Source organism: Triticum aestivum, chromosome 6B, assembly GCF_018294505.1.
Source record: "Triticum aestivum cultivar Chinese Spring chromosome 6B, IWGSC CS RefSeq v2.1, whole genome shotgun sequence".
Lineage (NCBI taxonomy): Eukaryota > Viridiplantae > Streptophyta > Magnoliopsida > Poales > Poaceae > Triticum > Triticum aestivum.
This window is the reverse complement of record NC_057810.1, coordinates 304,467,856-304,539,944: the sequence shown is the minus strand read 5'-3', so window position 1 is coordinate 304,539,944 and position 72,089 is coordinate 304,467,856.

Sequence of the window (72,089 nt, the reverse complement as noted above, 5' to 3'; positions counted from 1 at the left end):
CCGCTAGACAAAGGGAATTGTATACGGGATCGATTGAGTCCTTGACATCGTGGTTCATCTGATGAGATCATTGTGGAACATGTGGGAGCCAACATGGGTATCCAGATCCCGTTGTTGGTTATTGACCGGAGAACGTCTTGGTCATGTCTGCATGGTTCCCGAACCCGTAGGGTCTACACACTTAAGGTTCGATGATGCTAGGGTTATAAAGGAAGTTTGTATGTGGTTACCGAATGTTGTTCGGAGTCCCGGATGAGATCCCGGACGTCACGAGGAGTTCCGGAATGGTCCGGAGGTAAAGATTTATATATGGGAAGTCTTGTTTTGGTCACCGGAAAAGTTTCGGGTTTTATCAGTAACGTACTGGGACCACCGGGATGGTCCCGGGGGTCCACCAAGTGGGGCCACCATCCCCAGAGGGCTGCATGGGACAAGTGTGGGAGGGGACCAGCCCCCGGTGGTCTGGTGCGCCCCCCCCCCCCCCACAAGGCCCAAGGCGCAGCTAGGAGGCGAAAGGGGAAACCCTAGGCGCAGATGGGCCTAAAGGCCCACCCTAGGGCGCGCCCCCTCTCTCCCCCTCTTGGCCGCCCCCTCCAAGTCCCATCTAGGGCTGCCGCACCCCTAGGGTGGGAACCCTAGATGGGGGCGCAGCCACCTCCCCTCCTCCTATAAATAGTGGGGGTTTTGGGGCTGCCAGAGACATGAGTTTTCTCCCTCAAGGCGCAGCCCTACCTCTCTCCCTCCTCGTCTCCCGCGGTGCTTGGCGAAGCCCTGCATGATTGCCACGCTCCTCCACCACCACCACGCCGTTGTGCTACTTCTGGATGGAGTCTTCCTCAACCTCTCCCTCTCACCTTGCTGGATCAAGGCATGGGAGACATCACCGGGTTGTACGTGTGTTGAACGCGGAGGTGCCGTCCGTTCGGCACTAGGATCTCCGGTGATTTGGATCACGACGAGTACGACTCCTTCAACCTCGTTCTCTTGAACTCTTCCGCTTAGCAATCTACAAGGGTATGTAGATGCACTCTCCTTCCCCTCGTTGCTGGTTTCTCATAGATAGATCTTGGTGACACGTAGGAAAATTTTGAATTTCTGCTACGTTCCCCAACAACACGTAGTTACCAATCCTTAATGGTAACCAATCACACCATAGCCTGGCCATATACTCTGCTCCCGGCGAGGTTACTAACATGGGTGTCTTGAGGGCTTGGGTTGGCAGTTTATATTTATTCACAAATCCCCTTGATATGTATGAATTTGATGCACCAGTATCAAAAAGAACGAGTGCAGTAAATGACTTAACCAAAAACTTACCTATTACTGCATCGGGTTGGGCTTCAACCTCCTCCACGCTAACGTGGTTCACCTGTCCTCTGTTGAAAGGGTTTGGATTCTTCCCAGAGCTCCCATTACCACTTCCATTCTGGCCTTCAGGACATTCATTAGCGTAATGTCTGGTCTTCTGGCACGTAAAACAAGTGACTTGACTCAGATCTCTCTTGGCAGGTGTTGAGGGGTTGGTACGGTTCTGGCTACTACTTGCTCCATTCCCGGTACCATTCTTGGGACCATTGTGATTGTGTGAACTACCTCCTCCATGGGTATGCTAAAATTGTGCTCCTGACTTCGGAGTAAAACGGGGCTTCTGCTGAGCTCCAAAATTGTACTTCCCTTGTCCATACTTCCTCTTGCGGCTTTCAATATGCCGCTGCTTCCCTTCAATCATGAGAGCACGGTCTACCAACTCCTGGTAGTTGTTGAAACTTGCTACCATCAACTGCATGCTCAGCTCATCATTCAGCCCTTCCAGAAACTTCTCTTGCTTAGTTGCATCCGTAGCGACGTCATCTGGGGCATAACGTGCTAGCTTACTGAAGTCATCCACATACTGGACAACTGTTCTTCCTCCTTGGCGCAAGTTGCGAAACTCACGCTTCTTCATGGCCATAGCTCCTGCTGAAACATGGGCAGTACAAAAGGCCTGCTGAAACTGATCCCATGTGACAGTGTCTACTGGATAAGTGGCTGTAAAATTCTCCCACCATGATGTTGCGGGTCCCTCGAGCTGATGTGCGGCAAATCGCACCTTCTCCGCATCTGTGCATCCTGCAGTGTTCAACTCCCTGGCTGTCTTGCGAAGCCAATCATCTGCAGCAATCGGCTCGGTGCTATTGGAGAACACCGGCGGATTCATCCTAAGAAAACGGGTTAAGTGATCAACATGTGGTGGCGGTGGTGGATTGTTGTTGCTGTTGTTCCCCTGATTCTGATTCTGGACTAGTATCTACATCAATGCATTATGCTGCTGGATCAACTGAGTGAGCTCCGGTGGGAAAGCAAATCCGTTATCACGCCTCGGAGGCATCTAGGGTTCAGAAAAGAAGAGAATATAGAATAGAATGAGGTCTAGAGGGAAAACACTACCCATATGCACATGAGACAAATAGCAATCAAAACACTTCATTCAAACAAACAAGGGCATACAACGGTCTATCTATCGTTACAAAGTGTTCGGACTATAATAGATACATTGAGGGAAATTCTACTGCGGTTTTGGTGGTCTACTAGAAAAACTACTCCGATGAAGACTCCATGATATCTTCTCCAGCTTCATCACCATAGTCATCATCACTATCATCAGGGTCTGAGTCAGTGTCGTCGATGATGATGTAGTTCTCGGGACAAGTGCAATCTTCGTCTCCTCCAGTTGCTGGAAATCCCATGAACACTCTTAGCTTCTTCTTCAGATCATCATTCTTCTCGACTAGCGTTGATATTTCCTCCTCATATCCATCGCATGTAGACTTCAGTTCTTCCTCCAGTTCCGTGATCTTGGTCATGGCCTTCTTCAGATCCATCATGCCTGCACACATCTGGTTCTCCTAGCGTCGAATGTGTTGGTTTAACTCCTGGATGAAAGCTGCAATTGATCTGTCTTTCCTGGTGTTGATCATCTCCCATTGCTCATCTCGGCGCCCACAAATCTAGTAGGTAGTATCCTTAAGCTCCTTATGGTAAACTTCTCCAATACGTCCCATGGTAATGTGGGCTGCCATGCTCTTTCCTAGACTCCAGGTTGGTGCATCAAAAGAAAACTCTATGGGCTCAGTGACTGGCATGAATTTCCTTCCTGGAACTTGAACTTGAATCATCCAGCGCTCTTCTTCAGGTAGAGTGGCGTTGTAGGTTCCGGTGAAGCTTGGTACTCCGATCTTCAGGTACTTGGTAACTTCCTTCAGATGTCGTCCAAAGGGTGTATCTTTGTCCGGTTGCATGAACTTGTTCCTTGCATCCGCCATCCTAGAAGAGTAGAAAAGATGAGGAGTTAGAAATGAGAAGAGAAAGAGTAGTGATCTATGGCTTTTGCTTAGTGGTCGTGTCCTACAGTCAGCGTGTGCTCTGATACCATCTTGTAGCGACCAGACCTCAAACAGTCTGATCTCTATGCTTCAGTGTCATCCCTGGATCAGTAATGCTGACACGCGCAGTACTTGAAAGATTTATAACAGAGTAGCAATCACACACTTATTACATCGAATGTCTCCAAAGAGAACTTATTACAATAAATATGGCTTAAGGCCATCTAATAACGATAACAGCGGAAGGCTTGGAAGATAAGTGAGTCCATCAACTCCAACGGCATCATTGAGTATAGAACCAATATTCTAAAGCATCTTACTCGTCGTTTGAAAAGTCTGCAACATGAACGTTGCAGCCCGATAATGGGTCAGCACATGGAATATGCTGGCAAAGTAACACATAGAGAGTAATGAAAGAGTAAAACTATACTACATGCATATATGGCTGGTGGAAAAGCTCTATGGTTACAGTTTTTCCCTACTGCAAAAGAATAAATTTATTTAACTATCATGGTGGTTGTTAAACATCGAGAATGGTTGACAGCATTCTCAATCCCAATTAAGTAACATCATCATTAAACAAACCCAACAATATTAATTAAAGTAACATGATGAGATTCACTTGATAATCCAAGTACTAGATACTCAAAACGTCCATAACCGGGGACACGGCTAATCATGATTAGTTTATACACTCTGCAGAGGTTGCGCACTTTTCCCCACATGACTTGATCTCCTCCGTTGGGATTCTTGCACTTCATGGTGTTTGAGAAATGAATGACCGAGACATAGTCTTTCAAAAGCGCTAGCACCTTATGATGGGTAGACCGTACCAACCTACATCCCCTACATCTGCTAGTCTACCACTGTAAGAGTTCGCACGACTTAGTCAACTATGCTAGAGCCCATAATAGCATGTGGCTGCACACGGAAGTTTCTAGCATGAATAATCTTATGATCCCTTTGAGCCTGGGTGGCGGTCCAAAAACAAACAGGCAATCCTGGAATACCCAGGTACCTCAATCCACCCAGATGTGTATTTATGTCGCCACCTTAAATAAACCATTAATTAATAATCTCACATCTGTCATGGAAATTCACTCACCCAATCCACGTCTACTAGCATAGCATGGCATAACAAGCAAACGTAGAAGTAACTCCCAAGGGTTTGATAATAAAACTGGTAATAGGTACTACCTCATCTACTTCCCAAAACCCACAATTTAATTCAGATCCTAATCATGCGATTGTTTGAGGATAGATCTAATTCAAAAAACTGGATAATAAAGAAGTATGATCAAAGTGTTACTTGCCTTGCTGATGATCCGCGTAACCTAGGGATTCGAAGTAGCAAGAGGCGCAATCCGGGTACTCTATCGCAAGCAAACAAACAAACAAGCATACAATAAGTACTCATCTAATGCACGGGTAAAACTCAAATAAGAGGTCTAACTAGAAAGTTCAACTTAAGAACTCCGGTTTGCCAAAAGAATCAAATCGAACGAAGAAACAAAACTCAAATGGAGGAAGAAACAAGCTTCGTTTACTAATCTGGACCTAAGTCAAATTTTACAGAAGCAAAAACTGGTTTGAGTAGATTATTTGGAAAGAGGGTTTTGAGATGAAACTCTAGGCGCTTGAATAGCCTGAATCCGATAAACGAGCGAAAAGATAAACTAAAATGAAAATTGAATCAGGAATCGCGATCAGAAAAACCACGGAATAAATCCGAGAAAAAGAAAAAACGATGAACAGATTAACGAACGAACGTTCGTTATCTGGATCTAAATGACGGAGACATCCGTTAAAATGAACGAACGAGCGAATGCTCGTTAAATAAATAGTCCGATCTAAAAAACGAATCTAGGGTTTTCTGAAAAAAACCGAAGTGGTTTTCCAAAAAAAATCGGTCCGGCGGCGGCGGCTCGGGCAGTACCTCGACGAGGCACTCCGGCGGGGCGGGGCGGCTCCGGCGGGGTGGTGTGGGGCGGCGGCGGGGCTCGGTGGCTCGGGCGGCGGTGGCAAGCGGCGGCGGCGGCAGCGCGAGGCGGGGAGCTGGCGGCTGCGGCGGCGGGGTTCGACGGCGGCGGCTGGGCTCCAAGGGGGCGGCGGCAGCGCTTTATATAGGGGGGGCGGCGGTGGCTTGGGCGAGGGGGCGCCCGGGGAGGAGTCCAGCTCGGACTCTCCTCGGTGTCCGTGCCGCGCACGGCGGCGCGCGCGAGGGGAGGCGGCGGCGCTGGGTTGGGCCGGCCTGGATCGGCTGGGCTTCGGCCCAGTCGGGCGCGGGCGCGTTTTTTTTAATAATTTCGCTGGACTGAAAAAAATCTAGAAAAATAAATAAAAATCTAAAAATACCAAAATAAATTTTCATCGTCCAAATAAAATATTTATAACAAGATGAACACTGTTTTTGGTCCTGAAATGCATTTTTGAAAATCATGCAATTTTTCCTAAATTCAAATAAAATAGCAAAAACACCAAAATAAATCTTATTTGATTTTTTATTAAATCCTCATTATTTCTTTATTTTGGGAAAGTCATTTTATTCCCTCTCTCATATTTTATTAATTGAAATAATTGAAGATAAAATAAATAAAATCAAATGATCGTATTTTCAAGATTTGAGAAAAACTCAAATATGAAAAAAAACGAAATCCCCAACTCTCTCCATGGGTCCTTGACTTGTGTGAAATTTCTAGGATCAAGGCAAAATGCAAATAAAATATGATATGCAATGATGATCTATGTATAACATTCCAAATTGAAAAATTGGGATGTTACAAGCTTGCAGTTCTCCGGTAGGGCTTCGCCGAGCACTACTTAGGAGGAGGTGGAGTTGGAGAGGGGGAGGGCTGCGCCAGGGGCAAGGGGTGAAGCTCCCATGCGCCTCCCCACTATATATAGGGGTGAAGGGGGCTAGTTTCTTGCCCTCCAAGTTCATTGGGGCGTTGGCAAAGGTGGGAGGAAAGAAATCCCATCATTTCCTTTCTCACTGATTGTTATCCCCCCTTTTTAGGGATCTTGATCTTATCCCTTTGGGATATGATCTTATTCCTTCTAGGGGGGATCTTGGTGCGCCTTGACCAGGGGTGTGGGGCCTTGCCCCCACTACCCACGTTCATGTGGGTTCCCCCATGCAGGTTGGCCCCACTCCGGAACCATCTAGAACCTTCCCTGTACAATACCAAAAAATCCCGAATATTTTCCGGTGGCCAAAATAGGACTTCCCATATATAAATCTTTACCTCCGGACCATTCCGGAACTCCTCGTGACATCCGGGATCTCATCCGGGACTCTGAACAACATTCGGTAACTGCACACTAATTCCCATAACAACTCTAGCGTCAGCGAACCTTAAGTGTGTAGACCCTATGGCTTCGGGAATCATGCAGACATGACCGAGACAGCTCTCTGGCCAATAACCAACAGTTGGATCTGGTGTCACATCCCTAGTTCTGGTATGCACTAGACTAGGCCTTCATGTGCATCATGTTTAATTTCTCTTAAATCTGAAATGGGGATTGATCAAACCCTAGCATTAAATCAACTCAACTAGGATGGATTAAAATCTTTTTCAATAAACCCAAAATGTCCCTAAGAAAAGTTCATGATTTCTGGTTAAGGTGGAAACCTGTGCCAAAAATGATGAATATATTCTTAGATCATTTTTGGATTTTTGAATTAAATCATATTGTATTTGAGTTTGGGCATTTAAATACTATAAATAATTTAGGTGCTCAAATAATTCTGAAACTAAATGTGGGTCACTGGAATAATCCACAGAAAGTCCACAAATTATTTCAGGAGTTTACAAAATGGTTTAGCATTATTACTAAATCAAAACAGAGAAACAAAATAGCAAACAGAGAGAATAAAAGAGAGAGAGAGAAACCTACCCGGCGCTCACGTGCAGCAGAGTCGGCCCAGCTCCCGTTCTGGCCCAGCCCACCACCGCAAATCCGCTCACCCGTCGTCTACCTCTGCCTACTGGCAGAGGCATGTCGCCCGCACGTGCATCGGACGCCACCTCCTGCTTCGCCGTGTCGCGCTCTCCATCAACCCAATCCCGCGCCTGGAGACGCCTCGAAGCCCCTCTCTCCTCTCCCTCACTCGCTGCACTCTCTCCCTCTCCTCTGCCCCCTCTCCAGCAGCCGCTCGAGAGCCACCCAGCTCGTCGTCGCCACTCGCAGTTGCCGCGGCCAGAGCCACCTTCTCGCCCTCCGCCCGAGTCACGAAGCTCCACCGCTTCGTCCTCGACGTCCCCACCGACCCACGTGTCGTCGGACGCCCTAAACGCCCTCACCGCCGTCTTCTTCAACCTCGGGTTGACCGAGATCGCCGTCGCCCGTACGTCGCCGCCAGGCCACCCCCGAGCTCGCCGTCTCCTTCATTCGAACTGCCGTGAGCCCCTGCCTCTTTTCCCCTCTCTCCCGTGCTCTTTTCCTCGCCATATCCGCTGCTTCGCCGACGACCGAATCGCGCCGCCACCTCAGCCCCTCACCGTCGTGGCCACGGTCACCGTAGCCCCCAACTGAGCACACCCACGTGCTCACCGCACCCCGTAGACTCAGTAGGTGCTACACGCGCGACGCCACGGCCACCATAGCCTCGTCTCCGAGCTCGGCCGAACTCCGGCCGCCGCCATGGGGTCGCTCCCGGCGAACTCCGGCCACCCCACACCCTCCCACTGGTCCCCCTGGATGCGCGCGAGCATGGGCTACCTCCTGGTGCCCTGGGCACATCGATCTGTCGCCTCTGGCGCAACTCCGACGGACGCTGCCGCGGATTGAGGTCGCCGTCGGCCAAACTCCGGCGTGCTGACGTGGCCGCGTGATTAGCGGCTTACCCCCCTCCCACTAAACAAACCATGAGCCAATGACACTGGGCCCCATACACTTAACTAACCACAGCTTAATTCCTGTTTAGATTAAATTAACCACGATGGCCCCACGCGTCAGTTTTGACCATGCTGGCGTGGCCGTTGACTAGGCCCACACGGCAGCGACTGTAGACAGCACCGTGACACTGACCAATGGGACCCACTAGTCAGATTTGACCTAGACCGGCCCCGTTGACCAGCTGACGTCACAGTGACGTACTGCTGACACAATAATTCATTGTCTGGATTTATTCTTTTACAGGAAATTCCAGAAAATGCCCAAAACTTCTAAAATTCATAGAAATTCAACCGTAGCTCCAAATGAAATAATTTATATATGAAAAATGATCAGAAAAATCCAATCTATCCATCTGTACCATTTTCATGCATGTTAAAACAACTTATAGCTGATGTTTAGCACAAATCATATAATGGCATTTAAATATCCACATATGGAGTTTGAATTTGAATCTTGGATTCAAACCAACTTCATTTAATCTGGTTGCTAGTTGCATTTGATCAAACCACATCATATTGCCATGTCATGATCATGCATCATATTGTGCATTGCATTGATTGTGTTCTTCCTTGTTTGCCGGTGTTTGTCCCCTCTTGATAGACGTGGTTTTGACGATGAGTTCGATGACACCGATGAAGAAACTATATTATCTTCAGAAGTGCCAGGCAAGCAAAACCTCCTTGTTCATTCCGATACAATCCCACTCTCTTGCTCCTGCTCTCTTTTACTGCATTAGGACAACAAGGATTCAACTATTACATGCTGCGGTAGTTGAACCCCTTTATCCTCTGCATGACCTGTCATTGCCACAGTAAATAGATGAAACCCACTAGCATGAGTAGGAGTTGTTTGAGCCCTGTTGTTCCTACTCATTCATGCTTGTTTGTCATGCCTGCTACTGCTTAGAGTTGAGTCAGGTCTGATTCATCGGGCATGAATCAGGGGTGTGTGAACATGTCCTACTATGTGTGAGTTAAGTGTGTGAACACGATTTGGTAAAGGTAGCGGTGAGAGGCCATGTAGGAGTACATGGTGGGTTGTCTCATTGAAACCGTCCTCAGGAACTGAGTTCTGTGTTTGTGATCCATGAACAGCTACTACCACACATTGGGTTCCGGTAACTCGGCCCCTCTCGGCTTATTAATCAACTTGATCTCTATCCAGGAGTTGCAACTAGTTTCTGGTGTTTGTAGGTAGTGTTAGTAGTCTACCAAGTGGCACCCGGTACAGGTGGGCTTGGGACAGACTAGGCACAGTGGCCTGGTGTACCAAGTGGCACCCGGATGGTGGGCTTGGGAACCCTGCACACATCGTTTGGGGCCGTGAGCGACACCCCGGCCGGATCTCCTTGCGGATGGAACCTGAATAGGCGATAAACCTGGAGGAGAGACTTGTGTGGTTAGTCAGGTCATGGCCGACACCCTCGCTGGGCTTCCGCTTGAAGGTTGCCGAGTACATGTCGTGTAAACGGCGGTAAGTGGTGAGAGCATGTGTGAAGAAGTACACCCCTGCAGGGTTAATATGTCCTATTCGAATAGTCGTGTCCGCGGAAAAGGACTTCTGGGTTGCCTGTACAGTTCATAGATAAGTGAAAGTGGATACTCTAAAATACGCAAGATAAGTGTGAGTGCTATGGATGGCGTTCTCGTAGGGAGACGGGAGCGGATCCATGGTGGTGTATTGATATGGTGAATATGTGGACTCGTGTGCGCCACCTCAAAAGAGTTACTTGCAGTTGTAGTTTAGGATAGCCACTGAGTCAAAGCTGGCTTGCTATAGTTAAACTCCACCACCCCCTTTGTTGATAATGATGCATATGTAGATAGTTCTGATGTAAGTCTTGCTGGGTACATTTGTACTCACGTTGCTTAATTTATGTTTTTGCAGAGAGACTTCAGTCTCGCTAGTAGTTCCACATGGACTTCGACGTTTAGCTTGTTACCTCAGCTACGATCTTGTGCCCTCGGCAGGATCTGGTAGATAGTCAGGCTTCTCAGCCTTTTTCATTTGTAGATGTTTGTACTCACACATGTTAAGCTTCTGCTTGTGCTTTGACGTGTATGCTCTGAATGTTGGGTCGTGAGACCCATGTTTGTAATATCTCGCTCCTCGGAGCCTATCGAATAAAATACTTGAGTCGTAGAGTCATGTTGTGATGCCATGTTGTATTTGCACATATCAAGCATATTGTGTGTATGTTATTGAAATGCTTGGTATGTGTGGGATCTGACTATCTAGTTGTTTATCCTTAGTAGCCTCTCCTACCGGGAAATGTCTCCTAGTGTTTCCACTGAGCCATGGTAGCTTGCTACTGCTCCGGAACACTTAGGCTGGCCGGCATGTGTCCTTCTTCGTTCCTGTGTCTGTCCCTTCGGGGAAATGTCACGCGATGAATACCGGAGTCCTGTTAGCCCGCTACAGCCCGGTTCACCGAAGTCCTGTTAGCCCAGTGCTACAGCCTGGATTCACTCGCTGATGACCGACACATTCAATGATGGGTCATGGATGCCTGTCCGTGTAAGTTTGTGCCACTTTGGGTTTACGACTAGCCATGTCAGCCCGGGCTCCTTATCATATGGATGCTAGCGACACTATCATATACGTGTCCCAAAAGGCGCAAACGGTCCCGGGCAAAGGGAAGGCGACACCCGTGGGGATACCGTGCGTGAGGACGCAAAGTGATATGAGGTGTTACATGCTAGATCGATGTGGCATTGAGTCGGGGTCCTGACAGCTTTGGTATCAGAGCTTGACTGCCTGTAGGATTACCAAGCCAAACTGGTCGAAGTTGAGTCTAGAAATTCTTTAGTTATATAAGGGAGTTGATTGTGGGATGGAACGTAAGGTTCTTTTTACTCCTTATACCTTATGCCTTCTGATCCGAGTCATCTTATCTTTCCTACGGGGTTAAGGAACTAGGCTTTCTCTTCTTTCTATCAGGATCACGTGTTACTAATCCGTAGCCCTATAAGATTGTTGGATTTAAGCCTCGGTTCAGTTCCTACTACTTCTGTATGTTAACTATTGATCTCGAAACCTTGATATTATGCTTCTGAGTGGTTATGCCACCATTTTTGTATCATGTCTCAAATCTTTTCGAGCATTTACAGCCGTTATGCTATCCGAGTCATCCCAGGTTTCTAAATAGTCTGATGCATTTGCAAATCCCTTCTTACCATTCCGGTGTTCCTTTGGCCAGATTAACCACACCAACTAGTGTGTTGAGGTACTTCATTGCCTCAGTATATATGTTGGAGCTAGTATTATGACCCTAGGTGTCTTAGAGTACCACCTAGTAAGCTAGCCATGATTTGTGTTCCCAGTGTGATGATTATGGCCTTTATTCTCGAAAGCATCCCGCGGTGCCACTTAGTAGTAGGTATTCTACTCCTTGGGTTTTGAACCCGAGATTCACCATACTTACCTCGTGTTGATAGTGTTTGCTAGTTCCTTTAGGATATTAGTAACCTTTGCGATAGTCCTCGAGGTCCGTGGTATATCGTTCTTCCAAATACCATGAACCATTCTTGGCAGGAGTTCTTTTGAACCGAAAGATCACAACCAGAGTGCTCTTGACAAGTTCTCGATTCTATCTTGTGGCTCTGCCAGTTCTACCTTTCTGCATGGGTTATCTGGAAGAAATATGTTGAACTTCGTTCGACATGCTAAACCATGCATCCACAACTCAGAAAATCGTATGTTCCTTGAGTTGTCCCTCCTTAGTTGTTTTCTGACCTTCGTCTATCAATTGATAGTCAAGAGTATGCGTGCATTCGTTCATCGTTGCCTATTACTCTTGTGGTCTGTCAAGCCATTCTATCCCAGAATGACTAGGAGAAATGAACTCCAGTACCTCATCCATATCTAGGATTGGGTCAAAGTAGTCATACTCCGCAGACCAAAATACTAATCCAGTTTTTGTTTTGTTCTACCCTGAAGTATTACCCTCTTTATGTCAAGAAAGTCATAGGAATTACACATCATCTTATGAACTCTTGATACAGTGATACTTCTCGCCCCCATTATTCATTTCCCGGTTTCCATGTTGTTGCAACCGGAATGTCGACAAGTGATTCGTGATGTGTGAAATCAATACTCCTAGCAACCTTGTTGCTTGGTAGTTAAAGGACAATAAATTCATTCTTAGTGTGTTGGTTCTTGAATCATCATTCTAAGACTGAACGTGCTACCTAGTCCTTATTTTCGGTGCACCCTTCGATCAATGAGTTAGGATTGTGTCAATCCCTCGCTTTTTTGATCATCTCGTCTTGCCCTGAAAAGCAAGATTGTTCTCGAGCTTAATAGCATATCGGTGGTTCGTGATTTTTCGATTATCTTCTCGGAAGTATCACCAGGTTGTCACCTGACTGCTATGTCGAGCTCGTGACCAAGTTGGTTTTCGAAACCACCCTTTCTCCAAGAATCCGTGTTGGATACCCTGAGCTAGTTGGATAAGCTAAACAACAACTTGGAGAGTTGGAAGATAAAAGCTTGTCCGACTCAGCTCATTCCAAAGGGTTACCCTTGTGTGTGTGTGTTGAAGAAAGATGATATTCTCATCGATTGGTCCTCGTGATCAGTTGTTGGATCTGTTGTCTTGTCAAAACTTTGATTTGAGTGTGGGCTATCCTCAAATCAAATTAGAACCAACGATATTCATAATGTTGTCTTACTCGTGGTTGATTCCTCGAGCATACACCATTACATCCTTTGGTCTGACCAATACTATCACATTGTTCACATAACGGTGGAAGTCCAGTGATATGAAAATTCTGATGAGTTGCTGTTGAGCCCATCAGCAGCATTTTGTCTCCTCCATGATTTGTGTTGAACATCCAGCTAGTGTTGGAAACTTTGTAAGCAATGCCTTTGTGTCCCGTTCATGAAGCATAAGCTTGGATGAAAGGAGTGACTTTCTCGAATTCACGTGCACCTGATGTAAGTTGCCGCCGTGGATCCGAGAAAGATTGTTTTTGCCTCCTCTGGAATCGTCCCCAAGTTGGTCATGCACATGTGCGAAGTATTCTATGGTTTGGTAGGTTGGCCGCCTCCATTCTATATGTGTTCTTAGCACACCAAGCCACTGATTGACTTGTTCAAGGAGGAGAAGTCTATGCTTGGGATCTAATCCATGGACTTGCGTAAAGACTTCGAAACCCTTGATGAGGATTTCCCACCTGAACTCGGTAGTGTTTTTATTGTAAGACTACCATGTGATCATGTTTTGTCTGGGACAACGTGTTCACATGTGTGTAGCAGAACCAGCTCATGTTTCGGTGCTTGCTATCGTAGTTCATTTCCCGAGAATCTCGCAACGTCATCTCGTCGATTTGTGTTGCAAACTTTCATTTTTCTTTCTAGACTTGATGAATCTGGAATATCATGTTACCAACCAGATCTGAATCTCAGGCAGATATGATGGTTGGAACCTTTCCAAGATCTATGATGTAGGTCCTGGCAAGGTTGATGTTCTGGCCGACACACCTAGCCGGAAGATCTATCATTGTAGTATCTTGATTGAGCAAATCGACCATCTTCTCCATGAGGATTTCGAGTGACTTATTAGAAGTTGTTCCTTATGGATCCTTTGTTCTCCCGAAGCCAGACCTTTACTTGATGTTCCAGATACCGACTGGTATCTGGTTAAGCTGGTACATCAAGGAGAACATTAGAAGCGGAGTGCTAAATGTCTCTTGGTCGATCATCCAGATTTTGTTCCTTGTCTTGGCTAAGGTGAAATCTGAGAAGGTATTATCTCCCTTTGCATCTGCATCGTCCATCACTATCCATCATGGTAGTAAGTTGTGTTGCCAAGATCCTTGACACGGATATTGGTAAAACCTTGATGAATATGGAAATGCTCAAGTTCTTGAGAGCACGCGCAAGCGCTAGGTGTTATCATCGGCACTAACTGGGTTTGCTCTCAGCTTCCTCGGTTATGCTATAACTTCTCAAACAGTGGACTCACTCTCTACTGTTGAGCTTCTCCTCAGTTACTAAAGTCATCCCTTGTGTTGTTTTCAACAAGGTAATCCACATCATCCATTCTAATCCAAGCATGCCATTCTACCGACCCCCTCCAAATGATCGCTTGAGAATTGCCTTAGGCTGGTATAAAGAATCTCAATGATCTCTAAATCAAAGGTAATTCTTTTTGCCACTTAAGGGGATATTTCTACAAGTCACCTTCTCTAAGGTGCCCCGTTATGGAATCATGGCAATTATCTCATCGCTATCTTGAAAACCATTCACCATATCCTCAAGCATGGAGTTGTTGCCTACCAAATGGAACCCCCGCCATCTGTTCTTCCATCCCTCCCGAAGTGTGTTTGAACTTCTCATCTTAAGAGGTGTTCTATGCCTCATTTCATGAGTTGATGGTCAGTTGCTCGATCCTCGAGAAGATTGATTCTTCTAGAGTTTCATTTCTTCTCGTGGTCATGTTGAATGGAGTTCTCAAAGCAAGATCTCAAGATCAAGATGATGCAATGAATCAACATTTTCGAGAATAGCAATTGGATCGTGAAGATTGTGTTAGTTTGTGTCCCCTTTTCCCTCTTACCTCATGTCTTGAATCACGAGCCGAGATTCTTGTTTAGTGGGGGTGAGTTGTCACATCCCTAGTTCTGGTATGCACTAGACTAGGACTTCATGTGTTGCATCATGTTTAATTTCTCTTAAACCTGAAATGGGGATTGATCAAACCCTAGCATTAAATCAACTCAACTAGGATGGATTAAAATCTTTTTCAATAAACCCAAAATGTCCCTAAGAAAAGTTCATGATTTATGGTTAAGGTGGAAACCTCTGCCAAAAATGATGAATATATTCTTAGATCATTTTTGGATTTTTGAATTAAATCATATTGTATTTGAGTTTGGGCATTTAAATACTATAAATAATTTAGGTGCTCAAATAATTCTGAAACTAAATGTGGGTAACTGGAATAATCCAGAGAAAGTCCACAAATTATTTTAGGAGTTTACAAAATGGTTTAGCATTATTACTAAATCAAAACAGAGAAACAAAATAGAAAACAGAGAGAATAAAAGAGAGAGAGAAACCTACCTGGCACTCACGTGCAGCAGAGCCGGCCCAGCTCCCGTTCTGGCCCAGCCCACCACCGCAAATCCCCTCACCCGTCGTCTACCTCTGCCTACTGGCAGAGGCGTGTCGCCCGCACGCGCATCGGACGCCGCCTCCTGCTTCGCCGTGTCGCGCTCTCCGTCAACCCAATCCCGCGCCTGGAGACGCCTCGAAGCCCCTCTCTCCTCTCCCTTACTCGCTGCACTCTCTCCCTCTCCTCTGCCCCCTCTCCAGCAGCCGCCCGAGAGCCACCCAGCTCGTCGCCGCCGCTCGCAGTTGCCGCGGCCAGAGCCACCTCCTCGCCCTCCGCCTGAGTCAAGAAGCTCCACCGCTTCGTCCTTGATGTCCCCACCGACCCACGCGTCGCCGGACGCCCTAAACGCCCTCACCGCCGTCTTCTTCAACCTCGGGTTGACCGAGATCACCGTCGCCCGTACGTTGCCGCCAGGCCGCCCCCGAGCTCGCCATCTCCTTCATTCGAACCGCCGTGAGCCCCTGCCTCTTTTCCCCTCTCTCCCGTGCTCTTTTCCTCGCCATAGCCGCCGCTTCGCCGACGACCGAATCGCGCCGCCGCCTCAGCCCCTCGCCGTCGTGGCCACGGTCACCGTAGCCCCCAACTGAGCACACCCACATGCTCACCGCACCCCGTAGACTCAGTAGGTGCTACACGCGCAACACCACAGCCACCATAGCCTCGTCTCCGAGCTCGGCCGAACTCCGTCCGCCGCCATGGGGTCGCTCCCGGCGAACTCCGGCCACCCCACACCCTCCCACCGGTCCCCCTGGATGCGCGCGAGCATGGGCTACCTCCTGGTGCCCTGGGCGCATCGATCCGTCGCCTCTGGCGCAACTCCGACGGACGCCACCGCGGATTGAGGTCGCCGCCGGCCAAACTCCGGCGTGCTGACGTGGCCGCGTGATTAGCGGCTAACCCCCCTCCCACTAAACGAACCCTGAGCCAATGACACTGGGCCCCATACACTTAACTAACCACAGCTTAATTCCTGTTTAGATTAAATTAACCACGGTGGCCCCACGCGTCAGTTTTGACCATGCTGGCGTGGCCGTTGACTAGGCCCACACGGCAGCGACCGTAGACAGCACCGTGACACTGACCAATGGGACCCACTAGTCAGATTTGACCTAGACCGGCCCCGTTGACCAGCTGACGTCACAGTGATGTACTGCTGACGCAATAATTCATTTTCTGGATTTATTCTTTTACAGGAAATTCCAGAAAATGCCCAAAACTTCTAAAATTCATAGAAATTCAACCGTAGCTCCAAATGAAATAATTTATATATGAAAAATGATCAGAAAAATCCAATCTATCCATCTGTACCATTTTCATGCATGTTAAAACAACTTATAGCTGCTGTTTATCACAAATCATATAATGGCATTAAAATATCCACATATGGAGTTTGAATTTGAATCTTGGATTCAAACCAACTTCATTTAATCTGGTTGCTAGTTGCATTAGCTCAGACCACATCGTATTGCCATGTCATGATCATGCATCATATTGTGCATTGCATTGATTATGTTCTTCATTGTTTGTCGGTGTTTGTCCCCTCTCGATAGACGTGGTTTCGACGATGAGTTCGATGACACCGATGAAGAAACTATATTATCTTCAGAAGTGCCAGGCAAGCAAAACCCCCTTGTTCATTCCGATACAATCCCACTCTCTCGCTCCTGCTCTCTTTTACTGCATTAGGACAACAACGATTCAACTGTTACATGCTGCGGTAGTTGAACCCCTTATCCTCTGCATGACCTGTCATTGCCACAGTAAATAGATGAAACCCACTAGCATGAGTAGGAGTTGTTTGAGCCCTGATGTGCCTACTCATTCATGCTTGTTTGTCATGCCTGCTACTGCTTAGAGTTGAGTCAGGTCTGATTCATCGGGGATGAATCGGAGGTGTGTGAACATGTCCTACTGTGTGTGAGCTAAGTGTGTGAACACGATTTGGTAAAGGTAGCGGTGAGAGGCCATGTAGGAGTACATGGTGGGTTGTCTCATTGAAGCCGTCCTCAGGAACTGAGTTCTGTGTTTGTGATCCATGAACAGCTACTACCACACATTGGGTTCCGGTAACTCGACCCTCTCGGCTTATTAATCAACTTGATCTCTGTCCAGGAGTTGCAACTAGTTTCTGGTGTTTGTAGGTAGTGTTAGTAGTCTACCAAGTGGCACCCGGTACAGGTGGGCTTGGGACAGACTAGGCACAGTGGCCCGGTGTACCAAGTGGCACCCGGATGGTGGGCTTGGGAACCCTGCACACATCGTTTGGGGCCGTGAGCGACACCCCGGCCGGATCTCCTTGCGGATGGAACCCGAATAGGCGATAAACCTGGACGAGAGACTTGTGTGGTTAGTCAGGTCGTGGCCGACACCCTCGCTGGGCTTCCGCTTGAAGGTTGCCGAGTACATGTCGTGTAAACGGCGGTAAGTGGTGAGAGCGTGTGTGAAGAAGTACACCCCTGCAGGGTTAATATGATCTATTCGAATAGCCGTGTCCGCGGAAAAGGACTTCTGGGTTGCCTGTACAGTTCATAGACAAGTGAAAGTGGATACTCTAAAATACGCAAGATAAGCGTGAGTGCTATGGATGGCGTTCTCGTAGGGAGACGGGAGCGGATCCATAGTGGTGTATTGATATGGTGAATATGTGGACTCGTGTGCGCCACCTCAAAAGAGTTACTTGCAGTCGTAGTTCAGGATAGCCACCGAGTCAAAGCTGGCTTGCTGCAGTTAAACCCCACCACCCCTTTGTTGATAATGATGCATATGTAGTTAGTTCTGATGTAAGTCTTGCTGGGTACATTTGTACTCACGTTGCTTAATTTATGTTTTTGCAGAGAGACTTCAGTCTCGCTAGTAGTACCGCGTGGACTTCGACGTTTAGCTTGTTACCTCAGCTACGATCTTGTGCCCTCGGCAGGATCTGGTAGATAGTCAGGCTTCTCAGCCTTTTTCATTTGTAGATGTCTGTACTCAGACATGTTAAGCTTCCGCTTGTGCTTTGACTTGTATGCTCTGAATGTTGGGTCATGAGACCCATGTTTGTAATATCTCGCTCCTCGGAGCCTATTGAATAAAATACTTGAGTTGTAGAGTCATGTTGTGATGCCATGTTGTATTTGCACATATCGAGCATATTGTGTGTATGTTATTGAAATGCTTGGTATGTGTGGGATCTGACTATCTAGTTGTTTATCCTTAGTAGCCTCTCTTACCGGGAAATGTCTCCTAGTGTTTCCACTGAGCCATGGTAGCTTGCTACTGCTCCGGAACACTTAGGCTGGCCGGCATGTGTCCTTCTTCGTTCCTGTGTCTGTCCCTTCGGGGAAATGTCACGCGATGAATACCGGAGTCCTGTTAGCCCGCTACAGCCCGGTTCACCGGAGTCCTGCTAGCCCAGTGCTACAGCCTGGATTCACTCGCTGATGACCGACACGTTCGTTGTTGGGTCATGGATGCCTGTCCCTGTAAGTTAGTGCCACTTTGGGTTTACGACTAGCCATGTCAGCCCGGGCTCCTTATCATATGGATGCTAGCGACACTATCATATACGTGTGCCAAAAGGCGCAAACGGTCCCGGGCAAGGTAAGGCGACACCCGTGGGAATACCGTGCGTGAGGCCGCAAAGTGATATGAGGTGTTACATGCTAGATCGATGTGGCATTGAGTCGGGGTCCTGACAGCTTTGGTATCAGAGCTTGACTGCCTGTAGGATTACCAAGCCAAACTGGTCGAAGTTGAGTCTAGAAATTCTTTAGTTATATAAGGGAATTGATTGTGGGATGGAACGTAAGGCTCTTTTTACTCCTTATACCTTATGCCCTTCTGATCCGAGTCATCTTATCTTTCCTACGGGGTTAAGGAACTAGGCTTTCTCTTCTTTCTATCAGGATCACGTGTTACTAATCCGTAGACTTATAGGATTGATGGATTTAAGCCTCAGTTCAGTTCCTACTACTTCTGTATGTTAACTGTTGATCTCGAAACCTTGATATTGTGCTTCTGAGTGGTTATGCCACCATTTTGCAGCATGTCTCAAATCTTTTCGAGCATTTACAGCCGTTATGCTGTCCGAGTCATCCCAGGTTTCTAAATAGTCTGATGCATTTGCAAATCCCTTCCTTCCATTCCGATGTCCTTTGGCTAGATTAACCACACTAAATCGCTGAGTTGAGGTACTTCTATTGCCTCGACATATATGTTGGAGCTAGTATTATGACCCTAGGTGTCTTAGGGGATCATCTAGTAATCTAGCCATGATTTGTGTTCCCAGTGTGATGATTCTGGCCATCATTCTCGAAAGCATCCCGTGATGCCACTTAGTAGTAGGTATTCTACTCCTGGGTTTTGAACCCGAGATTCACCCTACTTGCTTCATGTTGATAGTTTTTGCTCGTTCCTTTAGGTTATTAGCAACCTTTGCAATAGTCCTCGAAGTTCGTGGTATTTCCTTCTTCCAAATACTATGAACCACTTTATGGCAGAAGTTTGTTGGATCAAAAGATCACAACAGGAGTGCCCTCGATGAGTTCTCCATTCTATATTGTGACTCTGCCAGTTCTACCTTTCTGCATGGGTTATCCGGAAGAAACATGTTGAACTTGTTCGACATGCTAATCTATGCATCCACAACTCAGAAAGATATATGTTCTTTGAGTTGTCCCTCTTTAGTTGTTTTCTGGCCCTTGTCTATCAATTGATAGTCAGGAATGATTATGCATATCAATGCCTATTACTCTTGTGGTCCGTCAAGCCATTCTATCCCAGAATGACTAGGAGAAATGAACTCCAGTACCTCATCCATATCTAGGATTGGGTCAAAGTAGTCATACTCCGCAGATCAAATACTAATCCAGTTTTTGTTCTGTTCTACCCTGAAGTATTACCCTCTTTATGTCAAGAAAGTCATAGGAATTGCACATCATCTTATGAACTCTTGATACAGTGATACTTCTCGCCATCATTATTCATTTCTTGGTTCCCGTGTTGTTGCAACCGGAATGCCGACAAGTGAATCGTGATGTGTGAAATCAATACTGCTAGCAACCTTGTTGCTTGGTAGTTAAAGGACAATAATTTCATTCTTAGCGTGTTGGTTCTTGAATCATCATTCTAAGACTGATCGTGCTACCTAGTCCTTATTTCCGGTGCACTTCTCGATCAATGAGTTAGGGCTATGACAATTCCTTGCTTATTTGATCATCTCGTCTTGCCCTGAAAAGCAAGATTGTTCTCGAGCTTAATAGCATATCGGTGGTTCGTGATTTTTCGATTATCTTCTCGGAAGTATCACCAGGTTGTCACCTGACTGCTATGTTGAGCTCGTGACCAAGTTGGTTTTCGAAACCACCCTTCTCCAAGAATCCGTGTTGGATACCCCTGAGCTAGTTGGTTAAGCTAAACAACAACTTGGAGAGTTGGAAGATAAAAGCTTGTCTGACTTAGTTCATTTAAAGGGATATCTTTTGTGTGTGTGTTGAAGAAAGATGATATCTCACCGATTGGTCCCTATGATCAGTTAATGGACCTATCATCTTATCCAATCTTTGATTTGAGTGTGGGCTATTCTCAAATCAAATCAGAACCAACGATGTTCGTAATGTTGTCTTACTCGTGGTTTTTTCCTCGAGCATACACCATTATATTCTTTGGTCTGACCAATGCTATCACCTTGTTCACTTAACTATGGAATCCTTTTAAAAGGAAACCCGGATGAATTGTTGTTGAGCCCATCAGCAACATATTTAACCTCTCATGATTGTGTTGAACATCCAGCTAGTATTGGAAACTTTTATAAGCATTATCTTCATGACCCGCTCATGGAGCATATGTCTGGATGAAAGATGTGACTTTCTCTAATTCACGTGCACTTGGTGTAAGTTGCCGTCGTGTATCCGAGAAAGATTGTTTTTGCTTCCCTTGGAATCATCCCAAGTCAGTCATGCATGTGCGAAGTATACATTTGATCGTGAGATTAGCTACCTCCATTCTATATGTGTGTCCCTAGCACACCAAGCCACTGATTCATTTGTTCTAGGAGAAGAAGCTCCTTCCTAAGAGTATACCTTATGCAAGGACTTTGATATCCTCATGATGGTTCCCCACCGGAACTCGGTGGTGTTTTATTGTAAGACTACCATGGGATAATGTTTGTCTGGGACAACGTGTTCACATGTTTGTAGCAGAACCAGCTCATGTTTTGGAGCTTGCTATCGTAGTTCATTTCCCGAGAATCTCGCAACGTCATCTCGTCGATTTGTGTTGCAAACTTTCATTTTTCTTCCTAGACTCGATGAGTCTGGAATATCCTGACACCAACCAGATCTGAATCTCAGGCAGATATGATGGTTGGAACATTTCCCAAGAACTATAATATTGGTCCCTCGATAACCGGTAAAGTGGATGTCATGGCCAACACACCCAGCCGGAAGACCTATTATTGTAGTATCTTGATAGAAGAAGTTGGCCACCTCCCCATAAGGATTTCGTAGGATTTACTTCCTAGTTATTCCTTATGGATTTTTGTGTTCCCGAAGTCCGACCTTTTACTTGATGTTCTAGATATCAAACCGTATCTATGAATGGGATACACTAGCACATTAAGGAGAACATTAGAAGCGGAGTGCTAAATGTCTCTCGGTCGATTATCCAGATCTTGCGACCTTGGCATTACTAAGGTGAAATCTGAGAAGGTGTTATCTTCCTTTGCATCTGCATCTTCCACCGGTATTCATCATGGTAGTATGATGTGTTGCCAGGATCCTTGACACGGATGTTGGTAAAACCTTGATGAATATGGAAATGCTCAAGTTCTTGAGAGCACGTGCAAGCGCTAGGTGTTATCATCGGCACTAACTGGGATTGCTCTCAGTTTCCTCGGTTCTGCTATAACTTTTCAAACAGTGGACTCACTCTCTACTGTCGAGCTTCTCCCCAGTTACTAAAATCATCCCTTGTATTGTTTTCAACAAGGTAATCCACATCATCCATTCTAATCTGGGTATGTCATTCTACCGACCCCCTCCAAATGATCGCTTGAGAATTGCCTTAGGCTGGTACAAAGAATCTCAATGGTCTCTAAATCAAAGGTAATTCTTTTGCCACTTAAGGGGATATTTCTACAAGTCACCTTCTCTAAGGTGCCCCGTTATGGAATCATGGCAATTATCTCATCGCTATCTTGAAAACCATTCACCATCACCTCAAGTGTGGAATTGTTGTCTACCTAGTGAACCTTTGTCATCTGTTTCACTCCATCCCTTCGGGCGTATGTTTCGTGTCTCAACTCGAGAGAGGTTGCTATTTCTCATCCCATGAGTTGATCCTGAGTTGTTCGGTCTTCAAGAAGATCGATTCTTCTGGAGATTCCCTATCCTCTCATTGTCATGTTGGCTGGAGTTCTCAGAGCAAGACGACGAGACAATGATGGTGATCGAATCAACGCTCTTATGAAGTGCACCCTGGATCGTGAAGATTGTGTTAGTTTGCGTTCCCCTTCGTCTTACCCTACGCCTGAATCTCGGGTCGAGATTCTTGTTTAGTGGGGGTGAGTTGTCACATCCCTAGTTCAGGCCTTGCTTGTTTTTGCTTTAACATCCATGCATCATGTTTAATTTTATGAAACTTTAAATGGGGGCTGATAAACCCTAGCAGCTAATGAATCAACTAGGTTCAAATAAAAATATTCTCAATGAACCCAAAATGCCCTTCAGAAAAGTTCATCATTTTTGCATTGGTCTAGAACCTCTCCCAAAAATGGTGCACACATTTCTAGTACATTTCTGGATTTGGAGTTAATTCATACGTATTTGAATTTGGACAATTAAATGCTATATAATATTTTAATGTCCAAATAATTCTGAACTTAAGTGGGGGCTGTTGGAAATATTCCAAACAGAGCCCACAATTATTTTCAGGGTTTTGAAAATGCCTTAGCATTTTAGCTAAGTCAAAACAATTGTAGAAAAAATAGAAACAGAAACTAAATTAGAAGAGAGAGAGAAGTTACCTCCGCCTTACCTGCGGCCCCAGTAGGCAGCCCACCTGGCCCAGCCCACCAGAAGCCCCACCGTCTTCAACCTCTGCCAGTAGGCAGAGGCGTGTCGACGTACGCGCGCGTCGATGCCACCTCTGCTTCGCGCTGGAGCTCAACCTCCTCCCTGTCCCTGCGCTTGGAGACGCCTCGACCCCCTCTGTTCTCCCCCTCTTTCCTGGCTCTCCCCCTCCCCCTCGCTTGCCCGCAGCCATGGCCGAACGCCACCATCGCCACCGACGCCGTCGCCGCGGCCACAGCCACTGCCTAGCCTTCCCAACTGTCCAGGAGCTCCACCTCCGTCGTCTACACCTCCTCGAGGACACACGCGTCGCCGGACGCCCCCGAACGCCCACACCGCCACCTTCTTCAACCTTCGGCCCCGTCGATCGCCGTCGTCGATTCGCCCCCCGACAAGAAATCTTCGAGCCCACTAACCTCCCAAACGGACTCGCGGTGAGCCCCCGAGTCGTTTCCCCTCTCCCCTGGTCCGCTTTTGACCTCTAGGCCATAGCCCCGTCATGGCCGAGAGCTTCCATGCCGCCGCCGCGTAGCTCGTCGTCGTTTGAGCTAGCATCTATCACGGCTGAGCACATATTCGTGCTCCTCGCATCGTCAGGAGTCTGCTGAGACCCTCAAGCTAGTTTCCCCGTGCACCGGAGCTCCATTCTCGTTGAGGTCCAAACTCCAGCGCCGCCGTGAGCCCGTTTCCGGTGAGCTCCGGCCACCACAGCGCTGCCGCTCGCCCAGTTGGATGCGGCGCACCTTCAGCTACCCGTAGGAGCAAACCACGCGTCGAATGGTGCTCCGTAGCGAGCACACGGTGCATCTCCGCCGTCGGCCATGGTCGTCGCCGGCGACACTCCGGTGAGCTGACGTGGCACCGCCATTAGTGGCTAATGAAGCCACTAACTAAACCCGTAGCTCACTGACACATGGGCCCCACACGCCTAATTAACCCCAGGTTCTATTTTCTATTTAGTTTAGATTAACTCAGCGGGACCCACGCGTCAGAGTTGACCCAGCTGACGTGGCCGTTGACCTGGCCCACCTGTCAGTGTCACTAACTAGCCCCAGTCGCTGACCAATGGACCCCACTGGTCAGGTTTGACCTGGAGGCGCCCAGTTGACCTGCTCACATCAGGGTGACGTCATGCTGACGCAATATGTGTTTTTTTGGATTTATTTTAATTCAGAAATTCCAGAAAATGTCCTAAACTTCTAAAATTCATAGAAATTCAACCATAACTCCAAATTAAATAATTTATATATGAAAAATGATCATAAAAATACAATCTATCCATCTGTACCATTTGCATGCATGTTAGAACAACTTATAGCTGCTGTTTAGTACAAATCATATAATGGCATTTAAATATCCACATATGGAGTTTGAATCTGAATCTTGGATTCAAACCAACTTCATTTAATCTGGTTGCTAGTTGCATTAGCTCAAACCACAGCATATTGCCATGTCACACTCATGCATCATATTGTTGCATTGCATTGATTGTGTTCTTCTCTGTTGCCGGTGTTTGTCCCCTCTCGATAGACGTGGTTTCGACGATGAGTTCGATGACACCGATGAAGAGCTATATTATCTTCAGAAGTGCCAGGCAAGCAAAACCCCCTTGTTCATTCCGATACAATCCCACTCTCTCGCTCCTGCTCTCTTTTACTGCATTAGGACAACAACGATTCAACTGTTACATGCTGCGGTAGTTGAACCCCTTTCCTCTGCATGACCTGTCATTGCCACAGTAAATAGATGAAACCCACTAGCATGAGTAGGAGTTGTTTGAGCCCTGATGTGCCTACTCATTCATGCTTGTTTGTCATGCCTGCTACTGCTTAGAGTTGAGTCAGGTCTGATTCATCGGGGATGAATCGGAGGTGTGTGAACATGTCCTACTTGTGTGAGCTAAGTGTGTGAACACGATTTGGTAAAGGTAGCGGTGAGAGGCCATGTAGGAGTACATGGTGGGTTGTCTCATTGAAACCGTCCTCAGGAACTGAGTTCTGTGTTTGTGATCCATGAACAGCTACTACCACACATTGGGTTCCGGTAACTCGGCCCCTCTCGGCTTATTAATCAACTTGATCTCTGTCCAGGAGTTGCAACTAGTTTCTGGTGTTTGTAGGTAGTGTTAGTAGTCTACCAAGTGGCACCCGGTACAGGTGGGCTTGGGACAGACTAGGCACAGTGGCCTGGTGTACCAAGTGGCACCCGGATGGTGGGCTTGGGAACCCTGCACACATCGTTTGGGGCCGTGAGCAACACCCCGGCCGGATCTCCTTGCGGATGGAACCCGAATAGGCAATAAACCTGGACGAGAGACTTGTGTGGTTAGTCAGGTCGTGGCCGACACCCTCGCTGGGCTTCCGCTTGAAGGTTGCCGAGTACATGTCGTGTAAACGGCGGTAAGTGGTGAGAGCGTGTGTGAAGAAGTACACCCTTGCAGGGATAATATGTCCTATTCGAATAGCCGTGTCCGCAGAAAAGGACTTCTGGGTTGCCTGTACAGTTCATAGATAAGTGAAAGTGGATACTCTAAAATACGCAAGATAAGTCTGAGTGCTATGGATGGCGTTCTCGTAGGGAGACGGGAGCGGATCCATGGTGGTGTATTGATATGGTGAATATGTGGACTCGTGTGCGCCACCTCAAAAGAGTTACTTGCAGTCGTAGTTTAGGATAGCCACTGAGTCAAAGCTGGCTTGCTGCAGTTAAACTCCACCACCCCCTTTGTTGATAATGATGCATATGTAGATAGTTCTGATGTAAGTCTTGTTGGGTACATTTGTACTCACGTTGCTTAATTTATGTTTTTGCAGAGAGACTTCAGTCTCGCTAGTAGTTCCACGTGGACTTCGATGTTTAGCTTGTTACCTCAGCTACGATCTTGTGCCCTCGGCAGGATCTGGTAGATAGTCAGGCTTCTCAGCCTTTTTCATTTGTAGATGTCTGTACTCACACATGTTAAGCTTCCGCTTGTGCTTTGACGTGTATGCTCTGAATGTTGGGTCGTGAGACCCATGTTTGTAATATCTCGCTCCTCGGAGCCTATCGAATAAAATACTTGAGTCGTAGAGTCATGTTGTGATGCCATGTTGTATTTGCACATATCAAGCATATTGTGTGTATGTTATTGAAATGCTTGGTATGTGTGGGATCTGACTATCTAGTTGTTTATCCTTAGTAGCCTCTCCTACCGGGAAATGTCTCCTAGTGTTTCCACTGAGCCATGGTAGCTTGCTACTGCTCCGGAACACTTAGGTTGGCCGGCATGTGTCCTTCTTCGTTCCTGTGTCTGTCCCTTCGGGGAAATGTCACGCGATGAATACCGGAGTCCTGTTAGCCCGCTACAGCCCGGTTCACCGGAGTCCTGTTAGCCCAGTGCTACAGCCTGGATTCACTCGCTGATGACCGACATGTTCGATGCTGGGTCATGGATGCATGTCCCTGTAAGTTTGTACCACTTTGGGTTTACGACTAGCCATGTCAGCCCGGGCTCCTTATCATATGGATGCTAGCGACACTATCATATAGGTGTGCCAAAAGGCGCAAACGGTCCCGGGCAAAGGTAAGGCGACACCCGTGGGGATACCGTGCGTGAGGCCGCAAAGTGATATGAGGTGTTACATGCTAGATCAATGTGGCGTTGAGTCGGGGTCCTGACAGCTGGATACCCATGGTGGCTCCCACATGTTCCACGATGATCTCATCGGATGAACCACGATGTCAAGGATTCAAGCAATCCCGTATACAATTCCCTTTGTCAATCGGTACGTTACTTGCCCGAGATTCGATCGTCCGTATCCCAATACCTCGTTCAATCTCATTACCGGAAAGTCACTTTACCCGTTCCGTAATGCATGATCCCGTGAATAACTACTTAGTCACATTGAGCTCATTATGATGATGCATTACCGAGTGGGCCCAGAGATACCTCTCCATCACACGAAGTGACAAATCCCAGTCTCAATTCGTGCCAACCCAACAGACACTTTCGGAGATACCCGTAGTGCACCTTTATAGCCACCCAGTTACGTTGTGACGTTTGGCACACCCAAAGCATTCCTACGGTATCCGAGAGTTGCACAATCTCATGGTCTAAGGAAATGATACTTGACATTAGAAAAGCTTTTAGCAAACGAATTACACGATCTTGTGCTATGCTTAGGATTGGGTCTTGTCCATCACATCATTCTCCTAATGATGTGATCCCGTTATCAATGACATCCAATGTCCATGGTCTAACCATAACCATCTATTGATCAACGAGCTAGTCAACTAGAGGCTCACTAGGGACATGTTGTGGTCTATGTATTCACACATGTATTACAGTTTCCAGTTAATACAATCATATCATGAACAATAGACAATTATCATGAAAAAGGAAATATAATAATAACCATTTTATTATTGCCTCTAGGGCATATTTCCAACATTTTTATCAAACTGCGCCCGTACACTCTGGTACGACTTAATTCGCCAAGGGCTTCATTATGCTCTATAATACGGCAACAAAGTCCGAACACTTTTTACTGTGTAGCTCGGCACTCCGAACTTATAGCATTATATGCATCGGCTCCGAATCATGTCTTTGGTCAATAGTTGGGTTGCCAGGCTCTTGTGCTTGCTACCTTACGTTCCGCTATATCGGCTAGGGTAGTAAAGGGAGAACTACTGCGATTGTGTCCTGGTTCATCCGGATGAGCACCTCAGTAGAGGAAGCCGAAAACTGACTGTCATGATGCGGTGTCATCCGGTCAGCTGTTCGAGAGGTTACAAATCTTTAGTGATTTTTTCCGCATTATGTGATGACTCGGATTTTATGCGATCAGGTGTTTACAGTATCCCAAGTTTGGACTTACGAACACTAGGGGCTGCGCCTAAGCTTTTATTATCGAACTCCTATGGCTAAGTGAGGGTGATAAAGCCACATAGTCCGATTGCCTTGTTCGTTGATCTAAACACCTCCTTTAAGGACCAAACTTTGGAGTAAAGAGTGTTTAGATTTATCCCGAACACCCCCATACTATCTTCGTGGGGGCGGAAGCCGACGACTGGCCAACTCTCAGATTTAACAATACGTCTGCACATGAGGTAAAATTTTAAAACTGCAAGCATTATATTACATAACGATCTTGTTTCATAATACAGGAAGGGATGACATGAGCATATTCACTCAAAGATTACATCCTTAGCACATTGCTCTGCCACAAAGCGGGATCCCTCCATAACATTGTCAAAGTACAACTCGGGGGTGCGGTGCTCCTTGCCCGCGAGCGGTCCCTCAGTCATAAGCTTCACGGCTTCCATCTTCACCCAATGCATCCTGACTCGGGCGAAGGCCATTCACGTGCCTTCGATGCAGACAGACCGCTTGATGGCATCCAGCCTCGGGCAGGCATTGACCAGCCGCTTCACGAGCCTGAAGTAGCTGCTGGGGATGGCTTCGGCAGGCCATAGCCGGATTATTAAATCCTTCATGGCTAGTTCAGCCGCCTTGTGCAGTCGACCAGTTGTTTTAGCTGATCGCTAAGGAGCACCGGATGTTCTGGCGCAAGGTATTGCGACCAAAACAGCTTCTCCATGGTGCTCCCCTCTTCGGCTCAGAAGAATTCCGCAGCGTCTGAAGCGCTGCGCGACAGATCTGCAAACGCCCCTGTAGAACTCCAAATCCGGGTCAGTAAGAGGAACCTTTTCTTCACATATTTGCTCTGCATAATAAAGGCCTTACCCACCGTGATTTTTCTGACCTCCTGGATTTCCTGGAGGGCGCCCTGGTCTTCAGCTCGGGCATCGTGTGTGCTTTGGCGGGCCTTGGTGAGCTCGGACTCTTGATCCTTAAGGTCGTGCTCCAAGGACTCGCACTTCTTGACGGCGTCCTGGAGCTCCTATTGGACCTCACTGACCATGGCCTCGTGCTTCTCACAGGTGGCCTTTTTGTTGGCCGCTTTCTCCTCGGCCTCTGCCAGCGCCTTCTTGAGGGTCTACACCTCGGTCACTGCTCCTAACAAATAAAATGGAACTTTGGTTAGCCCAAATCATTCATCCTTCCTGAATATATACAAGGTTATTGCATACCTTGACTATCTTCAAGCCGCTTTTTCACGCGGCCAAGCTCCTCCTCGGTCCGCTCCAGACTTTGCTTTAGTCCGGAGACTTCTGCAGTATGCGAGGTCATAGCCAGCAGTGATGCCTGCTTGTTCACATATACATATTAAGTTAGACTCCTGCGAAAATTATTTGATCCTCTGTTCGGCTTTTCTTTCCGAACACCGGACAGAGTATCAGGGGCTATTGTCTACACCATGACATTCTTTTTATAATTGTGTTGCTTACCTCAAAGCCGGTTAGAAGGCTTGAGCAGGCTTCGGTCAGTCCGCTCTTCGCGGACTGGATCCTTTCAATCACCGTACCCATAAGGGTACGGTGTTCTTCAATAATGGAAGTGCCTCGCGGCGCTTCCAGTAAGCTATCCGGTGCCTCTGGATGGACAGAGGTAACCGGAGGAGTAGGCGCACCTTCCTCTTTCGAAAGAGGCGGCCTGCCTGATTTCGGAGCCGCATGGATCTCCGAAACTGTATTCGGCTAGGGACCGAATTGGATGTGGCCCCCATCGTCGGTGTCCATGGGGTTTGCTCCCCCATGTGTTCAGCAACCGAGGTTTCACCCTCTGGTGCTGCCCTGACGGCCTCCTGAACCTCTCCCGGGCATGGGATCCTTCGGGACGATGCCTCGGCGTCATCCATGTCCTTGGGAGAGGAGGCCGCTGGAAGGGTCCCGCTATCCATCGCCTTCGGGTCCAGCGAATCCTTCGAAGATAAGAACCACTCGAGGTTGGACCGAGCCGGACTGCAAATACATGATTAGACACGTTAAAACAATTAAATAGAGAGGCCGGATATATGAATGTGTTCGGGTACTCACGATTTGGCCAGGGGCTTGTCCCTGGGCTCCCACTCCCAGCTGCTATGGGTGGCCGCTACGGAGTTGGCCGTGTTGGGGAAGGTAGTAATCCTCCGAAGGTACTCACGATTAAGTGTGCGGACCCTATGGGTTCGAGAACTATGTAGACATGACCAAGACACGTTTTCGGTCAATAACCAATAGCGGAACCCGGATGCTCATATTGGCTCCTACATATTCTACGAAGATCTTTATCGGTCAAACGGCATAACAACATACGTTGTTCCCTTTGTCATCGGTATGTTACTTGCCCGAGATTCGATCGTCGGTATCTCAATACCTAGTTCAATCTCGTTACCTGCAAGTCTCTTTACTCGTTACATAATGCATCATTCTATAACTAACTCATTAGCTACATTGCTTGTAAGGCTTATAGTGATGTGCATTACCGAGAGGGCTCAGAGATACATCTCCGACAATCGGATCGACAAATCCTAATCTTGAAATACGCCAACTCAACATGTACCTTCGGAGACACCTGTAGAGCTCCTTTATAATCACCCAGTTACGTTGTGACGTTTGGTAGCACACAAAGTGTTCCTCCGGTAAACGGGAGTTGCATAATCTCATAGTCGTAGGAACATGTATAAGTCATTAAGAAAGCAATAGCAACATACTAAACGATCAAGTGCTAAGCTAACGGAATGGGTTAAGTCAATCACATCATTCTCCTAATGATGTGATCCTGTTAATCAAATGACAACTCATGTCTATGGTTAGGAAACACAACCATCTTTGATCAATGAGCTAGTCAAGTAGAGGCATACTAGTGACATTATGTTTGTCTATGTATTCACACATGTATTATGTTTCCGTTTAATACAATTCTAGCATGAATAATAAACATTTATCATGATATAAGGAAATAAATAATAACTTTATTATTGCCTCTAGGGCATATTTCCTTCAGTCCGGAAAGGAGGTTTTCCCCTTCTTGGACGCCTCGGCCTCCAGACGCATGGAGGTCGTCCTTTTCTTTCTCCCCCCCCCCCCCCCCGGGGAGAGTGGCTTTCTTCTTCTTCCTCCTCTTCCTCGTCATCTTCGGCGGTGGAGGAATGAGTCTCGGTGTCTTCGGACGTCACGTCCGAAGTGCCCTTGCGATGGAGACCACCTCTAGTCCCCTTGGCCTTCTTCTTGGCCTTCTTCTTGGCCTTCTTCTCCGGCACCTGATAAGGCGCCGGAACCAACATCTTCGTCAGAAGCGGGATTTCTGGGTCCTCGGGCAGCGGAGCCGGACAGTTAATCCGCTCCGCCTTCTCTGTCCAGGTCTGAAAGAATCAATAGGGAGGATTAGGCATCTTCCTCGAATATGCGAGTAAAGGATACACCTTGAAAGCATGGAAAAACTTACCGGGCTGGCAGGATGGGTCAAGTCGTGCGCACGGTCCTCGGTCGTGGCCGGCCGCGTCTCATTAGACTTGACGAGCACCTTCCAAATGTCTTCGTGCGTAGTGTCGAAGAACTGCAGCAGTGTCTGGTGCTTGGCCGGATTGAACTCCCATAAATGGCAGGCCCGGCGTTGGCACGGTAGGATCCGGTGAATGAGCATCACCTGGATCATGTTGACGAGCTTTACATTCTTGTTTATCATGTTCTGAACGCGCGTTTGAAGCGCTGTCAGCTCATCCAGAGAAGACCAGGTCAGGATTTTCTCTTGCCATGAGGTGGGTCGCATTGGGACTCCGGACCGGAATGCGGGAGCCGCGGCCCAAGTGGTGTCGTGTGGCTCCGTGACATAGAACCACTTTGATTGCCACCCTTTGACGGTCTCCACGAAGGAGCCGTCGGGCCATGTGACGTTGGGCATCTTGCCTACCATGGTGCCTCCGCACTCTGCCTGTTGACCACTCACCACCTTCGGCTTCACATTGAAGGTCTTTAGCCATAGTCCGAACTCCAAAGTGAGATGGGATGCGGAGGAAGGCCTCACACACGACAATAAATGCCGAGATGTTGAGGATGGAGTTGGGGGCCAGATCGTGGAAGTCCAGCCCGTAGTAGAACATGAGTCCGCGGACGAACGGGTGGAGAGGGAATCCCAGCCTGCGGACGAAGTGTGAGATGAACACCACCCTCTTCTGGGGCTCCGGGGTAGGGATGATCTGTCCCTCGGCCGGAAGCCGATGGGCGATTTCCTTGGCCGGGTACCCGGCCTCCCGAAGCTTCGTGATATCCTTCTCCTTGACGGAGGAGGCCATCCACTTGCCTCCTGCTCCGGATCCAAACATGGTTGGAGTGCTTTTTTGGGCGGAAAAGAACAGAGCTTGGGCGTTGGAGCTCGGGAATGGATGGGCAGAGGAAGGAGAAGGCGTGGGTGATAAGGGGTGAATCCTTATCTCTTTATAAAGGCAGTGAATATCAAGCGCCTCCCCACTCGCCTTAAAACTCGCCTATTCCCCAAGGGTCGTGCAGATGGCACGGTTAGGTTACCCATGCCCGTATTGATGAGAATCCCACAATAAGGGGACACGATCTCTGCTTTGACAAGACGTGCCAATGAAACCGCACCTCAAAATATGGAGCAGCAGGCTAAAAATGGTTAGAATAATGACCGGGCGGTGACGTGATGTCACGCTACAAAAGGTTGTCGGCGGATTGGACTCGTGAAATATTATACACACTACGGTTGTGTATGGTACTTGTTTTGCAGAGCCGGACACATTTTCTATGTTCGAAGACTATGTTGGAGTATTCAGAGAAGGAACCCGCCTTGCAATGTTGAAGACAATCTGCATGCCGGACTCATCGTCATTGAAGCCTGGTTCAGGGGCTACTGAGGGAGTCCTGGATTAAGGGGTCCTCGGACGGCCGAACTATTAACATGGGCCGAACTGTTGGGCTATGAAGATACAAGACAGAAGGCTTCTTCCCGTGTCCGGATGGGACTCTCCTTTCCGTGGATGGCAAGCTTGATGATTCGGATATGAAGATTCCTTTCTCTGTAACCGACTTTGTATAATCCTAGTCCCCTCCGGTGTCTATATAAATTGGAGGGTTTAGTCCATAGGGCAGAATCATAATTACATAGGCTAGACTTCTAGGGTTTTAGCCATTATGATCTTGTGGTAGATCAACTCTTCTAATACCCATATTCATCAAGATCAATCAAGCAGGAAGTAGGGTATTACCTCCATAGATAGGGCCCGAACCTAGGTAAACATCGTGTCCCCTGTCTCCTGTTACCATCGACCTTAGACGCACAGCTCGGGACCCCCTACCCGAGATCCGCCGGTTTTGACACCGACAGAGACCATTAGGAGCAGCACTACAGCTAAAGAGAGATCCAATTCTGCCAAGATTCAGAACAAGCAGAAGGATTAGGATTTACTTTAATGTATTTATATTACATTTGTAATCTTAGTGAACCATTTGAACTGTCTATCTCTGTTTATTTAGGTTCTATGGCATGTAAGATATTTGGTACTAGCCCTTTTCGAGGCACACTGCTTGCGTTTATATCCATGGTGTTGCATGCATCTGCTGATGTTTGCATTTTGAAAATATGTTCTATGGTAGAAAGATGTATGTGATGTTACAGACAGAAAGTGACCACTCAGAAGTGCACTTGGTATGGCAAGAGAATGGTCCATTCTGAATTGGAATGTTAGAGGGATCAACGTTCCCAAGAAATGGACTGCTATTCACAATGAAATTGAGGAGTCCCGGTGGTCTATTCTTTGCTTGTGGAAACTAAGAGAGATTCATTTGATAGTCCTTATCTTAGAAACTTCTGCCCAAGGATTCTTAATAAATTTGAGATTCTACCTTCAATGGGGGCATCAGAAGAGCTTTTGATTGTATGGAATGAACAGATCTTCAAGGGGCAGTTATATCATGTCAATGAATATTCACTATCCGTCCATTTCACTTCTACTCACAATGGAGAACAATGGATTTTATCTAATGCGTATGGCCCTTGTCAACAGCATTACAGAATCAATTTTATTAATTGGTTCAAGGATTTTCAGATTCAGGATGACCCTAATTGGCTGGCGTTAGGAGATTTCAACTATGTCAGATACCCACACGACTGAAACAGAGTAGGGGTTAACATTACAGATATGCTGGCATTTAATGAAGCCATTAACAAACATGCTTTGATAGAAATCCCACTCAAATGAAGAAAGTTTACCTGGAGTGATATGCGGGTAGCACCTTTACTAGAAAACTTGATTGGTGTTTCACATCAGAAACATGGACTTTGTGCTACCCATCAACATTTGCATACCCACTAGCAAGAACAACTTCTGACCATGTCCCCATCATGACCAAGATTAGTACCTCTATACCAAAGTCACACATCTTCATATTTGAGAACTACTGGCTATCACACAATGACTTCAAAGAGTCGGTTAAGAGGATTTGGACTCAAGATGTAGCTGAAGTTGACAGTGCTAAGATCATTGTAGCAAAGTTTAAGAGGTTAAGAAGAGGGATTAAATTATGGGAAAGGGATTTATCTAACCTCAAGAAGATAATTGAAAACACCAATTTCATGATACTATGGTATGACACTTTGGAGGATTCAGAGAACTATCTATAGAGGAAGCAAATGGCAGAAGGATTCTCAAAACCCACCTTATCAGGCAAATTAAAATGGGAGAGGCCAACACCAAATATTTTCACGCAAAAGCTAATATCAAAATCAGATATAATAGTATTGCTATGCTCAAGGAGGAAGATGGTAATGAACACTTCAATCATCATGCTAAAGCTTCTATCCTTTACAGAGCTTTCAAAGATAGATTGGGGACCTCCATTGCAACCCAAAACCCACTCCTTCTACAACACCTGCTATTGCCTCAAGAAGATATGTCTATTATTGAAGCACCTTTTACCCAAGAAGAGATTGATGATGTCATAAAAAATATGTCTGGTGATAAATCACCTGGACCTGATGGTTTTAATGCTGCAATGTTAAAAAAATGTTGGGAATTGCTCATGATTTCTATAGGCTGATTGAGGACCTTTACCAAGGAACGGTCAACATCCAAAGTGTAAACTATTGTTTCATCATACCGATTCCTAAGATAGACTCTGCTTCCACTACTGCTGGATTCAGACCTATTTCACTCCTCAACTGCACTCTTAAAATCATCACTAAACTACTGGTCAACAAACTATAAAAGGTCATCCTCAAGATGGTGCATAAAAATCAATATGGCTTCCTCAACAACAGATGTATTCAAGATTGTCTTGCTTGGGCTTATGAGTATATTCATCAGTGTCACCAAACCAAGAAACAGATTATCCTGCTGAAGTTGGATTTTGAACAGGCCTTTGACATGCTCAACAATGATACCCTGGTTGTTATACTAAAAGCTAAAGGATTTGTGAACAAATGGATCAACTCGATCAGAATGATTTATGACACTGGATATTCTTCTGTTTTACTTAATGGGGTTCCTGGGAAACAGTTTCTCTGTAAAAAAAAAAGAGTCAGGCAGGGTGACCCATTATCTCCATTGATTTTTGTGTTGGCTACAGACCTCCTTCAAACCATGCTAAATGAGGACATGTCAAATTCATAGTGGAATCTCCATTACTGCACAACTCCTGCTCTGATTATTCAATCATCCAATATGAAGATGATACTATACTTGTTGTAAATGTTGATGCACAACAACTCACACTCATAAAAATATCTCCTGCTCCATTTTGTTGGATACACTGGTCTCAAACTGAATTATTCTATGTGTATTATGATCTCTATTAATACTCCTGCTGGAAAATACACTATCTACACTCCTTTGGTGTAAGATTGGATCCTTGCCTCACAGTTATCTTGGTCTTCCTCTCAGCCTCAACAAACTCAGGGTTGAAGACTATGTCCCTATGATGAAAAGAATTGAAAACAGATTACTCAGTTGTTCCACTCTCCTATCTCCAGGAGACAAACCTACACTGATCAAGTCTATCTCCACCAGCATGCCTATCTTCTTCATGTGCTCTCTATTGATCCCAAAAACAGTTGTGAAACAAATCAACATCTATCTCAAACAATACTTCTGGAGAAAATATGGTACTCTAGAGACATGAGTTGCCCTAATTTCATGGGAGAAAGTTTGCAAGCCAAAGGATTATGGGGGATTGGGTGTTCTGGACATTGAAACCCATAATCAAGCACTTCTTATTAAGTTTCTGCATAAATTTCTCAACAAAGAAGACATTCCATGAGTCAGAATCATCCGGGAAGCTTATTATCATGACTCATTACCAGGGGATAAGATGGTTGGCTCATTTTGGTGGAGATTAGTCATTAAACTTTTGCCCAGATTCAAGTTGTATGCAATTTGCAAGGCAGGCAGAGGGGACACTACCTTATTTTGGTCAGATAACTGGTCTGGTCAACCACCCCTTCTCACTTACCCTGAGTTACACTCCTTTGCAATAAACAGAGACATCTCTTTGTCCAAGGTATTTGAGCATACGGATACCAGTCAACACTTCCGTAGACCATTATTTCTACAGGCTTATCAGCAATTCAACTCTTTGAATGACCTTATTGACAACAGAGAGGCAAATGATACACAAGACAAATGGACTTATTCATGGACCACCACACATTATTCATCCATGAAAATGTACAAAGCAATCATTGGGGCAAACAATTCCCACAGTATATTTAAGCAACTGTGGAGCACTTCATGGAGACTTAACACAAGATATTTTTTTTGGATGTTATTACATGATAGGGTGAATACAAGGAATCTGTTACAATGTAAAAGCATGTACCTGGGCGATTAAAACTGTGTTCTATGTTCACACAAGAATGAGGAAACACTACTTCATCTATTCTGGAATTTCCCATTTGCACTCAGATGTTGGGATTCTTTTATACCTGACAAGCAAAGAGTTATATCAGCGTATGATGAAATCACCCTATCTCTGCCTCAACTTCCAGGAGAAATTGCTTTGGATATCATTATCATGGGATGTTGGAGTATATGGTCAGTGAGGAATGATAAAATCTTCAGATCAGCAGCCCCTCATATGAACATCCGGAAGTATTATCTGAAAGAAGGCATGTGGGCAGCAGAACTAAGAGCAAAGCATAGCAAGGCAGAAAGGATCGGAACTTGGGTAACACAGAACCTGTAATATAAGCATTTTATGTTTCCTAGAACCGGCATTGGTTGAACTATTCGGATTTTTTTAAGCGGGAAGAACTATTTGTATTTCCTTGTATATATTTTATTTCATGAAAATACCTTAGAACGACTCTTGTACGGTCTCGGCTAAAAAAAGCAGTTTTGCTAAAACATATATAGATGTGCTCTAAGTATTGCACATCTAAGTCCTACGTCACTGATTTTACGCTAATATTCGTGTAAGCATTTTCTTTTTGTCTTTTTTCTTTTTCTTTCTAGTTTGATTGAGTCACTTAGATGTGCAATAACTAGGCCACATCTGGACGTGCTCTAAATAGACCCAAAAAAAGATAGCCTCTCAGCCTTTTGTCGGTTTTACCAAAATATCACATGGAAACAGTCAACGTATATGGCAGATTTTTTTTAGACGATGCAGTGTACCACATGATGGCGCCTACGACAGTTCCCACAGAAGTGTGCTGCTCATGGTGAATGCAGATTACTGAGCAGAGAAGCCCCTGTCCATGATGAGCCTCCCGTCCTTTTCTCGAGTCCCGACTTGGGCTCTCGTTGTCTCTCGACGATGGGTGAGAGCAACCGGGGCGTTTGCTTGTTGGATAGCCAGAGATGTATGTACCCTGGGTGTGATGCGTGCAGCTCAACGTTTTGCCAACTCCAAAACCTTATCGCACACATGTACAGTTGCGTACTGTTTCGTGACTGCAAAGTTGGTGCCAGGCTTGAATGCCTCGGTTGGCGGTTGAAGATATTGGCGACAGCAGGTTGCGCAATCAGAGTTCCGTTGATAAGTCAATCGGGTGTTAATGGCCTAATCCATCAGGTGATGCTGAGTCAGTGCCATCTTCCGGGATGATGGCGTTGCCCCACCTAGCTTAGCCATGCTTAAACCGTCCGTTTGTGTTGTGATTACGAATTTACAACGGGAAATCTAGAGTTGTGCCTGTCCAAATGCACCTGTGGCCGTGTCAGGCCAACTCATCAGATATCAAATCTGAGGAGATAGTCGTGCACTGGCTATTGCATGATGTTAAAATTTGCCTATTGCTAAGGCCTCCATCACGGGGTTCGGTTGGTCACAAATCTGTAATCACTCACCGACTAGTTCCATGTCCCTGTTTGGGGTATATTTGTTTCTGCCTGCACTGTTTGAGATTAAATAAAAGACTGAGTTCCTGATGCTTTTACAACGCTGATCCATCGTCTTCCAGGGTTCTTTTGACACCTGCCTTGGCTCTCATCGTCTTCCTGACCCGCCTGGAAAAGAACACGACATGCCGCGCATCTGGCTTCAGTGTTAAACTATCGCCGTGATCAAGACTTCTCAGTACTTTTGTTTCTCCCGGACAGGCTGGGTCGACCAATCACGTAAAATACATCAGAAAAAACAAAATAAAAATAAGCAACAAAGACAAAGACAATTGTAAAGCAGATTGTTATATCAAAGTTTGCCTAAGTCATAATCTCACTCTTCACATCATAATATCCTATATACAAATTTATTTATCACAACATACAAGCACGTCACCTGAGGGGTGAACAGTAAAGCAGTAGAATCCAAAACAAAGAAAAAAACAAAAAAAACTTTAACAAATATTTGTGTGATTGAAATTTTTCAAAATGAAAATGACATTCGTGGAAGCCATGGGAAAAAACCGACACCCAAATTGCTTTTAAAAAATAGCATTTTTTTGAGCATTGATTTTTATTGATGACTTCCACGAATGTCACTTCATGATAAACTTTTGCAAGTACACAAAACATTTGTCGAACTTTACAAAAAAAAAGCAGATTTTTTTATTTTGCTATTTTTTTTATTATTTTACTATTCATCATGAACCATTTGATTTTACAAAAATCAAATCAGATTTTTTCAACCCATATGAAAGCAGGAGCGAGGATCTTTCAACTTGGGACCTAGAATGCCGAGCTCAAGGTCATGGGTCCACTTATGTTGGACCGAAGGCTTTAAGAACTTGCATAGGATGCTAATTTCCCCGCGCTTTCGGGTCTGCAAAATTGACAAGTGCACCGGTGAGACCCGGCTAGACACCTAGCTCGCATGCTATCATACACGGTGTGTCATCGCCGACACCAATGACTTCATGGAAGCAAGACACCTTGCACTACACCTGGCTGAGTCACTCCGTGCCTGGCTCACTAGCCTCCTAGTGGGCTGCATACAGAGCTGGCAAGACCTCGCGAAGCTTTTCGATGGAAATTTTTGGGGCACCTACAACCAGCCGTACAACTACAAGTGCTAATAGCACTGGCTGGTCAAATCATACCATCACTGATGCATGAGTGTCTCACATGTGCCTTTGGGTCAGTGATGAGTGTTCTTTCACAAAGTGGCCAATTGATCGCGTGTGCATGTAGCGGTCAGGGCCGACGGCCGCTTCCCCAGCGGTGCGAGCCTTGGCCTCTACGTGTATAGACTCAGTGAGCGCTTTTTCGAAGCACACGGTCATGTCATCACGTCGACGAGCTTTCTCCTGTGCATGCTTCTCCTCAGCCATAAAGGCCTATTGAGTGGCCCACACCTTGCCTGATTCGTCGTCGTATTCGCTATCGGCGGGCCCAAGATGCGTCTCAGAGTACAAATGCTCCACTATCCAGCAGGATTGCCCCAAGCGCTTGAACAACATGGCAGTGTGCCATTTGTATGTGGTTGACCGAGAGGAAGGTGAGAAAGAGGTCAGCTAGAGACGACACCAGGGGAAAGAGGGAGAGAGGCAGTGAGGGATGGTGCAACTGGCTTTGCTTCGTATATATAGACGGAGATCAGTGTGGTAACCATCGTCGGTAGCCAAACGGGGACCGTCGAGCCATATCAATCGTCGCCCGCACCCCTAAACAAAGTTCTGAATTGATACGGGGCAAATGTCCCCGTCACGCTTTGGCGAGAATTGTTGAGCCTACCCCATGCAGCATTAGTTGACGTCGCTCGCTTGCGTGTCGTTCGCTACCTCCGACTAACTTTAAGAAGAAAAAAGGTAGAACATATTCAGGAATTATAAAAAGATTTGGGAATATAAAATGTGTTCGGGAATTTTAAAAAATGTTCATGAATGTAAAAAAAGTTCAAAAATGTCCACTAGTCACACAAAAATGATCGCGAATTCATAAAATATTCATTAATTGTAAACATAAGTCCAAAGATAAAAATATGAGAATTCATAAATGTTTGTGAATCTCAAAAAATAATCACAGATTCAAAAAATGTCCATGAATTCAAAAATGGATAGTGAGTTTCAAAAGAAAGTTTGATTTTTGTAAAAGGTTGCAAAGTCAATAAAGTTACAAATTAAAAAAATGTTCACAAATTCAAGAAACCTTTGCGAACTTGAAAATTGTTCGCAAAGTTTAAACATGTTCATGTATATCAAAAATAAATAGTGAAATCAAAAAATAATCACCAATTGAAAAAAATATTTGTAAATTTAAGAATTATTCATGAATCCATAAAATATGCATATATTTTTTTAAAAATAAAAATTGTTCATGGATTCGAAAAGGTCCACAAATTAAAAAAAATCAAATAAAAGAATAAAAGGAAAAAAGGAAATAAAAACCATAAGCAAAGCAGAATAAAACCGACAAAAAATAAAACATAGGGACAAAAGCAGATAAACCGGTTCAACAATGTTTCTAGAACCTTCCAATGCAGGTTTCTTAGTGTTACCTCACAAAGAAGGTGGAATGTATATATAGAAGAAACAGGAATGAGTCGTCCGGGTAGCAAAATGGGTCGGTCTGGTATAGCAGGGCTACAACTGGAGGGGTGCGCATTTGTGCATGGTATTGACCGGTAGATCTCCTAACCCGCGCTGAAGGCTCCGATTCAAACCCCAACGCCCACACTGATGTTACATGGGTTGCATGGTCCAATAGTGCTCTCCTTGCCGGGTCACTAGATCACTCGGTCGCGTGATCCTCTGTCACTCACTCGTTTAGTAACCACATAAAAACAAAGTGTTCAAAACAAAATTCATAGATAACATACATTAAACAATAATCTTTTTTTTTGAAGTTCATGAATTTCAGAACAGATTACAAATTTGAGAAAACTTTGCAAATCCGAAGAATATTTTATGAATTTGAAAATATTCCGAATTTTCATAATTCAAGAATTTGAAAAATACTAACAAATTAGAAAAAGTTCACAAAATAAAAAATTATATATTAAAAATATTGGTAGATATTAAATAATGTTTCCGGGTTGAAAAATATCATTAGTTTAAACAATACTCAAAAATTACGTATATTTGCAAAATGTTCATGAATTTGAAGTACAACCATGGATCTAATAAAATTGTTAGTTTGGAAAACTTTTGTAAATTTAAAAATCATTGAAATATTCGAAAAGATTATGAATTTGAAAAATGGTAATGAATTTTTAAAAATGTTCCTGAATTTAAAAACTATACTTGGTTTTAAGAAAAATGTTCCTGAATTTAAAAACTATACTTGGTTTTAAGAAAAAATGTAGAAAACAAGAGCAAAATACCAAAGAGAACCACCAGAAGTGCGTCTCGCTTAAAGCGAGACGATAGCTGCTCTCCTGTATGAATCAGGCCGATCCATTCACTTCTTCTCCCTTGCTCGCCCGGTCTGGTTCTTTTTTTTTAGTTTTCTTTACGATTTGCTTCATTTTTTAGTTTTTTTAGTTTTTTGCACGGTTCTTACCAGTTTTATTGGCTTCTTCATGTTTTTTTTTGTTTTTTGTGTTCTTTGTTTTTCAGCAGTTTTCTCCATTTATTTCTTGGTTTTCCCTAGGTTTTCTTTTCTTTCTTATTTTCTTCATTTTTTTTGTTTCTTCATCATTTTTCTTGTTTCTTTGTTTTTTCTTACTATGTTGCACTAGTTTTGTCTGTTTTTTTGGTTATCTTATCTATTTTGTCTTGGTTTTTCTTTGTATCCTTCTGGATTTTCACGGGTTTTTTCGGATTTATGTTTTTCTTCATAGCTAACATGTTTCTTTTATTTCCGTCTTCATTTTCCTTTTGTTTTTGTTTGTTTCTTTCTTGTTTTTCATCATTTCTTTCTTTGGTTTTCACTACTTTTCTATACACCTTTTTATCCAATGCATATTTCAAATAAAATATCAAAAAAGATTGAACACATGGTCAGCATTTTTCCATATGTATTAATATTTTTAGATGCTCGGGTAACATTTTCAAATAGCTTATTAACATTTATTGACTACATGGTCAACAGTTCTCTTATAAAAAGTTGTCAATTTTCAAAAATTTATTAATATTTTTCTCAAAAACTAGTTTAACATCTTTTGAATACACGGACAATTTTTTTCTATACACATTTAATATTTTTCAAATGCTATATTAATAGTTTTCACATAAAGTTTAAAGTTATTTTAATACATGGTCAACATATTTAACCTATTTCAAATGTTTTATTAACATTTTTCAAAATACAAGATTATCATCTTTTTGAATACATGGTCAACTTTTTTTCTATACAGATTTTAACATTTTCAAATGATTCATCAAAAAAATTCAAATACAAGGTTAATACTTTTTGAATAGATAGCCAACATTTTTGCCGCACACATTTAATATTTTGCAAATACAAGTTTGACATTTTTCGAACGCTTGATTAACATTTTTGAAATACACTTTTAGCATTTTCTAAATACATGATCAACTTTTCTCACATATATTATATATTTTTTGTATACATGAGAAAGCATACTCATTATACACATTTAATACTTTTCAAATACTTCATTAATAAATGTTAAAACAGGGGCATTTTGATGCATTAATCGACGACGGAGCGCCCGGCAGGACCCATTGCGGGAGCCCCTGTTTAGCTCGTAGGTCAGGAAATAGCCGCCAATCACGGAGCCCCTGCACCCCTGATATGACCGTGTGTAAATTAACTACGATGATTGTTGATGATACAATGTCTACACCTAGTACTGAATATGCTACAGACGTTTTCCAAGATGTAGACGGATTAGTAGGCGCGACAACTAAGCCTGACATAGGTGTACAAATGATGAGCAAGTCAAAAATCAATTAGTAGACATTAAGTTGTGTACTACCTGGGCACGCAAGAGTTTGTCTCGGACTCAAAAAGAATAAATCAAGCTGGTTATTTCTTTGGACGACCACGGCCACCAGAACTAGTTACATGCATCAAGAAATTTGTCTTGTGGGATAGATTGTGCTTAAGGCCCCGATTGGATTGTTGTTTATTTCCTACACCTGTAAATTCCTATGCCTGAATTTTACTGGTCCCCAACGAAATACATTCCATGAGTGGTATTTGCAAAAGGATGGGTTAAGGAGTGTATCAGAAACCAGCCCACTACAGATGTATTAGGGGATACAGGCGTAATAATTACATTCCAGAAACACGTTCCAAGCACGCGGCCGCTCGTCCATCGTTTTTTAACGGAGGCGTATTTTACAAGTGTAACCAGCTGGAAAATGACGTTCCAAACGCGGCCTAAAGAAGTCCGGACGTGGTCCACCTGCGGTGAGACAAATACATGGTCGATGGTGTTTGTTGCTGGGATGTAAAAGGCAACTAATAATTAAACATAGTAGAGTCCAGAATAGATTGAAGTGTCAGTTTCCCTTTGATCTGTGCATAGCATGTATAGATAGAATATATATTTTTACGTGAGGGTCAAGTTAATTAGTTGGGTCAGGTCAGTTATAAGTATTGGAGGATGCGCTCTTGTAAAGAAGGTTATTTTTATATGGAATAGACAGATGTGTTTTCGAGGGTAGACATCCGTGTCAAGTTTTTGAGGTAGCTTTAGAAGACCTCTTTGTTGCGATTTCTTTTCATGGAAATTGTTTTGCGTGTGAGTACCTTCGTCGAGATTGGTTTTCTCGTGCTGGGCCGCAAGGTTCAAACCCTCTACTTTATGTACATCGCGTGTGCGAGCGAGAGATTGCTACTGTTGATGGTGGAGTCATGAAAGTCGGGCCACAATAACAGATCGGATCTTGCCATCGAGGTTTGGTTTATATCAACCCCCCCCCCCTCCCCGCCCCTCCGCATATTTTGTTCCGGCTCATGTGTGGGCGGGGCGCTCTTTTTTCATTTTTCTTCTTTTGTTTTTCATTTCTCCTCTTTTTGGTTTTTATTTTACTTTGAGCACTGTTCCTGAATCTCAAATGCGAAAAACAAAATTCGGGGTTTAAGAAAAGTCTTAATTTGATGAACTGTTCATGAATTTGAAAAATGTTCCGAATATTGAAATTGTATACAAATTTCATAGATGTTCGGGATTTCATAAAAAAATTCATGAATTGTTTTTTTTTGCCCAAAAAAATATTTAAGAATTGAAAAGTGTTCGTGAATTCCCAAACATTGATTCAAAAAATGTTCGCTGATTCAAAAAATGTTCAAGCCTTCCAAGAAATGTTCCCCAATTCAAAAAGTGTTCCTAATTTCAAAAAATATTCATTGATTCAGAAAAATGTTCATGAATTCAAAAGTTGTCGTGAACTGAAAAATTATTCATCAATTTGAAAAAAATTGTCAAGGATTTTAAAAATGTTCAATTCGAAAATTGTTTGTGAATTTTTCAAAATGTTCACAGATTTTTTAAAAATAATCTATTCAACAAGGTTTGTAACTTTTTAAAAATGTTTGGGGTTTTAAAAATGCTGTTCCCAAATTTTCAATAAACTATCATCGATTAAGATAATGTTCGCATTTTTGATAAAATGTCCATGCCTTTTGAGAAATGTTCATCAATTCAAAAAAATGTTCGGGTATGAAAAAAGTGATATTATTGCACCTACCATCCTCGTAGTCGCTGGATAGGTCCAACATGGTCCTCGTGGTTGATAAGTTCTTCAATAAGGTCCAGGTATAGCAGGGCTAGTCATCTAAGCTGGTAGGACTTTTCTTTGACAAAAAAACCTTAAATTGGTGCTTAAGAGTTTTGATTTTTTTTATCCGTTTGTACATAAATATGCATGCATTGGTGCAAGTCGAGTTGCACTTGGCATAATAATCTGTCAACAAGAAATTAAATTTTCGTCTAACAGAAGAATTATTACAAAAAATAAAAATAAAAGAATAACTTATTAGTATGTTTTTGTATATTTAGAATAGCAAACCATCCTGCGCATACCTACTAAAATCAGTCCATCGAAACAAATTAAAATAAATATGAAATGTGAATAACTAGTCATGAGTGTCCTTTCACTAAACAATAAAATCTATCTTACCTAGAACACATTTTGAAAAACTTCTATTTCCATAAGTGATCATTTGTTCTTAGTTTCTGACATCTAAGTAAATAATTTTCATCCATATGGACTGGGTAAAATGAGACAAGCAGAAGTTATTAGTACAACAAAATGACGGATTTTATACACAAATATAAATGAATTTCCTTTCTTTCTTTGCCAAAATATAAAACCATGTGCATCTTATTAGTAGCAAATACTACTATTTTTTAAACTCATAAAAGATGTTCAAACTATTCCAAAAAAATGTTTGATGATTCAAAAAATTCTTTCAAAAGATGTTTGCGAAGTGAAAGATTGTTCATAAATTTGAAAAATGGTCGAGGATCTTAAAAGTATTCACAAAATCAAAAATTGTTTGTGAATTTTTAAAATATTCATGAGTTCAAAAAGTTTTTTTGAAAAATGTTTGCGAATTCAAAAACAGTATGTGAATTTTCAAAATTGTTCTTGGGTTTAAAAATGTTCACTAATTCAAAGACGCTGGAGAAAGACACGACCAAAGCCTGTACATTAGCTGGCCCATACTGTGTGCGCTTTTCCATGTTATTCACCACGGTACGCGGGAAATAGGAACTGCCACCCATTCTGCCCTGCATGGCTCCGAACTTTAGATTTAAATTTTGTAATTTTGCGGTGAAAATAGCTGCTGTTTTGCCTTAGAAATGAGTCCCACACACACATTTGTATGTCCAATACAACAAAATTTGCTCTCAAACCCAAAATTATTTTGTAAATTTTTTAATTTATCTGTAGAATATCTACGGACTCCCACACGCACATGTTTATGATCTTGATATTTGATGGACCTGATTCTGGGAAGGGTTATCCCCGGGGACCCATTCATTTGCTTCTAGAAATCTTTCTTGGGCATCGGTGTGACTTGTGACAGAGCGCCACATCGAACGCCCAAATATCACAAAACCTGCAACAAATCTTTCTTGGGCATCGCTATGACTTGTGACAGAGCGCACGAGCAACTAACAGTGTCACCGGAACAAGACGCTCCAGCGCGGCCACGCCGCACGGGGGACGGGGCCGTACAAAAGATCAGTACGACCCACCGGGCTAGCCTAGCCTAGCCTTGCCGGAGAAGTTTACACAACTGTAAGGCCACCTCATATGACAACATTACCGAAAAATGTGTGTGCAACCTTGAACAGTCGTTCCATGGAAGGATGTCGACCGTTGCGAGGACAACGTTACCCATAAATGTGTCTGTACGCTTGAACAGGTGCAAGTCTTTGCATGGAAGAATATCGATCGACCGGGTGATCTCGTCTGAGAGCATACCAACACCAGCATTCCTTGCTTAATTGTGCACCCCCGTACCCGTGAATGTGTTGGCCAGTTCTCGTCAAGTGGATCGGTAATGGCGTCCAGAAGGAGGGGAGGCGTGATTGTGGACCTAGGCGGCTCTACCTACAGGTTGTAACAGGACAGGTATTCGTTGCGCTTGCAGTATTGTATGCCAAGGCACGGGTCAAGCTTTTTCACGATACGCCGCATTCAGAGGGTGCTTGGATACGTTTTAGTCTCATGACTAAAAGTAGTGGGACTAAAACTTGTTAGCCTCATCCATGCTTGGATTAAATACTAAAGAGACTAAAATCAAGTTAATGAACATTTATTATCCTTCGAACCCTTCAATCCAGAACTCGTCTATGTTAAAAAAGAGAAGTTAAATAAGGAGAGAGAGGACTAATCCACATTTTAGTAGGAGTACCCCTAACTAAAATTTTTTAGTCTCAAGACTAGTTTTAGCCCCATTTTAGTCAGGGGTATTTGAAACTTTAACCTCTTAAAAAGATTATTTTTAATCAGACTAAAATAAGTCTCTTGGATTCAAACACCTTCTCAGAGACAATTCGTGTTGTCACATGTCATGGAAAAACGGGACCAAAAACAAAAATCACACGGTCGCATGTGCGTGCCAAGGCAGTGACAGTCACAGTCTTGGCGCACCTTCCTAGTACGTTAGCTGAGATGCTCTCGCGCGCGAGGGAACATGGACGTAATTAACACTGATGTGATGTGATTTGCCAAGATGGTCCATTGCACCCAACCGGAACGGGGTAACCACCACAAGCCCATTAATTCGCCCTAAGTGTTACGCACCTTGCTCTTGCAAAATATATTGTCCGCTAATCTTCTTCGTTTAATCAAGCATCTCACACACAGGACCCTATATAAGGAACGAACAACAAACATGTCTCAAAAATTTACAAACAAGACCCTGAACAGGAAAAAAATAGCGATCACCTCCAAAGTTGCATCCCCGTGGCTCCAACCTCGCCGGCATCGGTAATAAGACCAGTTGGTCTGCCGAAACTTTTACATCAGGTCATCGTAGACACCACCTTGAAACATCAATGCATCCCAAATGACATCATGGCTAGGACGAATGAAATTCGCCGCCCTTCGTCCCGAGGATGCGACGGATCGTCAGAGACAGCTGGTCAGCCGACATGGGCTCCGTGGCTCCTTCAAATCCATTGACGATGATGTGTATGATCCCCATCGTATGCCTCCAATAGCAGTGGCAGAGCCAGGAATTAAATATCAGGGGGGCCAAATGACACAAACTTTTCATCTCAGGGGACAAACTGCGGTAATGCATGTATTGTTTTCTAAATTTGGCACTGTTCATCTCTAAATTAGGATCAAATCAATGATGTTAGGGGGGCAATGCCCCTGCTGGTGTCTCCGCCACTGTATAATAGGACGCTAGGGGCTCATCCCCAAATTCAGGGATGACTCCGCCTGTGCCGGAAGCTTGGGTCTGGTGAGGTCAAGCACCAAGAGGCCAGGTCAAGGTGAACCTTCCAACACCTCTCCTTGCCGGCACCGCGACTGCAGAAGAAAAGGGCAACAACCACACCACCTGGCGCAACCCAGTGCTTATTGAGGCAGGAAGTGCCGTATCTACCGCCATCGGTCCACCTCCACCATCAAGGAGAGGCCGAGGACGACGCCAACAAGCATCGGGCGATGCATGCAAGCACCGGAGCCTTGCAATGTAACGACATAACATCAGTTGCCCCATGGGCAAGTCTACACCTATAACTACCCTGTAAAGAGGCCCGACCTCCTCACTCACTCCGGAAGGTGAAGTCGCTGGTGGAGGAGGGGAGAGTAGTCACTGGTTTGAATGAAGCATGACGTGTGGCAAATGGCATAAGATATCTAAAAAATTATTTTTTGTTGGAACTATTGAAGATTTATTGCATTATTATTTCAAATAATTCCTAGAAAAAATCCCAGAGGTTTGTATGGCTGTGACGCCCGGATAATTAGGCTACAATAATCCCGCGTTAACGATGCCACGTCACCTCGATTACTGTTGATAAACTCGAGTTAGTTCAAAAACGATTCAAATTAAAATTTAAAATATAGGCAAACAATAAAAGTTTTCAAATATTAAAATTTAAATGTTCGGAGTGAACCAAATAATACATAGGTAATTATGGTGGAGGAACCACACTCTTATAAAATGTGTAATTATTCTAAAATGAATAAAACAATAGCAAAACCGATATTTAAATGCTTTTATAAATAAATAAAATACTAAACTAAATTGTTTTGGGATAAAACTTTTTGTGGCAGTGGTTTCATGGTATTACTAATGTAGGGATCATTTTAATATTAAGTAAAAAGTAAACTTAAAAGAAAGTAAAATAAAAACAAAAAGAAAATAAATAGAAAGAAAAGGAAACACAAAACCAGAAAAGAAAACTAACAAAAAAAAGAGGAAGAAAGACCCCCCCCCCACTGGACCCTTGGCCCAACTGGGCCGTGGCCCAGCCGGCCATCCCCTGGCCTATAGGCCACCCCACCCCCCCTGCCCCGAAACCCTAACGCCCCCACTCCCCACGACCGCAACCACCTCCCCACTCCCTCGTCTCTCTCTCTCATCCGATCCAGATCGGATCGGGCCATCCCCGTCGCCCCGCCGCCGTTCACCATCGCCACCGCCGCCCAGCGCCCTCCTCCTCAACCCTCCTTCCCAGCGCCCCCCCACGCTCGGCTGGTTCTGGATCGGGGAGGGGGCCGATCCCACGTCGCCCTGCACCCCCGATCCCGTCGCCCGTCGCCGCGACGACCTCGCGTCCACGTCTTCCTCCCCGAGCCCCCACTGCCCGTGCCCTACTCCTCCCGATGTGAGCCCCGCCTTACTCCCTTCCTCTCCCTCGCGCGCTCGCGCTCGTCTCCGCGGTCCCCGCCGAGCTCGCCCCCGGTTGACGCGCTCCGGCCGCGTCCGTTGCGCGCTCACCGCGCCGTGCCCGCGCACCGCACCTGCCGTGGCCCCCAGCCCCTGCCGCCTCCGATGCGACCACCGAATCCCCCCTGCACCGGCGACGCCGCTACACCCGCGGCCAACTCCGAGCACCCTCCACCCCGCGACCACCCCTGCCCGCTCGCGCCGTGGCCGTCGCCCCCGCGGCTGTGTCCGGTGCCCGCGCCCCTGGGTTCCCGCAGTCGCCGCGGCCCGACCTCGCCCCACGCCCCTTCCTGCCTCGCCGCCGGCGGCCGGGCTGGCCCCGTCGCGCCGCTGGTCTCGCCCGAGGCCAGCGCCCGGGTTGGCCCCTATCGGGCGCCCCTGCGCCCGTTACGAGTAGCGCCCGTTCCGGTTTGGCCCCTGGGGCCTATGACAGATGGGCCCCATGCCCAAAATGTTTTAATAAAAAAAGAGAGAAGAATTAAAAATAAAAATAAAAATAATTAATTAATTAATTAATTAAAGAATTAATTAAATTAAATTAATTAATCAGGATTAGATTAACCTAATTACTAGTTAACTTAATTAACCCCTGATTAGCCTAATCAGTCAATGACATGCGGGACCCACACATAGTTGACCCAGTCAACTGCACAGTTGACTGCTGACATCACCCTGATGTCATGCCTACGTCATCAGACACTATTCTGGATAATGTTGATTAAATTAAATAAATAAATCCTAAAAATGATTTAAATCTTTTAAAATTAATATAAAATAAACCGTAGCTCGGATGGAAAAACTTTGTACATGAAAGTTGCTCAGAACGAAGAGACGATTCCGGATACGCAGTCCGTTCGTCCGCCACACACCCCTAACCTATCGAACTCGCAACTTTCCCCCCTCCGGCTCCTCTGCCCGAAAACGCGAAACACCGGGAATACTTTCCCGGATGTTTCCCCCCTTCACCGGTATCACCTACTACCGCGTTAGGGCACACCGAACACCGCGTATTGCCTTGTATATTTTGTGATGCTTTGTTTGCTCTGTATTCATTATTTCTTCCCCCTCTTCTCTCCGGTAGACTACGAGACCGACGCTGCTGCTGACCAGTTCGACTACGGAGTTGACGACCCCTCTCTCTTGCCAGAGCAACCAGGCAAGCCCCCCCCTTGATCACCAGATATCGCCTATTCTCTCTATACTGCTTGCATTAGAGTAGTGTAGCATGTTACTGCTTTCGTTAATCCTATTCTGATGCATAGCCTGACATTGTCGCTACATCTGTTGATACCTTACCTGCAATCCTAAATGCTTAGTATAGGATGCTAGTTTATCATCATTGGCCCTACATTCTTGTCAGTCTGCCTTGCTATACTATCGGGCCGTGATCACTTGGGAGGTGATCACGGGTATATACTATACATACATACATACTATACAGATGGTGACTAAAGTCGGGTCAGCTCATTGAGTACCCGCAAGTGATTCTGACGAGGGGGCTGAAAGGACAGGTGGCTCCATCCCGGTAGAGGTGGGCCTGGGTTCCCGACGGCCCTCGACTGTTACTTTGTGGCGGAGCGACAGGGCAGGTTGAGACCACCTAGGAGACAGGTGGGCCTGGCCCTGTTCGGCGTTCGCGGATACTTAACACGCTTAACGAGATCTTGGTATTTGATCTGAGTCGGCTACGAGCCTATACGCACTAACCATCTACGTGGGAGTAGTTATGGGTATCCCGACGTCGTGGTATCAGCCGAAGCACTTCAGACGTCAGCGACGGAGCGGCGCGCGCCGAATTGGACTGGAACGCCACTAGGCTAGGTCTGCTTTCGGCCGCCCTCGCAACGTGCAGGTGTGCTATGGGCGATGGGCCCAGACCCCTGTGCGCTTAGGTTTAGACCGGCGTGCTGGCCTCTCTGTTGTGCCTAGGTGGGGCTGCGACGTGTTGATCTTCCGAGGCCGGGCATGACCCAGGAAAGTGTGTCCGGCCAAATGGGATCGAGCGTGTTGGGTTATGTGGTGCACCCCTGCAGGGAAGTTAATCTATTCGAATAGCCGTGATCTTCGGTAACAGGACGACTTGGAGTTGTACCTTGACCTTATGACAACTAGAACCGGATACTTAATAAAACACACCCTTCCAAGTTCCACAGACAACCCGGTGATCGCTTTTCTACAGGGCGACGAGGAGAGGATCGCCGGGTAGGATTATGCTATGCGATGCGACTGGAGATGCGCTTGGAGATGCTACCTGGATATGCTACTTGGAGATGCTACTTGGAGGACTTCAATCTACTCTCTTCTACATGCTGCAAGACGGAGGCTGCCAGAAGCGTAGTCTTCGACAGGATTAGCTATCCCCCTCTTATTCTGGCATTCTGCAGTTCAGTCCACTGATATGGCCTCCTTACACATATACCCATGCATATGTAGTGTAGTTCCTTGCTTGCGAGTACTTTGGATGAGTACTCACGGTTGCTTTCTCCCCCCTTTTTCCCCTTTCCTTCTTTCTGGTTGTCGCAACCAGATGCTGGAGTCCAGGAGCCAGACGCCACCGTCGACGACGACCCCTACTACACCGGAGGTGCCTACTACTACGTGCAGCCCGCTGACGACGACCTGGAGTAGTTAGGAGGATCCCAGGCAGGAGGCCTGCGCCTCTTTCGATCTGTATCCCAGTTTGTGCTAGCCTTCTTAAGGCAACTTGTTTAACTTATGTCTGTACTCAGATATTGTTGCTTCCGCTGACTCGTCTATGATCGAGCACTTGTATTCGAGCCCTCGAGGCCCCTGGCTTGTATTATGATGCTTGTATGACTTATTTTATTTGTAGAGTTGTGTTGTGATATCTTCCCGTGAGTCCCTGATCTTGATCGTACACATTTGCGTGCATGATTAGTGTACGATTGAATCGGGGGCGTCACAAGTTGGTATCAGAGCCGACTGCCTGTAGGAATCCCCCTTTCCAACTCCTTGGCCGAAGTTGAGTCTAGCCATTGCAAAACTTTTACTAACTTGGCTGTGTGCCTTACGGGCCCACGTCGCCATTGGGTGGTATTAGGATCTTTTATTCCTCGACCTATACTCTGGGACTCTTATTTCTCTTCTATTCGGATTAAATGATTTTTGCTAAATCTAACATTAGGATCTCGTTATCACTTTCACCCGGAGAGCCCCTTATTAATGATGATTGTCTGCGGCACGTGAAGACCCTGAAGATACTCTCCGTTGTTAACCCGAGAACTTATGTTCATCGCATTTGCAATTCCCCTTCCACCGTCTACCCTTATGGATAACTACTTGCAGTTGTTATTCTTACATTCATCCCCAGTTGGTCTTGTTGTTACCAGATACCTCGAAACACTCGTCGTTGTCTCGATAATCCTTTGAGCTTATCGCCTTGCTATTCCTTGTCACCTGAATACCCCTATGGATAATTCTCGCACTTATCGAGTATCCGCTCATCCCCCAGTTGTTCATGTGTTTCACAATGGTCTTCGAAATACTATTTGATCCTCCAAAAATCCTTAATAGCTTATTGCTCTGCAATACTTGTCTGCTTGCATTATGGATGCTTTCCATATGTCTGGCAATATTCGTTAGTATCCTTAAGCATCGTCATTTTGATCCTATTGATTCAGCATGTGTGCGAATGCACACAATCATCTATCAACCCTTCTAAATTATCCTTCCGGCTCAGACATCATTTTTTTTGAACATGAGCTGGTTCTCGACCAATCAATTGCCGTCGGTTGTGCCCCTAAGTCTATTGAACTTATCCATCCTTGGCCAGAGCGTCTGCTTCTGATCCTTTGTTTTGGAAATCATAATTCCTTTGTTATCTAAGCATCAAATTATTCAGTTGTCCTATAATATGATGCCCGTGCATTCTTTCTTCCTCTGATTGAGTACCGGTACTCACATCAGCTCCGTTGTGGATCGCCCGATCCATTGTTGGATTTCACCTGACAACGCCCTTCATATTCAATAACCTTGAGAGCCTTTCCTCTGATACATAATGCCTTTGGTAAATTGTATCCTCTGCTTTCTCAACCATGCTCTGCTTTCGAGCTGGTGATATCTACTATTGAAGCTTGTGGTATATATTTCCACGATAACCTGATGGGTTGAACGTATGCCTTCTCTAAACCGTGTGAACCCGAAAGTTTTCACGAGTCATACTCTTCTGGTGCTTCGCCAGATAAAATTTCAACACTGCAACTTCATCGAACGTGAGAAGTGAATGAAAGGTTATGCATTGGAGAAGTGGGAGTCGACCTTGAACTTGTGTTCATGTCCATGGACACGATGTAGATCTTATCATTAAAGCTTCTTATAAATAAATTATTCCTTTGGTATAAGTTCATCTTATATCTAGGATCTGGCCTTTTGCAACCGTGGTTCCGACCATGATTGTTCTTCTTTGATCTCATTTCTCGGACAAGTTAAAACAATTGTCTTCTATGGATCAATACACCAGTCCCACCTTTACTTTGATCTTGTGTCGAGTATTACCCCCCTGATATCTCGAGATTATCATGGAACTGCATAACTCTTATGAGTTCTTCATCAAGTGCTACCTTCCCACTGATTCCAATTTTTCGCGGGCTCTGAGTTATTGAACACTCAAAGACACCGATAACTGAACCGAGTCCGCTCTACGGTTCAACAACTCTTCAGTAAGCTTCTATAAGTACGAGTTTGTACCCGACCACGCCATTCCTAGCCTGTTTGGCTATATCTTTGTCGTGATGATTTTAACTGTGCTACCCGGTCCTTCTTCTCGGAGCACAATTTTCGACGATGAACTAACCTTACGTCGATCCTCATCGTCATATCATTTCGCCTTGAACAACAAGCTTGGTTTCGAGTTTGTGTCGTACCCTTGGTTCCAATAACCTTTCACTTCATCATTACTTAGACTTGATGTCGTCGCTGATCGATTACATCTTCATGAACTCTCGCGACAAATGTGTCGTGATCCTCATCAACCTTATGAGCTCTTCCAGGAATTCAATTGAATTCATGATGGGTAATACCATCCTTGCCCCTCGATGATTCCTGTTCTCATCGACCACTTTATTGCCTTCCGTTCAACACAACTTGTTCGTGTTTTGTGTAAACCTTGAGATCCCTGCTACCCAGCAGTTGATCTTCCTTACCTCGGAAGTATTACCATCTCTTTTTGTCAAGAATGTGGTGAGAATTTCACCACCTCTTAAGAATTCTTGATATCATAATACTTCTTGCCATCTTCGTTCATTCCTTGGCCCCCGTATTGTTTTCAACCGGAATACCGACAATTGAGCTATGACGTGTGAATTCAAAACTTCTAGCAAGCCTCTTGCTTTGAAGTGAAATTCTTAGACTATTGATTATTGAATCACCATTCCGACGTTGGTCGTGCAACCCAGCCCATATTTCGGGTGCACCTTTCAACCAATGTTTAGTTGTGTATGTTTTCCTCGAGCATACATCATTATATCATTTGAGCTGACAAATGTCATCTTCTTGTTCACATTATCGTGGAAATCCATCCGTTTGGAATTCTCGATGAATTGTCGCTGAGCCCATCAGCCACCTTCTCATCCCCTCCTTGGTTTAATGGTGAACTATTGCTTCAGAAACCCGCTCCCTTAGTTCATTTCCCGAGAAGCTTGCAATGCCATTTCAACGATTTGTGTTGCGCCTTTTCTTCTCGGACATCCTGAATCTCAGGTATCCTGACACCAATCGGATCTGAATCTCGGTCAGATATGATGGTTGGGACAACTTTCCAAGAGTTATGACGTTGATCCTTTGATGACCCGGTAACATGATGTCATGCCTAGCACCCCCCCCGGCTGGAGGACCTATCATTATAGATTCCTTTTCAGCAAGGTTATCCATTCATCCATGAGGAAATTGTAAGACTTATTCTACAAGTTATTCCTGATGGATCCTTCGTGTTTCCAAAGTCTGATCTTCACCTGAAGACCATGTCACTGCTATCTCGAAGCATGTCAATGGTACTCCGATTTTCAACAGGCACGTTTGAAGCACGATGCTAAATTTTGTTTATCATTTATCCTAACACCGTTGTATGGGTAATATCATGAGATCCCCCCCCTTACCTAAATGGTTGTCTACTTTATATCCTGTCATGGATATCTTGCTCTGCTTGTCCTTGGAAAGGATATACCCCTGAATTATGTGTTTTAACACATTTTCCTTTCCATTGTTCTGTTTAACCTGATAATCATATTTTCCTTCCATTGGTTTGTTTGAACCTTTTCTATGATCTATATGATATAAGCAGTAATAATCCACTGCTTGTGCAAACACCTCGGTGTACAATTCTGTCAGTAAGACCTTGTTTCTATTGTTGATGACATTCCGGTAACCACCGATGGATGAGAACTTTGCCTATTGGTCCGCCTCGTTCAACGAGCAGGAGAATGGTTCTCTTCGTCCCTCGCCCTTGGTACCGATGTAGTTGCTGACATATAACTGACAGGATAACCTCTGACATGCCTTACTTGCATGATCGTGCAAGACATCACCGCCTTCCTACTTTTAAACCACATGGTGGGCCCATAACCCACAGTTCCACAGGATCAAAACCTGACTCTCCTGTACACCCCCGGTTTCCAAAGCTATTCCCCACGCTTGACTTCGTATGTAATTCACGGGTCACCTTCCTAATGCTCTATTCTGGTATCAGACACAATACTTATTCCCATTGCTTTGAACCCCTTTTCACGCCCTGTTCCAGGCATCGAACGATCGCCTGCCTGCTCGAAACTTCCCATGATACCACCTTACTTTGCTCTCGTTATTTTGTAAGTTTCAATTCGAGAGTTAATTCCGCCACCTTCCTCGATATTACCGACCAGATAGTCGACCTTGAAGAGGTCTGTTCTCCCGGAGTGCCCACCCTTTATTCTTTCGTAAGTACGATGGAGTTCCTGAAGGAAGGACGCCGACTTCATCATGATGACTTAAAGCAGAGAAATGAAGACATCCATGTATTGGACCGGCCTCTTTGAGAAGAGCAAGCCAGGATGAGAAGACCCGCTAGTTTCGTAATCAAAATTTTCCCCCTTACACCCCTCTTAAATCTCGGGACGAGATTTCTTGTAGTGGAGGAGAATTGTGACGCCCGGATAATTAGGCTACAATAATCCCGCGTTAACGATGCCACGTCACCTCGGTTACTGTTGATAAACTCGAGTTAGTTCAAAAACGATTCAAATTAAAATTTAAAATATAGGCAAACAATAAAAGTTTTCAAATATTAAAATTTAAATGTTCGGAGTGAACCAAATAATACATAGGTAATTATGGTGGAGGAACCACACTCTTATAAAATGTGTAATTATTCTAAAATGAATAAAACAGTAGCAAAACCGATATTTAAATGCTTTTATAAATAAATAAAATACTAAACTAAATTGTTTTGGGATAAAACCTTTTGTGGCAGTGGTTTCATGGTATTACTAATGTAGGGATCATTTTAATATTAAGTAAAAAGTAAACTTAAAAGAAAGTAAAATAAAAACAAAAGAAAATAAATAGAAAGAAAAGGAAACACAAAACCAGAAAAGAAAACTAACAAAAAAAAGAGGAAGAAAGACCCCCCCCCCACTGGACCCTTGGCCCAACTGGGCCGTGGCCCAGCCGGCCATCCCCTGGCCTATAGGCCACCCCACCCCCCTGCCCCGAAACCCTAACGCCCCCACTCCCCACGACCGCAACCACCTCCCCACTCCCTCGTCTCTCTCTCTCATCCGATCCAGATCGGATCGGGCCATCCCCGTCGCCCCGCCGCCGTTCACCATCGCCACCGCCGCCCAGCGCCCTCCTCCTCAACCCTCCTTCCCAGCGCCCCCCCACGCTCGGCTGGTTCTGGATCGGGGAGGGGGCCGATCCCACGTCGCCCTGCACCCCCGATCCCGTCGCCCGTCGCCGCGACGACCTCGCGTCCACGTCTTCCTCCCCGAGCCCCCACTGCCCGTGCCCTACTCCTCCCGATGTGAGCCCCGCCTTACTCCCTTCCTCTCCCTCGCGCGCTCGCGCTCGTCTCCGCGGTCCCCGCCGAGCTCGCCCCCGGTTGACGCGCTCCGGCCGCGTCCGTTGCGCGCTCACCGCGCCGTGCCCGCGCACCGCACCTGCCGTGGCCCCCAGCCCCTGCCGCCTCCGATGCGACCACCGAATCCCCCCTGCACCGGCGACGCCGCTACACCCGCGGCCAACTCCGAGCACCCTCCACCCCGCGACCACCCCTGCCCGCTCGCGCCGTGGCCGTCGCCCCCGCGGCTGTGTCCGGTGCCCGCGCCCCTGGGTTCCCGCAGTCGCCGCGGCCCGACCTCGCCCCACGCCCCTTCCTGCCTCGCCGCCGGCGGCCGGGCTGGCCCCGTCGCGCCGCTGGTCTCGCCCGAGGCCAGCGCCCGGGTTGGCCCCTATCGGGCGCCCCTGCGCCCGTTACGAGTAGCGCCCGTTCCGGTTTGGCCCCTGGGGCCTATGACAGATGGGCCCCATGCCCAAAATGTTTTAATAAAAAAAGAGAGAAGAATTAAAAATAAAAATAAAAATAATTAATTAATTAATTAATTAAAGAATTAATTAAATTAAATTAATTAATCAGGATTAGATTAACCTAATTACTAGTTAACTTAATTAACCCCTGATTAGCCTAATCAGTCAATGACATGCGGGACCCACACATAGTTGACCCAGTCAACTGCACAGTTGACTGCTGACATCACCCTGATGTCATGCCTACGTCATCAGACACTATTCTGGATAATGTTGATTAAATTAAATAAATAAATCCTAAAAATGATTTAAATCTTTTAAAATTAATATAAAATAAACCGTAGCTCGGATGGAAAAACTTTGTACATGAAAGTTGCTCAGAACGAAGAGACGATTCCGGATACGCAGTCCGTTCGTCCGCCACACACCCCTAACCTATCGAACTCGCAACTTTCCCCCCTCCGGCTCCTCTGCCCGAAAACGCGAAACACCGGGAATACTTTCCCGGATGTTTCCCCCCTTCACCGGTATCACCTACTACCGCGTTAGGGCACACCTAGCACCGCGTATTGTCATGTCATGCATTCGTGATGCTTTGTTTGCATTGTATTCATTGTTTCTTCCCCCTCTTCTCTCCGGTAGACTACGAGACCGACGCTGCTGCTGACCAGTTCGACTACGGAGTTGACGACCCCTCTCTCTTGCCAGAGCAACCAGGCAAGCCCCCCCCCCTTGATCACCAGATATCGCCTATTCTCCTCTATACTGCTTGCATTAGAGTAGTGTAGCATGTTACTGCTTTCGTTAATCCTATTCTGATGCATAGCCTGACATTGTCGCTACATCTGTTGATACCTTACCTGCAATCCTAAATGCTTAGTATAGGATGCTAGTTTATCATCATTGGCCCTACATTCTTGTCAGTCTGCCTTGCTATACTATCGGGCCGTGATCACTTGGGAGGTGATCACGGGTATATACTATACATACATACATACTATACAGATGGTGACTAAAGTCGGGTCAGCTCATTGAGTACCCGCAAGTGATTCTGACGAGGGGGCTGAAAGGACAGGTGGCTCCATCCCGGTAGAGGTGGGCCTGGGTTCCCGACGGCCCTCGACTGTTACTTTGTGGCGGAGCGACAGGGCAGGTTGAGACCACCTAGGAGACAGGTGGGCCTGGCCCTGTTCGGCGTTCGCGGATACTTAACACGCTTAACGAGATCTTGGTATTTGATCTGAGTCGGCTACGAGCCTATACGCACTAACCATCTACGTGGGAGTAGTTATGGGTATCCCGACGTCGTGGTATCAGCCGAAGCACTTCAGACGTCAGCGACGGAGCGGCGCGCGCCGGATTGGACTGGAACGCCTACTAGGCTAGGTCTGCTTTCGGCCGCCCTCGCAACGTGCAGGTGTGCTATGGGCGATGGGCCCAGACCCCTGTGCGCTTAGGTTTAGACCGGCGTGCTGGCCTCTCTGTTTTGCCTAGGTGGGGCTGCGACGTGTTGATCTTCCGAGGCCGGGCATGACCCAGGAAAGTGTGTCCGGCCAAATGGGATCGAGCGTGTTGGGTTATGTGGTGCACCCCTGCAGGGAAGTTAATCTATTCGAATAGCCGTGATCTTCGGTAACAGGACGACTTGGAGTTGTACCTTGACCTTATGACAACTAGAACCGGATACTTAATAAAACACACCCTTCCAAGTGCCAGATACAACCGGTGGTCGCTCTACCTCAGGGATACGAGGAGAGGATCGCCGGGTAGGATTATGCTATGCGATGCTACTTGGAGATGCTACTTGGAGATGCTACTTGGAGGACTTCAATCTACTCTCTTCTACATGCTGCAAGACGGAGGCTGCCAGAAGCGTAGTCTTCGACAGGATTAGCTATCCCCCTCTTATTCTGGCATTCTGCAGTTCAGTCCACTGATATGGCCTCCTTACACATATACCCATGCATATGTAGTGTAGTTCCTTGCTTGCGAGTACTTTGGATGAGTACTCACGGTTGCTTTCTCCCCCCTTTTCCCCTTTCCTTCTTTCTGGTTGTCGCAACCAGATGCTGGAGTCCAGGAGCCAGACGCCACCGTCGACGACGACCCCTACTACACCGGAGGTGCCTACTACTACGTGCAGCCCGCTGACGACGACCTGGAGTAGTTAGGCGGATCCCAGGCAGGAGGCCTGCGCCTCTTTCGATCTGTATCCCAGTTTGTGCTAGCCTTCTTAAGGCAAACTTGTTTAACTTATGTCTGTACTCAGATATGGTTGCTTCCGCTGACTCGTCTATGATCGAGCACTTGTATTCGAGCCCTCGAGGCCCCTGGCTTGTATTATGATGCTTGTATGACTTATTTTATTTGTAGAGTTGTGTTGTGATATCTTCCCGTGAGTCCCTGATCTTGATCGTACACATTTGCGTGCATGATTAGTGTACGATTGAATCGGGGGCGTCACAATGGCCCTTTCATACATGACAATGTGCGTGAAAAGTTTAGTCATGTCGTACTAGTGGAGGGTGTGGGATACCAACATATAAGGTCGGTTGCTTCACGCACACCACTAAGAGCTTGTGAAGATGGCACATACACACGCTCCTTCTCTAGCACCATCCACCTCGCCCGCGTGTCGTGGTTCGCTTGACTACTGGACTCTTTTTCACCATAGGTGCGGATGACTTCTTCCCCGATGCCAACAACATGTCGCTTGGTGTTAGTGCTATGATTGAAACCACTTCTTTCACCGCGTCATGATTTACCTTACCCTTTGTGTTAGGGATTATTTTTGGATATGCCGTACTAGCAATTGGTATTTTTACCATACATACCTAAAGATCGTGGGGAAAACCAAGGCCCAGCTAAGGGCATCTCCAAAGTGGTACCCCAAAGCGTCTATAAAGGTCCAGACCCCAAAAGCATCTATAAAGGTCCAGACCACACGGTCTATACACCTTTTGCCTTTCTACGCGTCCCTCTAAAGGTCCACAGACCAATCCACATGTAGACCAGAAGCAGATTTCCTTCGCAAAAAAAAAGACCAGAAACAGATTTGGTGCAGCTTTGTGAGAGTCCAGACATCATGTGGGAGTTCGCTTGAACCACTAGTTTGACCACATGTCATCACAGCCCATGTGTTTTCTTCTCTAGGTTCACTTGGCCCATCTCTGCTATTCAGATTTGATGTCTATTCTCAAAACAGGATCTTGCCCTGCTTTATATATAAAGCAACAACACCCATGTTACACGGCGGAATGATACAATGTGATGAGATAGCCCTCCGATACAGTAGATCCCTAAATACCGGCAAACATAGTCGCACAGGACTACGTTGCCGAACAATGAGTTACAGGACGACCAGAATACAACGCCACTACACGACCTAGCACATAGCCTCCATGGCAACACCCTCAGGAGGGGAATGCGAGCATCGCCACTGCCGAGCCCAAAAGGACAAGGGTTTTCATCCGGAGACTCGCCACGGAGAGGAGAACCACAATGACATCTTCAAGAAGATCGCGACACCCGCATATGTCGTCGCCGTCGGCGCAAAGCGCGAAGCTTTTGCTCGGCAGCTCACCTGTGTCGCCAAGAGGCACCCATGCCAGTCGCGACGAGGACCGACCTCTAGATCAGTATCTAGGCAACGCCACAGCCAAGGACAGATAGTGAGCCCGAGCTGTTGAGAAACGTAGCATGCAATTTGAAAAAAAATCCTATGATCATGCATGATCTATCTAGGAGATGCATAGCAACGAGAGGGCGAGAGTGTGTCCACGTACCCTCAAGACCAAAAGTGGAAGCGTTATTTAATGCGGTTGATGTAGTCGAACATCTTCACGATCCAATCGATCCAAGTACTAAATGTACCTCCGAGATCAGCACACGTTCAGCTCGATGACGTCCCTCGAACTCTTGATCCAGCAGAGGATCGAGGGAGAGTTTCGTCAGCACGACGGCGTGATGACGGTGTTGATGATGTGATCCACGCAGGGCTTCGCCTAAGCACTATGGTGATACTATCGGAGGAGTAAACGGTGGAGGGGGGCACCGCACACGGCTAAGACAATGTTGTGCCTTTGGGGTGCCCCCCTGCCCACGTATATAAAGGAGGGAGGAGGAGGCCAGCCACCAAGGGCGCGCCACCAGGAACATCCCCACAGGCAACTGAAAACCGACCACCCTAACACCATAGTTGGCAGTAGCAAGACAGAGCACCGAACGAGAGTTGTCAAACGCAAGCGCTGAAACATCAGAGAAGGCCACGAGGATGTAACACCATGTCCCGGTCAAGGATCGGAATCGCCAACGCCGAAGGCCTACCGCCGCACTGAGGCAGGGACCCCAATCCCCATGCACCAGAGGTTGAAGCACTCCGCACCTAGACCAGAGCAGAATGCCCACGATGAGATCGGGCCACCAAACCGCCGTCGAACCACACCCAACTCCACCACCACTAGAGCCATCCCCGAACGACACCTTCAGGAAGGAACACGCCACCAAAATGCCGTTGTCGCCAGGAAAAGGGGACCTAAGGCTTTCACCTGAGCTCCCTGGATGGGGTGGAAGGAAGAGGAATCCCATCGAAGCCTCCAACAAGGGAAACGACGCCCAAAGGTGACGTCTTCGGTGTGGCCGCCGCGCCGGCCAGGGGTTTCCCCCGGATCCGCACCCACCCACCAGATCCGCGCAGCCGACACCCAAGAACTGCCGACCAGAGCCGCCAGGGACCGGGATCGGCACGAATCGGAGTAGATCGAAGTTGCAGGCGCCTCTTCTCCATGGCACACCGACCAGCGAGGGGTCGCCGCAGCAGCCGACGTCCGCCGCCTCCACGCTACTTACCAACGGAAGCACGTCATAAGATTGAGAAACAAAAGTTTTTAACGTGCATCAAGGTTTCCTACTTGTAGCTTGCGGATGAGGGCCACATTTCACCCGCAAGTACGTGTACGTCCGTTGAATCCAGAAGAAAAAAGGAACAAAGATAAACACTTGACCCATGCCGCGTCAGAAGCGCCAACACACTTTTGCCAACTAATATCCTGCCGTCGTTGTCATGTTACCGTCGAGTTACCATAGGGATAATACTTGTTTACTGGCTAATAATGGAGTTGCTCGGTCTCTGCTCAAGGGCTCAATCAACAATTAGGTTTTGCCAAGTTGGCATGGCTGGCGTCGCCGATGAGAAGCCGACCTGTGCCAAAATGACGCGCCTAAACATGGAGCTTTTGTTGATCTGGCCGCTTATGAATAGATACTTGTTTCTGTCCAATAACCAGGAGATTTTGAGAAGATAATTCCTTGGTGCGCCTATGAATGAATGGTCGAGGGGGAATTTCGCGTGCCGTCGGCCGGCTACCAACTAACCACCCAACCCGCGGGTCCTATGGAGAAAAGGTCCGAAACGCCGAGTAGACTGCTTGCTAGTTGCTACGCTACAAGCCTCATCTGGTCACCTAAAAATTTTAACACCTGCAAATACTCGCACACGACATGAAGCTCAACTAATATCTTGGGCTCGTAGCGTAGCAAGCAACGGCAGACAGGATACGAAACAAATTGACCTCTTCTGTCCCATGCGGAGAACCGCGGCCATGTATGCCTTCTCCCCTTTTCAGCGCTTCTCTTAGATTTTGATAGGAATCATCAACTTGCTTGTTACTACTTTTCAACGAGAAGACCAAAATCGCATTGCCACAGGTCCACCTCGCACAAGAAAAATAGGAGAAAGGACAGCTCCATTGCATCTATCTGCCTCTCTATCTATCTACTATGGATAGACGAGAGGGGGGACACTATGCGGAGGAGCAACAGCAACATGCCGGCCCCTTGGCGCCGTACGATGCAAGTGCAACGGCTTGGATCGTTGTCATGGATGGAAGTGGAAGGGACCTACTCTGTCGGCAGAGAGCATAGGAGGCACGCATAGCATGGTGAGGGTTGCCAAACTTGGTCAACCGATAGACTTCACAGTCATACGCAGAAGGTTACCTGTTTCAGACATCAACGAGGGACCTAGTATCCGAAGGTCCCACCTAATCAGGCAACCTTGAACGAAAAAGAGAAGAAAATCTACTCACTCCGTTCCTAAATATTTGTCTTTTTAAAGATTTCAAATGAACTACTACATATGGATGTATATAAACTTATTTTAGAGTGTAGATTCGCTCATTTTGCTCCGTATGTAGTCACTTATTAGAATCTCTAGAAAGACAAATATTTAGAAACAGAGGAAGTATTAACCTAAACGGCTTGATGAGAGCTAGATTAATTCTCATTAGCTTCAGTTCAACGGCTAAGATAATTTTCTCGGGCGAAGCTCACCTATTACTACTACATAATGTTGCCGAAGCATGACGCCACCATGTACTCCAAGGCCTAGAATCTAGATCACCTTATTTATAGAGCCTTGATTCAGTCTAACGTGCCACTTGTTAATAATAGGAAGATCTGAAAGATGAAGATACCTCTTAGGAATAAAATTTTTGTGTGGTATCTTCGTCACGGAGTCATTCTTACTAAAAATAACCTTATTAAGAGGACTCGGTATGGAAGTACGCAATGCTTATTTTGTCCGCATGATGAGACAATAAAACATTTGTTCTTCCGGTGTAAATTGACTCGTCCTATATGGTCAACCATCCAAATAGCTTCTGTCTTGTATCCTCCTTGTAGGGTTGCTAATATAGTTGGTAACTGGTTACACGAGATTGATCACAGGTTTAGAATTCTTTTCAGGTGGGAGCGCTTACCGTGAATTGGTCGCTTTGTCAATGTAGAAATGATAAAAATTTTAACGATAGAAGTACTTCTCTTATGCAGGTTATCTACAGATGTACCAGGACGCTTCGTTTATGGTCCTCTCTACAACGAGTGGAGAATTTAAACCTGTTTACGAAGGTGTGTACATAATTGGAGGCTATGGCGAGAGATACTTTTACCCAACATGGATGATAACATGATCTTAGGATTGAACCACCGACGGTTTAGGCGTTCTACAGATATACAATTTCCTTTGTATTTCGCTTTCTTCTTTTACTTTGGCTTCTCATGCAGACATTGTTGGTTGTATGTATCTTAGTTACGTAAAAACCACGTGTGACACTTAAACCTTTTATTAATTAATAAAGCGCTTCTTTAAAAAAAATCACCTTCCAAGCGAGAACACTTGGTCCCTGCTCTGTAGCTTAGCCATCTACATGGATAAGACTGTTCCATGTCCATCGGCTTCATAGAAATCTGGAGAAGAACGAGAGAGAGAGAGAGAGAAAGATGTCAGCGCAATTGTACAAACCACGTACAAAATGAGGTACGGCTAATTAATAGATCGATTGGTGCATGATGACAGCGATCGAGGTTAGTAGACTATTTCCATCGGGTTTTTACAGAAAAACTTTCAATCCATTCATCCAACTGTTAAGGTAGTATATTTCGCAAAAAACTGTTAAGATAATATCAAGAACATCAGAAGTAAAAAAAATCCAGGTCCGTAGACCAACTAGCAATGACTACAAGCATTGAAACGAGCCGAAGGCGCGTCCTTGTCATCGCCCCTTCCTCATTGGAGTCGGACAAACCTTGTTATAGTAGATAATCAGGAATTCGTCGTGCTAAGGCTCCATAAAACCATCACACCAGGACAACAATCGTCACAGATGCGTAGAAGGATCCAATCTATAGACACATGAACACAGATGAACGAAGATCGGATCCACATGGATCCATCGAAGACAAACGCCGATCGAATCCCATGAGATCCGCCGTAGACAAGCCTCCACACATCCTCCGACGATGCTAGAAACACCATCTGGATGGGGCTAGGCGCGGAAGACCTTATTCCATCTTCAGAGAATTGCTGCCTCGCCTTTTTGAGCGGGACACAAACCCTAACAAAACTGAAAAAACCATCTGAACGGAGCCCTCCCGCTGACAAGAGCCGGGATCCATCGTGCTTCCATGGCCCTAAGGCCATAGAAGACGAGATAGACCGACGGCGGCGCTGACAGGAGGCTCAAGAAATCCTAGCGCTTAGGGTGCCCTCACGTAAGAAAACGAAGTTCTAGCCAAGGGATGTAATATAGCCCACCGTGACCTGATCAAGCAATTGGGCACACTGAACTGGGTAGAAAATGGAACATAAAGAACTTGCTCCCATCCTGCCCAGTCGATCGGGGATTACCATGCCAGAGTGTTTCTTCCTGAAAATTCTTTTAGGAATAATAAAATAGGTGTTGTTTACATTAAAAAGAGTCAATTCCAATTTTTACCACTTCTATTTTAATATATTTTTACGCTAATTACCCTCGTTTAGCAGTGTTTTCATTTAGCGAAAGTTTTACTGGTTTTTACTACTTTTAAAATATTTTAGGCTGCAATAGATTTTGTAGTGGATCTTTTGCTGGACAAAGCATTGAAGTTATATATAGCAGGATGCAACACCCGGAAGCAAATGCCATGAAGAAGAATGATACTGAGGCAACAAATGATAATGAGGCAACAAACAAGAAGATGTGGGGCATAAATAAGGAACTCGTACAGACGAAACCACATGGTTGTGAGATAAAACAATGTGTATGGCTAAGCCATTCGACATGTTCACGAAAATATTTGCGGGGGGGGGGGGGTTGTGGTATGGCATGACACATGTTTGTGATGACCGAGACCCACTTGATAGATCGCTCAATGAGGTAAAATAACCGACATAATTTCATAATGTCCATTTTTTCCGAACTAGTAATACTTAAACATGAAAAAAGAATGACCAGTTCATTACTACTATTACGAATGGTGAAGTATCCGCCTCCCCGGTGATTCTGAGGGGTGCGTGCTTGCTGAGTCGGTCGATTAGGCCAACGCCGTATGTTTTATCGTGCAGACTTTTGTTAGCCGCAAATTATCGTTAACTTGTTTCTCACATATGCACTGGATTCAGCCTTGGATGACCTGTGGATCACATTGGTGTGGGCGTTGCTAGGTGTAGTGTCTTTTGCATCGCCTCTACATATGTGTTTTCTAAGTTGGGGCCGACAGGGTTTCGCTTGTTGGGTAAAAGCAGGTGTCGTGACTAGCTGCGTCTCACTCATTTGTTGATGGACTTGTGTCTTGTTAACCCGTTTGTCACATGTGTGTTGGATTCAGCGATGGATTGCATGTGGACCGCGTCGATGTGGCGGCGCTTAGTGTAGTGTCTTTTACATCGCCTCTGCATGGACGTTTTATGCACTGGGGTCATCACACATTTCCCCAGCTAGGTAAAAGCAAGCGTCAAACATTTGACTGACCGGGTCTCATTTGTTGATGTTTAACATGTACTCTCTGTCCCAGCTCTTCCAGTGCTTCCTTCCTATCTACTCCCTCCGTCCTTTAAAGAGTGTACTTCCAATTTTGTTGGAGGGTCAAACTATTTCAAAGTTTGACTAACTTTGTGCAAAAATATATCAATCTTTGTGAAACCAAATAGGTATATAATGAAAATATATTTTATGATGAATCTAATGCTACTACTTTAATGGCGTAAATGTTGGTGTATTATTATATAAATATGGTCAACCATAAAAATGCTTGACTTTCCAACAAAGTTGAAACTACACTCTTCAAAGGACGGAGGAAGTACCCAGCTGGAGGGTTGGCATATGCCGAGTCTGCGTTCCTCTTCTTTCTCATTCTGTGGCGGCTCTTCTCCTTCCTGTCGACCCAGCTTTTGGATGCCAACGGTTCGGAATATATTAGGTAGGCCCCTTGCACTGTGGGTAGGGGTAGGAGAGGCGGAGGATGTCGTCTGGTTAGCATATGTCATGTAGGCCCCGTGCATGGTGGGTGGGGGAGGGCAGCGGGTAATGTGTGTGTTTTCTGCGTTGGGCGTATCGGGTGTTTGTCAGGTGGGCCTCGTGCGTGGTGGGTGGGGTGGGAGAGGACGGCTGGCAACCTGGACAGGGAGGCGTAGATCGTTTGACGGAGGTAGGATTGTGTAATTTTGGATGTTGGGGGGTGGTTAGAGCAAGATCTGATCTCGACAATTCCTGGCCATCCTAGGATCTGGCTTTTTTAACCCCATGTATTCGGCATGATTATACTAATGCCGATCAATAGAAGCTCTTGGTTCTAAAAAGGTGTAGAAATCCGAATTTACTCACATAGTAGATTTATACACGCACACACACGGTAGCAAAACAGCCGGCGCATTGCAACGAGGACATGCTTTTGATATGAAGCAAACAAAACGCCCACGAATCATAAGACTTATACAGTTTAACGTCAGGAATTACAGTGCGGGACCATGATACACCTCATAGGATCGCCTGACATCTGGTCCATATCCGTAGAGGGCATGGATCATGGTGCACATGATCAACGACAGCAAACGAATGATAGACAATGTAAAAGAGGTTGGTGGAATCTCGGTAAGTAGATGGGTGCAAGCAAGTGGAAAAATTCTCACGAAATGTGTCGTGGGCTTGGGGTGATCAATGTAAATTGGACGGTGAAACTCGTCCTCTAATATGCACTGTTCGAACTCTTTGTCGTGTAAATGAATTTGTCTCGTGGATGCGGTCTTGGTGGTGTGAGGTTCAAGTGAGCTTTTGTGCGTGCTACCAATATGTTCCAAAAAATTTATGACTAGCTGTGATTTAGATGGTGTATTCTTTTGGTGCCATTGAAGTTAGGAGGTCCTTTCTCCTCCCAAACATTGTAGGCGTCTGCTGCTGGAATTATATCTATTTTGGATCAAGCCCAATAGCAGTTTCAGAAATTCCTAATAAATTCTAAAGGCCCACGCAGCCCATTCGTGCAAGGCAAAAGATGGAACTAAAGTTTAGTCCCACATTGCTAGTTTAGAGGGAGTTGGATCTCTTTATAAGGGAGGTTCTTTCTTCACATGTATGAGGATGAGAACAAGAGGGACATCCACGTGTGCTCCTCCTCCGCCGCCCGCATCGCCTCGGGTTGCGGGAATGAGCCGAGCCGATGTCTAAATTTTTGCCACGCACGACGGGTATACGAAAGGTCACGCGGGAGCTGAAACATTTTTATATAGTGGACACTGAATCCAAACGGCTCGCCTCTTCGACTGAAGTTTGTTCATTTCGTCTCCCTTGTTCCCTTCAGCACCTGGCGCAGCCTCTCGCCTCCTTCAGTTGGAGGTCGCTCCTCTCAAAGAGAGGCACCAGAACTACTTCTTCCTCTCGTCACCGGTTCCTGAGCACTGCGCTGCTGCTACGATCTTCCTCATCCCGGCTTACGGCGTGCACTGCGAGTCGGAACAGTAGGCCTCCGAAACCACACCTCTTTGAGTCCTGTATGGGAGAAGGGTGATAAGGTTTTTGGGGAGCGCTCTGCGCGACTACTGACCGGTTCATCACGGACACCGACGACCACTTTCCCAACGACGACTTCTTCCCCGATGTCGACGACCTCTTCGACGACATGGCTAGCGAGGATGTCGACCCCAAGTCCAGTGCTTCTGCTCCTGTTGCTGTCCCGTACGTGTTCTTGTTTTTTCTGTTAGAGGTCCTGCCACAGTTCCTTGTTCTAGTGTTTGCCCTAGATATGTTTGGTTACAGTTCATATATGTGGATGCGATTTACCTTCTCTCTATCAGATCGCATGACTTGTTTTATCTCTACTTTATTAGTCATATTTTATCTAGTACTTTTTTTAATAGAATCATTCGGTAAATTGCTCATATTTCCAACAATCCAAAAACCTTATTATAGGCAATTTACCCCAAGTGGTTTTGCTGCTTCCATGAGACCTCCTATGTTTGAGGGTATCCATTATAAGAGGTGGTGCGTGAGAGCAGTCTTATGGTTTCAAATCATGAGTTGCCATGACGTCACTCTTGGCACACCTGAAGGAGAGTATGATGCTCAAAAGGCACAAGCTTTTCAGAAAATGGATATACTGTTTAAGGCTGCTCTCTTGAGTGTTCTTGGTGAGAACATAGTTGATGCTTATGCGTCAATTGACAATAGAAAAGATATGTGGGACGCACTCGAGGCCAAGTTGGTGTCTCAGATGCTGGCTCTGAGCTGTACATCATGGAGCAATTCTATGATTACAGGATGACTGAAGAGCATGATACGTCTCCAACGTATCTATAATTTTTGATTGCTCCATGCTACTTTATCTACTGTTTTGGACTATATTGGGCTTTATTTTCCACTTTTATATTATTTTTGGGACTAACCTATTAACCAGAGGCCCAGCCCAGAATTGCCTTTTTTTTGCCTTTTTCAGTATTTCGAAAAAACAGAATATCAAACGGAGTCCAAACGGAATGAAACCTTCGGGAACGTGATTTACTCATCAGATAAGACCCAGGAGACTTGGACCCTCTGTCAAGAAAGCCACGAGGCGGTCATGAGGGTGGAGGGCGCCCCCCTGGGCGCGCCCCCCTACCTCGTGGGCCCCTCGGAGCTCCACCGACATACTCCTTCCTCCTATATATACCTACTTATCCCCGTATGATCAGAACAAGGAGCCAAAAACCTAATTCCACCGCCGCAACCTTCTGTATCCACGAGATCCCATCTTGAGGCTTGTTCCGGAGCTCCGCCGGAGGGGGCATCCACCACGGAGGGCTTTTACATCATCACCATAGCCCCTCCGATGAAGTGTGAGTAGTTTACTTCAGACCTTCGGGTCCATAGCTAGTAGCTAGATGGCTTCTTCTCTCTTTTTGGATCTCAATACAATGTTCTCCCCCTTTCTTGTGGAGATCTATTCGATGTAATCTTCTTTTTGCGGTGTGTTTGTTGAGACCGATGAATTGTGGGTTTATGATCCAGTATTATCTATGGAAAATATTTGATTCTTCTCTGGATTCTTTTATGTATGATTGAGTTATCTTTGCAAGTCTCTTCGAATTATCCGTTTGGTTTGGCCAACTAGATTGGTAGTTCTTGCAATGGAAGAAGTGCATGGCTTTGGGTTCAATCTTGCGGTGTCCTTACTCAGTGACAGAAAGAGTTGCAAGGCACGTATTGTATTGTTGCCATCCAGGATAACAAGATGGGGTTTTTATCATATTGCATGAATTTATCCCTCTACATCATGTCATCTTGCTTAAAGCGTTACTCTGTTTTTAACTTAATACTCTAGATGCATGCTGGATAGCGGTCGATGAGTGGATAATAGTAGTAGATGCAGAATCGTTTCGATCTACTTGTCACAGACATGATGCCTATATACATAATCAAATGACAATTCTTTTGTCCATGGCTAAGAAACATAACCATCTTTGATAAACGAGCTAGTCAAGTAGAGGCATACTAGTGACACTATGTTTGTCTATGTATTCACACATGTATTATGTTTCCGGTTAATACAATTCTAGCATGAATAATAAACATTTATCATGATATAAGGAAATAAATAATAACTTTATTATTGCCTCTAGGGCATATTTCCTTCACTTTGCATCTATCTATCAAAAATACCAAAAATATTATCTCTATCAGATCTCACTCTCGTAAGTGACCGTGAAGGGATTGACAACCCCTAAGTGTTGGTTGCGAGTTGCTATCGTGTTGTGCAGGTACGAGGGACTTGCGCGTGACCTCCTACTGGATTGATACCTTGGTTCTCAAAAATTGAGGGAAAT